At 41.8% G+C, this 72,089-nt stretch overlaps 3 protein-coding genes and 1 long non-coding RNA gene across 6 annotated transcripts in view; 1 reads left to right on the top strand and 3 right to left on the bottom strand.

Moving 5' to 3' along the window:
* hsd17b10 (hydroxysteroid (17-beta) dehydrogenase 10) overlaps positions 1–3,235 on the bottom strand; it is an 8,591-nt gene extending 5,356 nt beyond the window's left edge. Inside the window, exons 1-3 of the mRNA XM_017712779.2 lie at positions 3,118–3,235; positions 892–1,056; positions 368–532 (exon numbers count right to left, since the gene is read on the bottom strand). Coding sequence (XP_017568268.1) covers positions 368–532; positions 892–1,056; positions 3,118–3,141 — 354 coding nt within the window. The 5' untranslated portion in view covers positions 3,142–3,235. The remainder of the gene's footprint in view (positions 1–367; positions 533–891; positions 1,057–3,117) is intronic.
* Positions 3,236–3,717: 482 nt separating this feature from the next.
* LOC108436302 lies at positions 3,718–4,776 on the bottom strand. The gene is made up of 2 exons (XR_001858512.1): positions 4,714–4,776; positions 3,718–4,225 (listed from the first exon to the last, which is right to left on the bottom strand). It is a non-coding gene; the product is annotated as an uncharacterized LOC108436302 (long non-coding RNA).
* Positions 4,777–13,021: 8,245 nt separating this feature from the next.
* Positions 13,022–36,884, bottom strand: fam120c (family with sequence similarity 120C). Its single transcript, XM_017712778.2, has 16 exons — positions 36,363–36,884; positions 34,402–34,648; positions 34,209–34,291; positions 33,996–34,124; positions 33,805–33,907; positions 33,542–33,615; positions 33,146–33,432; positions 30,586–30,832; positions 25,636–25,807; positions 24,260–24,509; positions 23,597–23,711; positions 23,291–23,500; positions 22,966–23,182; positions 19,545–19,680; positions 19,369–19,432; positions 13,022–19,153 (listed from the first exon to the last, which is right to left on the bottom strand). The coding sequence occupies exons 1-16, from the start codon at positions 36,882–36,884 to the stop codon at positions 18,869–18,871; spliced, it is 3,141 nt and encodes a 1,046-aa protein (XP_017568267.1). The 3' UTR covers positions 13,022–18,868.
* A 3,416-nt stretch (positions 36,885–40,300) lies between these two features.
* On the top strand, positions 40,301–62,149 carry LOC108436344 (isocitrate dehydrogenase [NAD] subunit gamma, mitochondrial-like). 3 transcript variants are annotated; one of them, XM_017712776.2, is made up of 13 exons: positions 40,301–40,534; positions 40,936–40,983; positions 49,114–49,211; positions 49,289–49,404; positions 49,511–49,571; positions 51,451–51,583; positions 52,484–52,617; positions 52,823–52,925; positions 54,021–54,167; positions 55,375–55,469; positions 55,675–55,735; positions 57,412–57,540; positions 59,000–62,149. In XM_017712776.2, the coding sequence occupies exons 1-12, from the start codon at positions 40,463–40,465 to the stop codon at positions 57,514–57,516; spliced, it is 1,173 nt and encodes a 390-aa protein (XP_017568265.2). In that variant the 5' UTR covers positions 40,301–40,462; the 3' UTR covers positions 57,517–57,540; positions 59,000–62,149. The 3 variants fall into 3 exon arrangements, with proteins under 3 accessions (XP_017568265.2, XP_037397386.1, XP_017568264.2); XM_037541489.1 differs by having other exon boundaries at positions 40,301–40,540; positions 59,519–62,149; XM_017712775.2 differs by having other exon boundaries at positions 40,301–40,540.
* The last annotated feature ends 9,940 nt before the right edge of the window (positions 62,150–72,089 follow it).

The raw sequence follows: 72,089 nt of genomic DNA, 5'->3' as shown, positions 1-72,089 counted from the left end.
TTTGGCCTAAAACATATTTTTAAGTATAGGCATCATTTTCCAACGCAGAAAAGTTTTTAGATTTGCTTCTATTTTACAATTACCAGCATTACACATAACAGAAGACACATGTAGGTTCACTGGTGGTTTCGGATTGTAAATAAAATGGCCATCTTTGCATTGCAGACATTGCAACCTATCTCTATCACCAGCACTGACAAAATCTGAGTCAGTAAGTTTCTCTACAATGCATCATTTCACATCACACCACTCTGAACGAGTGTTTGCATCTCTCTCTTGAACTATGATGCAATTCTGAAAAATAGCTGGAATTTCTCTTTAACGTGGCGGCACAGCAGGAACCGTTGGCACCGAGAGCAGAACTCACAGTGACAACCCGACTGAAGTCCTCCAGGCTGTGAGGGACGTCCTTTTTGAAGTTGTATGTCTTTGCAGCTACAGCAATGCCAGCACAGTTTACTGCCAAGTCCAATCGGCCAAACTTCTCCTTTGCCAAATCCACTGCTGCCCGCACATCTGACTCTGATGTTACCTAGAATAGAGACGGACTCATTGGAACCGAGCAACTACTCCTGGACAAGTACTCACAAAGTTTCTCCGATTACTATTTACTACAACTTTACGGACAGGTTCAGCACTTCCATCCCGTGAAGCTTTATGAATACAGGCCTTGACTTATATTTCTGACATGCTGCTGTATCAAACTGCCCTGTATTGCAGTGGAACATTTGTGTAATCTGAACAGCAGCGGAAAAGAAGACAACTAATTTATTTAAAAACAGATGCAACAATTACTGAATTACTTGTAAAGTAAAAGCGAAAAGGTCATTAGCACGTGTGGTTTGTCTAAACAGAAAGGCTTAAGGAACTGTACTTCTGTATAGAACTTACATCAGCTGGAGCAAATGCACAGCGGTCCCCCAGGGCAGTGGCCACCTTGTGTCCATCGGAGCTGGGCAGGTCTAGAATCACAGCGCTGGCGCCTTGGCTGAGTAGCCTCTCTACTGTGGCTCTGCCCAAACCGGAACCACCTCCGGTGACCAAACCCACCATACCCTATGAAGAGGACATAGTTTAGGTGTTATAGGAGCACACACACACACACACGCACACGCACACGCACACACAATATATATCACTATAAAAGTATATAAAAATGTATATATAAACATTAAAACCACCACCTTATCTACACACTGATAAACACTCATTTTTCAGCTCCACAGTTGCCTTTCTTTCACCCTGTTGTTCAATAGTCAGGACCCCCACAGAGCAGGTCCTATTTGGGTGGTGGATCATTCTCAGCACTGCAGTAACACTGACGTGGTGGTGGTGTGTTAGTGGGTGTTGCGCTGGTATGAGTGGATCATACACAGCAGTGATGCTGGAGTTTTTAAACACCTCAGCTGTCACTCCTGGACTGAGAATAGTCCACCAACCAAAAATATCCAGCCAACAGTGTTCAGTGAGTAGTGATGAAAGACTAGAGGAAGACCAACACAAACCGTGCACAATAGGGTGGAGCAACAAGGTCGGGGTGTCTAACAGAGTGAACAGCGAGAGTTTAAAAACTCCAACTCCAACTGCACTGCTGTGTCTGGACACACTCAGACCAGCGCAACACACACTAACACACCACCACCACGTCAGTGTCACTGCAGTGCTGAGAATGACCCACCACCCAAATAGTACCTGCTCTCTGGGGGTCCTGACCACTGAAGAACAGGATAAAAGGGAGAATAACAAAGCATGCAGAGAAACAGACGGACTACAGTCTGATGAACAGACAGTGTAGAAACAAGGAGGTACACACATTCATGGGGAAATTCTTGCAGGACACTGAAAGGCAAAAATGCCCCCAAAGAAAAAGTTTCTCTCCACATTTACTACAATTTTACTGAACCTCTTTTGTTTTAATCACGGCTCCTTTGGAGCGAACTACTCTACTATTATTCATACATACCTAGGGAGCCCTGCTGTTGACATTCTATAAATAACGCATGACCACGACTTTGTATGGAAACGAGGACCTAATGCGTAGCCACGACTTCATAAGGTGTGGCAATGAGATAATTAAGCCTTGACCCCAGCTTAATACACAGAGCCCAGCTGGTGACATCCTGTATATTTAAAAACAATGCATGGCCACGACTTAGTAAGGCGTGGGAACGAGATAATTAAGTGGAGGCTACGACTTAGTAAAGCGTGGCAACGAGATCCTAATGTGTGGCCATGACTTAGTAAGCCGTAATCTTGTTCCCACGACTTAATTATCTCATTCCCACTGCTTAACACAGCGTGGCCACGCATTATGTTTTTACGGGATGGTGTCACCAGCAGGGCTCCGTACACAATAACGTTAACTATGTGGATTTTTCAGTGGTGTTGACCTCGCGACCCCTGGTCCCCAGCACCACCACTGTAAACGTAACCGAGTCCTCCCAGTAGCTCTACGGCCCTTTAGCACCAGAATACCCAGAATGGCTTTGCTGATTTAATCAGAATTTTGAAGAATCGGTGGAGTGGCCCTTTCAGTGTGGGAAATGACTCGAACGAGCGGTTTTTACTGTAAGACACTCAAACTAGTCGTCAATATATCAGAGCGCAGATCAGTCAAGAGACAGGCTGGACAAGGCAGCGTTAGCGCGCAAACTACCTCGGCACTCAGACACATTTCGGTTGTTTTTAAGGCAGTCAGGGAGGAAACCGGGACTCGGGAGGCAATCCGAGTCACTCGGTGTCGCCAATGAATGCGCCAAACTCGAGTCAAGTCACAAGTCACTCGAGTCACAGGCTTTTGTTGTCATTCCGTCTGTGTACAAGTACAGTCGAGTGAAATGACGCCCCCCCAGGAGCTAGAAACAATATCATGAACACGACCGATCAGACCGGCATTAGGGGCGGTAAACAGACAGGGCAGCGCGGCGCCGACACAGCACGTCTCTCGCCGCTTATCCGCGCAGCAGCACAGCTACAACTCCCGTCCATTAGACCCGCAGCAAAGCGCCGGAGCGCAAAGGAACCCGTGCGGCAGAGACGGACGCCTACCCTGAAACACACCGCACTGCGCGCGCTAGGAGCCGGTTATCAGCTGCTCGCATTCAAACCTTCTCTCACCTTGACGCTCCTGATGTTCGCCATGATCGCACGCTGCGCTGCGGGGCCCTCAAACTCACGTCACAGCAAGAACTGTATGAAACTCCACGGATACGAGATTCTGACCAATCACGAACACGGATACGAGATTCTGACCAATCACGAACACGGATCCAGCAACGCCCCTTATTCTATTGGCTAAAAACTTGTCTATTGACGCTTGTGCAAGCCAATCAAATCGCAGCTCGGCGTCCTTAAGGTCACGTCAGGAAACGTCTTGGCGCTTGGCCTTCAAGTTTCACCAAGTGTTCAGTGACTTTTCAGACGTGCATTCACTACTTTACCACTCCGCACGTGGCTATGACTGCTTATTAATTCCTGAGCCAAACGCTTCTACGATAATATTATTATATATAATAATAATAATAATAATAATATAATAAGTTATTATTCATCATCCAACCCAGAACAAAAACAAACAACGCAGTTAGTTGGTTAAATACATCACTTTTCAGCTTCTTCACCACCATACAGCTTAACCAGTAATTCTTCAATCACTCCTTCATGGGTACATGAATGGAAATGTTTAAAATAAATAAATAAGACAAAAGCAGAGCATCATTCCTTTAACTGTGTTCAGTTTATTAAGATTCCTTTTACAACTGGATAAAGGCAATACACAAACACATGAATAAAAATATAATAAAAGAAAAACAATAAAAATTGGCAACAGTGGGGTAGCAGGACTAGCACAGCTAAAATGAAGCCATTTTGACCACAAATATGAATTAAACAACGTAAAAAAAATATGCAGGAGGGGTAAAGAGACTCCAGTGTGGAAGGCAGTAAGATGTATAGTTATCTCCAGCAAGGGACAAATCATACCAAGTCCCCACAACAACACAACTTACTACCTCAGCACAACAAAGCCACACTGACATTTCATGATGAACAATTTGCTTACAGCTTCCAAATCCAGCGTTTCCACGAAGGGAGCATGATGCAAAGTGGCAGCCGTGAGAAAGACAGTAGACTGTATAGTTATCTCCCAGATCTGGTGTGATCCCAAACTATACAAACTACTACCTCAGCCCACAACTCCCGGCACTGTAGACCACAGCTCTCAACCCTGAAGGAGGAAAAACAGAAACATTATGCACAGTGCATACATGCTATTACACTATTTAGACAAGGATATTAAGAAAATGGTGCTGAAATGTGGTCTGACCAAAAATGTTTTTACACACAACATAGAAATCTCAGTTTTGCTTTCCCAACGTTACTGCGCAGACAAACGTGCTTCACACCATGACAGTTCACTGCTGTATCATCCGACAGCAAACACTGGCTGGGCTTTTTGCTGAATAGGATTGCATTTGTTAACAATTCAGCTCTAAATTGAAGATACCGCTGTATGTCAGGTGATATTTGTCTAACAGACATTTCTCCTCCAGCAAATAACACGCACTTGGCCATAAATCAGGGTAGGTCTACAATTTCATCCAAATCAGTTTCAGACTCTACCAAACAGACTAATAACTAGCATGGCTGTAATTTATAATAGTAAACATCACATCTGAGGACTGGCTATTTCAGAAGAAAAAAATATTCTCTTACCATTGCTCAGTTATTGTGAAGCAATCTTCAGACAGACTTAAGAGCCTCTTTTTCTGGAGACTGCACAAAGAAAGAGAAAACATAACCTGTCATTTTTGGACTATGCACAAATAAATTGGAGATTGAACACTACATTAAAACCGTATGTCAATGTCTAAACAACAATATGGCATAGTTATCCAAATACTGACAGTAGAGAGACCATCACACTGATGGCACACAATACTGCAAGACCCTGAGTACAAGTACAACGAACAAATGCAGCAGAATTCAACACAACAGTGCCAAAAACACCGTCTATATTCACCGTACATATACATAAAGCAAAGCCAAGAAGCCAAAAGTGATGTCAAAACGCCATTTATCTTTTCAATTAATGCAAAGAACAGCAATTATCTCACTGAGCCAAGACGTTATTGGCAGGACAGGTTTTTTTTAATCATTTTTAAAGAAAACGAAAGATGAAAAGTAATTTCTGACTGGCAATCACACAGACAGGTTTAGCTAAAGCCAATAGGAGCCATTAAAAGTCTTCTTACATACAGGCTACATACAGAATCTGGGGCTTTAGCGCCGACAGAGCGGACAACTGATGTACGTTCTTTGACGCAGGCCAACTTTCCACGGCAATTCACCTTGATATAGAAGCTTCAGAAGTGCACGAAGATTTTCACTTTCAAACACACATTAAGGGGTCATAAGTCAGAATGTTTGGAATCTGTACTCGAGTCTGTGACTCACATTCATCACTGCAACTTCTCCAGTCTGTAAGGCAGCTTTTCAAAAGCCTGTCCTTGTCTCAAGTCTAAGCTATCAAGTTTCACAATGATGTCTCAATTCAGTAGGTTTTTTCCTCTGCGGAAAGCCACTGATAGGCTGCACTTATCAAGGAATGAAAGGCCATATCATACCTCTTTGGTTATGTGATATGGTCTAGTTTTCTCCTTAAAAAAAATAAAAAAATATCACACTTTCTTTCCCAACCACTATCCCTCAAGGGACAGTCCCTGCATTTTGGACAAGACTTTCACTTCAAATTTTCTGGAAAGAGAAATCCAGAGTGCTCAACTCAATTTCAGGCCCCCCTGGATCCAGCTCAGCTGCAGACGGCAGCCAGCTGCATAGGTCCCCGTCCTGACTCTCATCCAACCCTCAACGGATCATTTCAACGCATATTTCTATAATACAGCGCAAGAGACGTTGAAGGCTGTGATTCAGAACCGAGACGGAGCTATTCGGACAGCACATGGTGGGTTCCTCATTAGTGGGTTCGCGTTTTTATTTTTAAATATCCGTTCGTCCAAACGCGCGGCGTGTCTGAGTGGAAAGGGCTCGTCTGTCGGGTTTAACTGACTCATCCTAGCCACATCCACCCAGTGGGCAGGGAACATGAGGACACTTCCATATAGTCACATTTCAAGCCTTAAAGTTACGCATACCAGGTTTAATCTTACTGAAAGCAGCATGACGACGGTCAGCTATAGGTTGAGGCTCAGCCAGCAAGTTCCAGCTCAAATTCAAACATATAAATAAATGTGAGGTAACGCTAGCAAGCTAGCAACCTCGGCATTAGCCTGAGATATAACGTTAGTTACTGCCTGGCCGCTTACAAATGTGCAGCTGTAAGTTACAAACTAAAAAGCTACAAAGCAAATATGAATCTCATAACTCGCAGTTAACGTTAACCAGCCGGGTAGCGTGAAATAAGCACCGTTAACGTTACGGTCCACAAATTATAGCTACCGACATGCCTTTTTCCAGCCTGCCCTCGCCTGAAACGGCGAAATGAGTGTCACTAAACATAGACACTTTAATTAAAGTAAGGCTGCCTTTAGAGCCTACGCAGCATAACACGGTTATACGGAGCATCATTTATTTATGGCTGGCTAGACGTCGTTAGCGCTAAATGACTTATGCTAATACTAAATACGAAAAATGGCGGTTCCCGTTTCGTTCACCCTCGGTTTGGTAGTGCGCGTTTCAAAAAAAGACCTCTCCTCTTGGCCTTTCAGCTCCTGTTTCGCTGGAATCACGGCATGACAAAGGATGAATCGCGCAGCTTGTCGAAGCTCTCGACTGGAACCCGAAGGAAGGATCCGTGAGTTTTGCTCACCTGAGAGAGAGAGAGAGCGAGCACGCCTTCGCCATCTTACAGCAGCAGCAGGACAAGCCAAGGCATCGCGAGACTCGGGCAAGTAGACGAGACTGACTGTCTTCGGCGCGGTCCCAATTCACGTGAAGCAAAGCCCTACTTCACTCCCAGTTCACACCAACTAAGCTCCTACCCCACTAGCAATGTCTATGAAAGTGACCACCTACGTCCTTACCAGCTTACAGCACCTGAACCTCTAATTCACTACCAGTACATACAAAACTAAACCCCTACCTCATTACCAGCTTACAGCACCTGAACCTCTAATTCACTACCAGTACATACAAAACTAAACCCCTACCTCATTACCAGCTTACAGCACCTGAACCTCTAATTCACTACCAGTACATACAAAACTAAACCCCTACCTCATTACCAGCTTACAGCACCTAAACCTCTAATTCACTACCAGTACATACAAAACTAAACCCCTACCTCATTACCAGCTTACAGCACCTGAACCTCTAATTCACTACCAGTACATACAAAACTAAACCCCTACCTCATTACCAGCTTTCAGCACCTGAACCTCTAATTCACTACCAGTACATACAAAACTAAACCCCTACCTCATTACCATCTTACAGCACCTGAACCTCTAATTCACTACCAGTACATACAAAACTAAACCCCTACCTCATTACCAGCTTACAGCACCTGAACCTCTAATTCACTACCAGTACATACAAAACTAAACCCCTACCTCATTACCAGCTTACAGCACCTAAACCTCTAATTCACTACCAGTACATACAAAACTAAACCCCTACCTCATTACCAGCTTACAGCACCTAAACCTCTAATTCACTACCAGTACATACAAAACTAAACCCCTACCTCATTACCAGCTTACAGCACCTGAACCTCTAATTCACTACCAGTACATACAAAACTAAACCCCTACCTCATTACCATCTTACAGCACCTGAACCTCTAATTCACTACCAGTACATACAAAACTAAACCCCTACCTCATTACCAGCTTACAGCACCTGAACCTCTAATTCACTACCAGTACATACAAAACTAAACCCCTACCTCATTACCAGCTTACAGCACCTGAACCTCTAATTCACTACCAGTACATACAAAACTAAACCCCTACCTCATTACCAGCTTACAGCACCTGAACCTCTAATTCACTACCAGTACATACAAAACTAAACCCCTACCTCATTACCAGCTTACAGCACCTAAACCTCTAATTCACTACCAGTACATACAAAACTAAACCCCTACCTCATTACCAGCTTATAGCACCTAAACCTCTAATTCACTACCAGTACATACAAAACTAAACCCCTACCGCATTACCAGCTTACAGCACCTGAACCTCTAATTCACTACCAGTACATACAAAACTAAACCCCTACCTCATTACCAGCTTACAGCACCTGAACCTCTAATTCACTACCAGTACATACAAAACTAAACCCCTACCTCATTACCAGCTTACAGCACCTAAACCTCTAATTCACTACCAGTACATACAAAACTAAACCCCTACCTCATTACCAGCTTATAGCACCTGAACCTCTAATTCACTACCAGTACATACAAAACTAAACCCCTACCTCATTACCAGCTTACAGCACCTAAACCTCTAATTCACTACCAGTACATACAAAACTAAACCCCTACCTCATTACCAGCTTACAGCACCTGAACCTCTAATTCACTACCAGTACATACAAAACTAAACCCCTACCTCATTACCAGCTTACAGCACCTGAACCTCTAATTCACAACCAGTACATACAAAACTAAACCCCTACCTCATTACCAACTTACAGCACCTGAACCTCTAATTCACTACCAGTACATACAAAACTAAACCCCTACCTCATTACCAGCTTACAGCACCTAAACCTCTAATTCACTACCAGTACATACAAAACTAAACCCCTACCTCATTACCAGCTTACAGCACCTAAACCTCTAATTCACTACCAGTACATACAAAACTAAACCCCTACCTCATTACCAGCTTACAGCACCTGAACCTCTAATTCACTACCAGTACATACAAAACTAAACCCCTACCTCATTACCAGCTTACAGCACCTGAACCTCTAATTCACTACCAGTACATACAAAACTAAACCCCTACCTCATTACCAGCTTACAGCACCTGAACCTCTAATTCACTACCAGTACATACAAAACTAAATCCCTACCTCATTACCAGTTTGTCAGCTATGTCAATTAAACCCTCACCTTCACTTCAGTTTGAGTGATAGTACTTTTCCATCCCAATTCACATAAAACTAAACCCAACTTCACTACCAGTTCAAATGAACTAATCCACTACTTCGATCTAAATGAATCCAAAACTAAACCCCCTTTCCATCCCCATTTCAATTCAAACCCTTACTTCACTCTCATTTACCCTGAAACTAAACCCCTACTTCAGCACCAGTTCATAGTAGTATGGCTGATCATCCATCCTGGTCACCCGGAAGGGGAATCGAACCCAGGCCCTCCTCGCTGCGAGGCGACAGCGCTACCCACCACGCCACTGTGCCGCCCTATGGCTGACCAAAGGATTGTTTTTATATTAAAACTGCGATGTGAAAGAGCAATTTACTAAAGCCACAATTTTAATTATACTCTGTTTTATTCAATGTTGTCTTACATTTTAAGTGAAGAAGTAGAAATCTAACTTACTAAAGCAGAGCCCGTCTGAAACACTATATTCAGTAGTCTGAAGAAAATGGTCTTCGTGGTGGAAAAAAAGGGTCAATTTACAGAATCTAATCACATTTAAATCATAATCACTATATTGCTGAGAGAAGTCACAATTAGATATTGTCCCCAAATTGATCTTTTAAACTTTTAAGCTAGTTATTTCCAATGTAGTCCTGCCCCACATACTAAAATGCTCTCCCTGCTGAAGCTGAAGAGCTGAACAGGTTATGCTGGAGCAGGAAAACACTAAATTGTGAGGTGCAGGTGGTCTTTCAGGAGCAGGGTTAGGAACCACCAACATACACGAAACCCCTAGAGAAAACTCTTATTACAGTCTTCTCTTTTGGCACAGATGATCTAACTCAAGAGAAAACCCTGCTTTGTGAAATGCTGCACAGAAGCTACATGTACCTCTTTGGCCGAAGTCAGTGATGATAAGGAGCACATACTTGATTACTGGGCTGAAACTAGTAGCTGCCTGTGGGAACGGATTCTGGATTGTTTGCATGGTGCCAGATGACCTCAAATGGATGACAACCATGAGAATAACAATGACTTTTTCATACATCCCTGTCTGACATTAAACTCAGTATGCAAATAAACACATTTGTTATAGTACAACAGAATCTAGTGGAGTGCACCATCTTAAAATCTTCTCTCTATACTATTTACACTGAAGATATACAGTTGTATGCAAAAGTTTAGACGCCCCTGGTCAAATTACGTTTTGTTGATTTTCTAAGTGAAAATAATTTTACGCATCCTCTACAGCAGGGGTGTCAAACTCAACCTCTAAAGGTATTACATGTTTTTATTTTGGATCATATTTGTGCTATAACTTGAACTTGTAGTAGATCTTGAAATATTATACGAAATGTAAATGTTCCCGGGAGCTCAGTCTTTTAAACATGCCTATTTGCTTGAACTAGGCTCCTGGCATCCCTTCTTTGCTACACGTTCATTAAGACTTGGGCTCAGTTTCTGAGCTGCTAATGTTTGGTGATATGACTGGTGTGGAATTGTGTAAAACTGAGGTGTAACTGCTGTCCCATAGAATGTTGTTGGGGTAGGACAGTCAGGGCACACTTGCTGTTGCAGTGCATGCTGGGAATTGTAGTGCAGCACATTGTGAAAATACTTTTACATGCCATATAAGATTGTGTCGTGGGCCTTGTCTTTGACACATGGGCTCTATATGAACTTTAGTGATATCCCATTCTTAATCCATAGGCTTCAGCTCTTCTGGGAAGGCTTTCCACAAGGTTTAGGAATGTGTTTATGGGAATTTTTGACCATTCTTCCAGAAGAATGTTGGATGAGAAGGCCTGGCTCACAGTCTCCACTCTAATTTATCCCAAAGCTGTTCTTTCAGGTTGAGGTCAGGACTCTGTGCCGGCCAGTCAAGTTCTTCCACACCAAACTTGCTCATCCGTGTCTTTATGGACCTGCTTTGTGCACTGGTGCGCAGTTATGTTGGAACAGGAAGGGGCCGTCCCCAAACTGTTCCCACAAATTGGGAGCATGAAATTGTCCAAAATCTCTTGGTGCTGAAGCATTGAGTTCCTTTCACTGGAACTAAGGGGCCGAGTCCAACTCCTGAAAAACAACCCCACACCATAATCCCCCCTCCACCAAACTTTACACTCGGCATCATGCAGTCAGACAAGTACTGTTCTCCTGGCAACCGCCAAACCTAGACTCATCCATTGGATTGCTGGACAGATAAGCGTGATTGATCACTCCAGAGAACATGTCTCCAATGCTCTAGAGTCCAGTGGCGGCGCTTTACACCACTGCATTCGACGCTTTGCATTGCACTTGGTGATGTGGGGCTTGGATGCAGCTGCTCAGCCATGGAAACCCATTCCATGAAGCTCTCTATGCTGTTCTTGAGCTAAACTGAAAGCCACGTGAAGTTTGGAGGTCTGTAGTGATTGACTCTGCAGAAAGTTGGTGACCTTTGCGCACTATGCGCCTCAGCATCCGCTGAACCCATTACTGTCGTTCCCAATCACTTCCACTTTGTTTTAATACCAGAGTTTACTGTGGAATATTTAGTAGCGAGGAAATTTCACGACTGGACTTGCTCCACAGGCGGCGTCCTATCACAGTACCAGGCTGGAATTCACTGAGCTCCTGAGAGCGACCCATTCTTTCACTAATGTTTGAAGAAACAGTCTGTAGGCCTAGATGCTTGGTTTTATACACCTGTGGCTATGGAAGTGATTGGAGCACCTGAATTCAATTTGGATGGGTGAGCGAAGACTTTTGGCAATATGGTGTACGTAAATATATATATATATATATATATATGAAATAGTTCATTAAAACTTGTTTTCTCTCATTTTTACTTAAACATTCAAAACTTCAAATGTACTATATCAAGATATTACTCCCAGGTAAGTTTGGAGCATTTCTATTGGTCTAGCTGGGTATTTTGCATTGACTGTACAGGCTAATATAGGTGACCATCCAATAGGTATTGAAGTTAGGATTTACTGTCTCATAAACATTGGACAGTTAACTGTTTCCCCTTATACATCTCTGCCATTATAACTGAATTTCACAGAAAGCATGTCCTTTAAATGTTTCTTTAGATCAGTTCTTTACTGCCTAGTAAGGAAACTCACGGTAAAGTAAGGGTGTTCTTCCCCAACGATGCCTTGATATTCAGGCTAACGTATCAACCTCACCACTAAAAGAGCCATATTTGCATCATGATTCAGGCCCGTATAGTGAAGTAGCCTAGTTATATCAATATCGTATACAGTTAACATCAAATCAAATACAGTTCAGTAATATTTCTTTTTACAGCACGTCATGTGAAAAAACTTCCCTCTGACTCACTTTCCTCTCTGCTGTTTCTCACCTCATCCCTCCCGTGTGAGCATCACTCACTCAAGTCTCAGTGCTCATCATAATGCACAGATCTGATTGGCTGAGTAATGTCATGTGATATTAGCAACTGGCCTGTGAGTCTCCAGCCGCTAAACCACTAAGCATAATGACTAGAAAAGCTACGACGATTAAAATGGGACCACCCCATCGAAATGAAATAATTCTCCATAGTTCAATTGGTAATAGGTCCAGCTCCGCATAGGATAGCGCCTGGGCCCAGACTATGACAGTGGTCTGCCTATTAGTGACCTCTGGTCTAGGCAATAATTATCAACAGTTTTGGGGGAAAAAGCACTAAAATCAAATAACTAGAGTCTTGCCAATTACAAGATTAACTGCTTTAGTCTTTTATTCTCGACTTCACCATCATGATTTCAGTTGATATTTAGGTATTTGCAGAATTGATCAATAGCAGAGCAAATGAATATCTCAGAACTGAGTACGAGTACAAAGCCACGGTTACACAAATCATCTCATTTTAAATGAAGACATGACGCTGATGAGTTTTCCCAAAAGCCTGAGATCAATGACATGCACGATACCTTTAAATAAAATGAGCAGAGACAGAGAAAAATTACTAAAAGAATAAATTTTATTTCAGCACTGTAAGTCATTTCCCAACCATACAAACATGACTGCCAACTTCGACTCTCTCTCTCTCTCTCTCTCTCTCTCTCTCTCTCTCTCTTCCTTTCTCTCTCTCTCTCAGCCTTTTGGCTTTCTTCTCAATGCATTGTGAAATCAGACCACAACAGCAAGACAAATAAAAAAGGTTTTCTTTCCAAAACAATCTGGTGCTTTCTTTATACTAAAAATGAGAAACTGTTAATAACGATCATAACCATAACAGCAATAATAATAATAATGAAGTTTTACCCTTCACTACACAAGTTCTTTTGGAGACCTTGATGCATGCATCAATGCGTTCGTCAGACGACAGAATGTGTTGCCTACAAATGGGGCTGAGTGGAAACATGATGGGGGCAAACATGCTGGGAAAAAAAATAAAAGCAGTAAGGATCGAATGTAGAGGGCACTTGTCCAGCAAAGAGAAAGGTGGACGTTGGTGGGCCATTGTACACAACACATTGCTGTTATCGTAACGGGGTCGAGACCCTACAACACCAGTCAAAGCCTGTGAAGTGAAGGGCTACAGAGCTAGGATACAGGGGGAACAGTTTTTTAAAGCAAGAGTTCAAATCTAAGCTCCAGACACGAATCTACAAGGAATGCACAGGCAAAAAACTCCTCACAATAGCTTAGGTGCATGTGGATGTGAGCCTGTTTACAGTTATGTGTTTACATTTAACCTAGCCATGACTACTGATGAAGCTACATTTTCAGGACATTACAAGTGCATGGGAGTCTGTAAAGGGTGGTTAGATTGAACTGTATCGAAACCTGCGTCCAAGGCTCAACTTCAGAAAAAAAGGATTAAAAGTAACTGAAATTTTTTTTTTTTTTTAAATCTTAATTTGTAGCAATGAAACCGGACGATACACAACTCAGCCACTTTTCACCAGAAAGATGTAAACACCACATTTCCTTCATATGGACCCACAATACGAATTCTAGATTCTCAAATCACTGAAATGTAGAAATATGGGATCCAGAAACTAAAGAACTGACAAATAGTAAGGTAATATGCACTTTGGTTTTTAGTAGCAGAGAGAACGTTTCTCTGTTTTTGTGCAAGGACGCAATGGTCAACGTTGACTCGATCGGCTTTTGAATCATCTCGACTGATTAATCGGAGTAACTGAAAACGCTCGACGATGCTGCGGTTTAGTCTGATGGCTACGATTACATCATAATGGTGAAGTGGTCTGAAACAAATACCATAAAAGGTAAGGAAAATTGCAATCATTACAGTTGAAAGATACCTAGTTCTGCTAAGCGTATTATACTAACTGTAGCGACGGTCAAAGGAGTAGCACTTGTAATAACAATTGAAAGAAAGAAAGAAAAAAAAAAAAGAAAAAGTAAGAAAAACACAATTTTCACAATTTCAAACCAAAGATGGTTAGGTTAGATTTTTTTTGTTGTTGTTCATCAATGAAAACATTTGTTTCCAACTTCTGCCTACGATTACATACAGACTGATTATAAGACTGATTATTATCATTAATATTACCTTTACTGTTAGTATAACGGGGTAAGGAGACAGCACTGGAGTACGAGCAAGTCCACAACAGAGCCATGGTAAGAGATAAGATGAAAGGCTAGACATAGTGAAAACGAGACAAAGAGATGGCAGGTGGGATTTTTTTTGGGGGGTGGGGAAGAAAAAAAGGATCCATTATAGTAGAATTACAGAAGAAACAAGCATCTGAACTGTGGGAGTGCATGTTAGTAGCCTATATCCAACAGCAAAATGGGGATTTTGAAAATCAACCACAGATTGTTGAATACATTAACTATCAGCATACAATTAAATTGGTGAGTTCTATTATTTCACTATCATCCATAAATGGTTAGGATAAAAGGGGTAAAGGCATACGATGATGGAAAAACATTGGTTCTAATTCGGAAATCAGAACATATCCCTTAAACAAAACTTAATACTGTAAAATATTGTACATTTGGATCTCTGCATCATGTGTTGAACTCTCCACAAATGGCTGATTAAATTGCAAGAAGGAAAGACGTTAGAACAGTCAAAAAGAGAATACATAAAAGCCAGAAAAAGAAGCTTCGCAGAGGGTAAACTTGGGAACCACGCATCTGAAATCACTAATTAAGCATTATCATAATCAACTACAACAAAAAAAAAAAAAAAAAAGGAAAAAAAAAAAAAAGAAAATCTGGATAATGCATCACATGTATGTGAAGCTGCATTACACTTTTTCTAACTGATGACTCTAAAAGAAAACGACTATATGTATGTGTACGTGTGTCCATTTCTGGGTCTGTGAATTAATGTTGTATCTTATCTTTGAGACTAAAATTAAGCTAAGTGTGACTCCGATAACTGATATTCTACAACACTTAGAGAACTTACTGAAACTTTTGTAACTATCTTAAATGGAAAACAAAAAAAAAATAAAAACACAATGAAAATTGATCACCGATCTATAGTACGTCTGAAGCGAATAAGTGTGTGTGTACAGATGTGGGTGGGTGGGTGGGTGTGTGTGCGTGTGTGTGTGTAGGCGTTAGCGCGTGCCTAAGAAACGGTGGAAGATCCGTCTATCGGCGGCACGGCTGAACAATTTCATCATCAAATCCAACAACCTAAGGTTGAACTTCGGAATAATTTCGGTCGTATGTGTTCTATGGTACTAGTTTAAGTACTCTAGCTGTAATGCTATGGTCTAGATTAGTCCTGATTGATCATAGTTCTGTTTCTTTCTCTAAGAAACACAAACTTGGATACCCAGTAAAGACAAACTCCTGCTGCCAACAGAGATACTTCTGGGGGGGGCGGGGGTATACGATTAAACAGGTTGGTATTTAGCTGTAGGGGTTTCCACAATTGTGGAAAATTCTAAAATATACAAACATAAATAGGGGTGTCTGTCATTATTTGATTTCATAGAGCTTTCCATATATATTTTGTGGCACAAGATACTTTTTTTTTTTTTTAAATCTATACCCTAACAAAATAAGGTGCATCTTATTGACATGCCTACTCAGACACTCATGTAATTTGGATAATCGATAATCCTAACTTTTTCAGATTAGAACAAGGTAATTATTGGAAAAGCCTTTTCTCTAGTGTATTATTTTGTCCTTCAATGCAAATTGAAGCTCATTCACAACATCCTCGATATCATAGGTACAAAAGCATGTTCACATAAGGGACTTTCCTGCCCTTTTCTGTCAAAGTGTCAAATCAAGGTTACAAGCCAGAAGGCTTGATCATTTGAATCTAATCTGGGTTCGTTAAAGCCCATCTGTCTCGATAAAAGTGCTTTCTGTAAGAAGTGCACAAGTTCCACGGGCCATCACGAAAACAAGACGATACAAACAGCGTAATGTCACGAAAACAAGACCACGTACAGCGTAATGTCACAGAAGGTCCAGAGAGGCCTTCTTACTTTTTTTTTTGTTCTCTGTTAGCTGACCGCATCACAAAAGGTTCTCGGAACTGATTTTGAACTTTCAATTTGTGTTTTACAGAAATCTAAATGATTTTAGCTATGGTGGGTGAATGCACGTGTACATGTGCATTAGGCACAAAAGGGAGGATGAGAGCAGAATCAGAGGGGTTTGAATTTGAACAGCTAAAACTCAAAACCTCAAGCATCTAAAGCTCAGATGGAAATGCATCTTCATTTCAAGTGATGAGCGGCATAGGAGTGGAGTTCAGGGGTGACAGGTTGTGTGCATTCCCAACCATTGATAAAATCACTCCCCTGCATCATCGCGCACTGAGATCACACAGATTACGTCTACAGTATATACAAAACATCTAAGATATCAAATGGATCTATGATTCCTTCTCTACGTATCGTTTTGTTTTTCTCCCTAACTTGTTTTTTTTTTTTCTTTATCCTGGGTCAAGGACGATCCAGTGTGTTTTCAGGTTTTTAAAACAAGGTGCTGCTTCCTATGCACTCTGTTCTCACATTCAAATCTGTTGGTAATGATTTCTATTACACAACACAAAGTGAAGAATCATTTTAACATCAAATGCTTGGGCTAGGTCAACAAATGGATGTAGCTAAAGAGTACTGTGCTTTAACCACATCAAACATAAATAATATAAGTGCTTTACGTTGGAATACAATCAATTTTCAAGAGCTTTTTTCAGTTTGGCTTTGGGCTTGCATATCTATCATTTGGGGGCTTAAGGTGCTTACAAAATATATATATATATCATAGGACAATAGTAGTAGCTATTATTGGGGCTCAAATGGAAGGAGTAATAAAAAATAATAAAGATTGTCACAAGACTACATGAGAGGAAAAAGGCTATTAAGTGTGGAGCCAGCAAAGCAACACCACTCCTGCCTGACGCCACCTCCATTCCTTCTGCACCTGCAGACACACTTAGCTAAACTTCACATCTCTGCACTGTCTTGCCACCTCTCTCTCTCTCTCTGAGCTTGGACTAAGCCACCGGGGGGTGGGGGGTGAGTCTGACCCTGTGCTTGAAGCAATGGCAGGTTACCTAGATGGCAAACAGAATCTGAAGGACTGAAATGAGCAAACCAACACACAAATTCAGCAATTCACTGCGACAACCTGCACTGTCCTGCAACAAAATCAGGTTTGAAACTAAACTGACCCTTATGGTAGGCTGTGAAAACGAATTGGTTCAAATTTGGGATTTCCTTATGACATCAAAACTCAAGAATAGGACATAGTTGTGCAATTTAAAGGCAGATTTTAGTCCTAATGAGACTGACGACGAATAAGCCAAATTTCATTCGCCGGTAGCTACATTATCACTGCGCACTGGGAGGCCTTTCACAACTTAAACTGGTCAAATCTGCACAGGGCTCATTTCTCTTCTACCTTAAATTTGGCAATACTGTCTATAAATAGAACGAAAAACTGGGCTAGTTCTTGGTACCACCTCTAAAGATAAAGAGGGCATTTAAAAAATAAAAAATAAAACCAAAACTCAATATATTCATACAGACATATTCGGGAGAACATCTGACTGACGATTCAATTTTCACGATTAATGTAACATGCCGCTGAAGATATCTGAAGAAAAACTACATTAAAAAGTAATTTTACATACCAAGATCATTACGATAATTCAGTATTCCAGCCCAATGACTTACAAATAGTGTAAGGGGAACAAAAACATAGAACACTAAAGTATCATGAAGAGTCATGGTTGGTTTGGTGGACGCTTGATGACAGTTACTTTATGATCTACAGGCTTGGTAACGTAAGCATTGCTTTTTCAGCAGACAGACAACTAAACGTTGTTTCAAACACACTTGGACATAGATTAGGGTGCTCTTAAATTGGCCAGCTAAGAGTTAAACGACTGGGTTAAATCAGAATATACTTTGGGCAGTAAGGGCCTACGGTAGCCATTTTAGGCTATCATACGGATACAACCAACACTGATGTTCTAAGATGTTTCAAAACAAAACAAAAATGTTAGAAAGGTGAAAAGACTGAGAGCTTGTCACAATGCTACAACCCTGATGGGGCAGTGGAAAGGCTGAGATCCAGAATCGAGAAGATTCAGTGCAAAGTGCAATCGAAGGTTGTGATTTTAACTTCGCTCAGTTGCAAATCAGAACCCTGCTGTTAAGGTGACATAGACCGCACTCCTTCTCACACTGTCCATCTATAGTTTTCAGCATCTGTAACATCATAAATTATTCTTATGACAACACAAAGTGGCTACTGTGCCCTAATTATCATATTTTGCAAGGAAAAGGCAGTCGAACTTGGATCATTCCCTCTCAACTCAATCAATCATTCTTATTACACTATGGGATGTAATTACTCCTCTTTTTGTAGTGCACCATCTGATGGGCAGTCGTCAAGGCAACAAGGGGCCTCTACCTCCACCCCATCTCCTGATTGGTTGTCTCTGCTGGCTAAGGCACACTGGATTGGCTGTGGTGGCAGGTCAATGGGTTGACCAGTGGCGCTTCCTGAAGAGCTGCCATTCAGCTGCTGGGACACTCCCCCAGCTCTCTCACCAGTTCCAGAGGGCCGCCCCACTGTCTTGGGTTCCTCTGCCAGCTTTGGGGGGCTGGTAGAGGGGGGCGATGAAGAGAGATTCTACATGGAAGGGGGGAAAAAATTATTCCTGCAAATCCATAGTTCTGCATCAAGGCCAGAAATAAAAGCATAAGCAATAATAAAAAGACCATCTGTTTCAAGGTGTTTTTTAAATATAAATAATGACTTTGCAGTCTCACAGTTTATTTGACTAAACATGAGTTAATCTGTCATAAATGTAGAGTAGATTACAGAACTGTATATATAGTTTTTACCGGTGTTCGAGTGGTGGTCATTTTCTTCGCTCCCCTTCCTTTTGGCATAATTTCTTTACCCCTTCTACAACAGAGAGACAAATAAAGCATTGGTTCCAAGAACAGTTTAAATTTAAATGCTTTTCTTGTAAACAACAAGGAAAGGCCAAAGCCTGAAAGGCTAACAGCAAACTTACCCTTTCCCTCCTCCCACTGACACCACCTGCATGTTAAACCCCCCTCTGCCACGGACAGGTTTGTTTCCAGCCCACTGACCTACGACCATGCCAGCAATCTCCAGCTTCCCACCTTGAGGAGGTATAGACTGGATACCTGCAAGTTGAAATAAATCTGTTATTATAATAAGTATGACCGACTGAGGTCAAACATGTGCCAATTCAATAGCATGATAATTATTTAACCATTTTTCAGGGTTTACGATACCGTAACAATGTTTTGAGGAAAAAAATATGCCTAGGACAAGATGTACATACATGCAGTGCTCTGAATGTCATTTTTAACAGCAATAACATGTAGATGGATGTATATTTTGAGTATTTCTGTATAGCAATTACATTTCATTCATGAATTAATTATTCATCCATTTTTTCATTCATTTGTTTCAGTCCAAATAGTCATCAAGCCTTTGGTTTCCCCTATATTGTTTTTTTTTTTACAGCCTGTTTTTATCAGGGTAGCCATCACACTGTATGAAAGGACAGCACTGCAGCATCTGCTAAGAGCTGTTAAGGAGCTCAGACCAGTAACACACTCAGACTCAACTTAAGGCCCAAAGCCACCAGGTGGCTCCCTAACAACTTCTGTCTTATTACTGTATCATTACGCTGTCCAAGAGGCTCGAGACAGGGCAAAAGACACAACTGGTCTCACAAAATATTTCACACATCTGGAGCCAAAAAATAGAAAAGAACAAGTGAAAAGGGTTTTTTTTTTTTTAATTTTTAAATTTAACATTATACCGTTATATATATACAGTATACTGTAATTTCACGACTGGACTTGCTGCACAGGTGGCATCTGATCACAGTACCATGCTGGAATTCTCTGAGCTCCTGAGAGCGACCCATTCTTTCACTAATGTCTGTAGAAGCAGTCTGCAGGCCTAGCTGCTTGGTTTTATGCACCTGTGGCCCTGGAAGTGATTGGAACACCTGAATTCAATGATTTGGATGGTTGAGTGAATACTTTTGGAAATATAATGTAAGCTACACATGAATAAAATACATTACATCAATACAGTTTTTGTGAAAAGTAAGTAATCTGAAAGACAGACTTTTGTTGACGTAATATATTTAAATCATGGAAACGATGTATGCATATGAAACAAGTAAATCCAAAAGTGGTGGCAAAGTTAATGCATTAATAATGTATTACTATGAAAATTATTACTGCTACTCATTTTTTTTTAAACAAAGCACATTTTCCTGGTTTTATGCTTTGTTTACCATGTATAGTTCCACCCTAAAATCCAGCTGCATCCTGCTGTTGCTAATACTTTTGAGACTGTATCACTCATGTTCAAATACAGCTTTTAAATGGCAAGAAGTTCCATTTATGGTTATCTTGAGTAAACCAAAGGTATTTCTAACTACAGACATGCCATGAATTTGTTTATCACTGAAGGATTTCACGATTCTGTTCTGGCTTGTAGTTGGACAAGTAAGAACAGATCTTAAGTCTGACTATTGAAGCAGGTTCAACTCAGAAAGGCTGTGGTTAACTCGTTGGTCAACAACTTTATCTGTTAATCCAGGTTTAGATACTCTAGGTTATGAGCAATCATATGAAAATGCAATGCTTCTGAAGAACCTCTGCTACCAGAGTTAGATCGAACTAAGCTTACAGTGAGCTGAGTAAGCAAGAAATCCTGCACCGTGAGACCCAAACAAGCATCCAAACATCAGCACTGCACATTACACCAAATTATATAATTTAGACAGCTTGTGGTTGACACTGTTAGTAGGTAGCACATAATTTTATAGTTTATCGCTTAGCTAGTACGTCAGCTACATGGGGAGCCCCTGAAAACAGCTTTGGGCCTCCAACAAGCTAAAGCTGGCCCTGAACATCAAATGAAGTATGAGATTACAATGTGACTGCAGAGTGGGACCTTGAAAAAACAACATCTATCTAAAAAGCTCGATCACTGGCCGTGTTTACATGCAAAGATTTTTGCCAGTCCGATTGAATACATTCCGATTACAGATTCAGACTGAGGCGTTCAAATGCGTGGAGAACCAGTTCGTGTAGAGGTTACCATGACGGCGAACATCACGTGAGGTCCAGTCAGAGTGAGATGAGCAGCAGTGAGCAGTGCTTGTGTTTTTAATTACTTTAAAATGAGGTCAGACTCAGAAAAATGTACCTCACATGTACTTAAGTGGTGAGAGGATGGCGTCATGATTCGAGACACATAAGCTGGACGCCTGTCCCACTGCCATCTTTTAAAGCTCAGAGCATAAACTTCGTCTCCTCTTCAAACCAGTTTCTGCTCCGCCATGTTGAATGTTATAAACTCTCACTACGATGCGACGAACACACAGAACGGACTTAAATTTCAGACTTGGAATGTAATCAGATACAGGCGATTACAGGGATATTATTCTTCTATTTAACCGATTATATAGAGGTTTACCCACCTTGTTCAATCGGATAGGAATTGTATTCTGAATGGCCTCAATCGGACCAGACTGCTCAGATTGAAGTGTATACATGGACGTATTCTATTCCGATTGAGCTAGTAGTCGTATTATTAACTTATTATTAGGCTGCATGTAGACATAACTATCATCTGTGCTGAATATCACAATACACCTTTTTATTGAATATCTTCTAAGAAAAAAAAATGTAATATTAAAGAAGAAAAAAAAAAACATTATGCAGAATATAATGCAAACTTTTACAAAGTAACTGAGAAAATATTTTACAAAATAATTTGCAAACAGCAAGGTTCTTAATCTGTGCTACAGATGACTCAAAAGTACTTGAGTGACATTTAAAAATATTCCTGTTAAAAATCTGAGCTACAGGTCTGCTAAATCAATGCTGAGAGGCGCAACAACTGCTGCATTCACATTACTAGGCTGAAGTGGCACAAATCAGATTCATTCCCTAATCTGACACAGATCTGATGCTCTCAGAGTTGTATGGGTACACAAATCTGATCTTTTCAAATCCAACCTAAGCATCTTGTGTGTGTGATGTGTCTTAGATTGGACACTCCAATTTATGGCTATGCGAACTTAATGAAAATGTTCATGTATCTTTTTTCTCCTATTAAAATGGTGGCAAAGCAACACGTCACTATTTTCACCTTTGTCTTGCTGTAATAATGAGCAGCCTAGAGCTGTTAAGAGCAAGTTATATTCACACTTATTCTGCTGGTCTGTTTGCTGTTCATGACGCAAACAGGATGTGGGTCATTTTAGTTTCACCCACTCTGGACAGTCTTTAAAGTAGCCCATCTATGAAAACAACATTCCAATACCCACCTTCCTAAATAATTCATAGTTATCACTGAGTAATAAGCTTTAAAATAAACAACTAAATAGTAAGCCTAGTTGTCAAAGGGGTTAAGAAATGGTGGTGGGATCTGACCTGGGAAGGCTCTTGGCCGGTGCTGGTGGTGCGGAGGGGGCATGGAGCCCAGGGGCCGAGGTGGGTACAAAGGGTGCATAGGGTAGAATGGTGGCACCATAGCAGGAGGCAGGAATGCTGGGGGAGGCAGAGGTGGGGGTGGGGGAGGGGGCCGTGAAAGATTAATGCCCTCTAAAATGGCCTGTCGCATCTTCTCCACACGAGACACCAGTTCTTCCTGCCAGGCAACAGATGGTTGGTGAGAAAGTTTTAGTTATGTCATTCAAAAGATGCATATGCTTAAACAAAACAGATCAGGATGATTAAGGTCAAGATGTATGGTCACCTGGCCTTCACACATGTCCAGCAGGGCACCCCTATCTCTGGTAGCCTTGGCCAATTTGCTTTGAAACAGTTTCCCATCAAAAAAGCCCCAAGGGCAGCAGTGGTCCCAGGGCAGTGGCTGCCCACACACATCATTCACAAAAAGGGCAGTGTCCACACCACTCATGAACAGAGAGGCCAGCTGAACCCCACGGTTGTCCACTTTCTCCACCTAATGACAGCAACGCAATGATATTAAAGGACAAACTTGGCACTGGAGTCATCACTGTTAATAAAAAAATGGAGGTGAGGCATAAAATCACTTCACCTTGAGTTCCTGGAGTTGATCAGGCTCATGGAGCTGGTTAGACACAGCTTGGGCCAAAAAGGCATCAAGCTCGTGGCGCTGAAGAATGCGGCCACCTGGCCACTGCATCATATACCTGTATGCAAATACAAATTGCTCAGTATTTCTCGATGATTACACTACAAAGAATTACCTGAAATGACGTGCTTCCACATCAGATTTTCAAACAATAAAACCATCATATTTAGAACCATTAGCCAACTGTGTTTTGCACACAGATAAATTAGACCTTTGCATTTAACTTTAATCTGTGCAGTAAAACACCCACCTACATGCACACTAGTGAACACACACACTAGGGGACAGTGAGCACACTTGCCCAGAGCTGTGGGCAGCCCTATCCAAGGCGCCCGGGGGGCAGTTGGGGGTAAGGTGCCTTGCTCAAGGGCACTTCAGTCACATACTGTCAGCTGAGGGCATCAAACCGGCAACCTTCCGGTCACAAGGCTGGTTCCCTCCAGCCCATGAATGACCGCCCCACATTCTACTGACAATCAGCAATGCTACTGAAAGCAAGCCGATCACCCTGTACGTAACAGAACATAAGTGAACCTCTGGTCACTGTTTTTATTTATACTGTTATACTATTGTGGAGGTACTGTCCTATCCTCCTAGTTTGGCTACCTGAGGACACAGCACATGAGCAGCAGATGGGATGGCACACAGGCAGGGTTGAGCAGGGCAGGGCAGTCTGAGCGCATGCAGGCCAGGAATGCTCGGGTGCGGCGGCTGCGGTCCTCTGAGGCGCGGCCCAGCCACAGACGCCTCAAGTTAGGACAGGTCCACTCCCGGAAACACAGCGCCGGAACCAGCTCTGGGGTCAGAGCTGACTTGGCCTTGCTGGCACACCACTCCTTAACAATCACTGGAGGCACTATGGAGTCAGAAATAAAAGATACTGATTGAATGATCTACATAACATATTGAAAGAAGGATGCACTAATGCACCAGAAAAAAACAGACAGGAATTCATACACATTAATACAGAATATTAGATAACCAATTAATAATCTTTAATATAAAAAGTTACAACATGCAGGAACTTCTCTACAACAGATATTAAGAAACGACATCTACTCAACATGCAAAACAGAAGCATCAGGTAAAGTCCCACTAGCACGCCAACACCATCTGCAGCCTCAGGTTTAGAAATTATGAAGAATTCAAAAAGGACTGTGCCCAACGGCAAAGAATAACTAAAATGGATAACCAACCACTTTCTTGTCAAGGACATTAGATCATGTAGAAAATACTGTAGTCTACATACAATAATTTTAGTAAGTTTACCATTTTTATTATTTTTTTTTTGTTTTATCAGTTTATATTTTTCACTGAGTCGGTCCTGAATTTCGGTTTCAGTTTCAGCCAAGGATTTTCATTTAGATGCATCGCTGTTTTAAAATGTCTGTAACTAGCAAATTTGAGCCTCTGGTGTGCTTATTATGATGAATATCTTTGGAGAGCCAAGAATAAAAACAACCACATGAAACAATCAACAAATAATCGCATCCTAACAGAAAGAGAAGCAGAACTTCATATTGTGGTAATACAACAACAACCATGTTTCAAGGAAGATTTTAAACAAAAATTGCTAAATTTCCTAAAGAATCAATAAAGTATCTATCTATCTACCTATCTATCTAAAACATACATAATTCTAAAGTAGCTAATATTTAATAGATATTTACCCCAATTCATTTAAACGTCCATACATTAGTCTCCTTTTATAAGTAGCAGTATAACACACAGTATCAGAAACAACAAGATCATCTATTTAACAATCTGAGAACGGCAGCTTGTATGGTGCTAAAAGGCGCGCCATAACTTTACATTACATGTTAGCCTTGTAGTTACGACAAGAAACTAAAGCAGCAAACTTCAAACACCAAACATGTCTTGGCTGATCCACTCGACATCTGGGCTAAAATGGAGTAACTCTGACTCTTCGCCAAGCTATTCCTTTAAGCCTTACCCAGCTCTATGCTCTCTCCCACACTCACCCTCTAGTGGAGCGCGCTTGCGCATGGCCAGCCTCTCCAACCTCCTCTGGGTTTCAGCCAGGCTGAACAGCACCCCGTAGGCATACTGCCGGGCTGAACGGAACAGCAGAGAGGCAGGAGGCAGGTCAGTGCTGTTCTCATCCTCTATACACACTGGCATCTTCATCTCCCCCTGCGGGACATGACAGAGACACCAGCAGGGAGAGAAGTTAGGGAAGAGGGGAAAAAATAGCAGAGACAGAAAACTTTATCAGCATCTTTTGAGAAGTTATTGTTCCTGGGGCTGTTCAACTTGGCATTATCTGCATCATTAACTGTGCTTACTTTTCTTCATTTTAGCATGCTTTCGAGTCTTGGGGCCCGTTTCCCTACCCGGATTAGGCCTGAGACTGAAAAGTATTTCCAAAGTGATTCGTTACTGGCACTGCAGTTTAGCCCAAGACCTAACCGGAACCATACCCTCCAGAAAAAAAGTGTCCCTGATGTTGTCAGATTAATGGGAACTTAAGTTAATATTTTTATAATTAATTCACTAGTTATAACTAAGAGTGTGACAAGTAATGCAATGAAGTCACAGCATCTCAATTTGCACTACAAATGCACATGTAAACCTTCTTTGCATTATAATTTCTCTATATGAGGTTGGTTAACCTTTAATTAACCAATTAAGGAGACTAGACTGCAAATGACTTCATGAAGGTCAACTTTAAAAAGGTCTCGATTCTCCTTCTTGTCCAATTCAGCACTGATGAGATCTTAAACCACAGCTCCTTTAAAACTCAGATCCCGAAAAGGCAAAACACAAAGGAAGCTGGAGCCATTTTATTTTCACAACACACAAATCAACTGGACCACAAAACAAGCCACAAATGAAGAAACGCGTTCTGTTCACGTCTCAGTCTGTTTAGAGATGTTCGAGTCTGTCTGATTTGTTCACATTTGCTCAGAAAGCTAAAACTCTGTCTTTGATATTCAACAGATTCCACTTCATTCATTTAATGATGGCCTTCAAAGTGTCCAACAAACTGCGATGAACGTCCACCACGTGTTACAATTAGTGCTATAATAAGGCTCTCGAAAGGTCAGATTTATAGATTTATTGATTGTTACTGTCGCTAAATAATACTACACCTAAACTTAACTCTAAGTTTAACCTCAAGTGTCCGAAAGGCAATTTTTCTGCTCCTTTAGTTTTCAAATAAAAAAGGCAAATGTGATGAAAACAACACATGCTCAAGTGATGACCAGCAAAATATCCTCACTTGAGCAAAAACGTCATATAGTCTTATCATAGCGAGGACATGGGGTCCTCACAAGTACAGAAATAGAAGAACACACTGGTCAAGTGATATACTGTCCAACATCAACAAAAGTCAGTAACAGTCTCCCAGATGCAGGTGCACAGGCGCAGCATAAATATGGCAGAGACAAGTCTTGTGCTATCCTGTTGAAACGTCCTACCGTAGCACACATTTATAAGCAGCTCTGTACAAAAACTCCAAGTAGAGTATTTTAACAGCTAAAATCACTTTAATCGAAAAATCTGAAATCAAGGATATTTAAGCCCAATACCATTTCTTCTTTTTACCCCTACCCCACCCTAACTCAGTTCCAAGGGGTAGTGGTTGAAATCAAATTTAAAAACAACATTACTTCATTAACAGCTACTAGCGCTGCTCTGTAGGCGACCCTGCCCATCTTCGGTGATAGCAGACTGCCCATCTGTGGGCAGTCATGGGCTGGAGGTTAGGGAACCGGCCTTTTGACTGGAAAGTCGCTGGTTCGATCCCCAGAGCCTACACTGAGGTGTCCTTGAGCAAGGCACCTAAACCCCAACTGCTCCCCAGGAGCTACGGATAGGGCTGCCCACCGCTCTGGGCATGTGTGCTCACTGCCCCCTAGTGTGTGTGTGTGTGTGTGTGTATACACATTAGTGTGTATATGGTGTTTCACTTCACGGATGGGTTAAATGTGGAGGTGAAATTTCCCCGTTGTGGGACTAATAAGGGTCACTTAATAGCAAAGGAGGATAAAGTTCAGCAACCTCGCTGCTGGGCTTTAGTTACATTTAGGGCATCATATGCCTTTAAAGAGTGAGTATATTAATTATTATTATTGCCCACTTAATCCTTGGTGATACGAAGCTGACGTTCGAACAAGAAGATATTCACGAGCCTCTTGTTCTAATTTTCCCGTTCCACCTTAAAAGTTGCAGTAGATACATTCTGGCGCTTCAGGCGTGAGACCAGCTGGACTATTTAAGGTGGAACGGGAAATTGTGCTAGCTAGCTACTGAGACATTAGCGTGCTATTAGCAATTGTTTATGCTTGTTATGAAGAAAACAACCATAATACACTGAAACAACACTAAACTAAGAGAATACAGTGACCATTTCTAACTGAGAAAATTCTCACTTTTGTGGGTTTCTTTGGTCTCTTTCTCAGCCATCTTGCTTTTTCTTTTTTCCTCATAATATTCTGGAGTGAGTCTCTGAAAAACCTCCGGTTGGAGGATCATGCAGCCCTAACACTTCGCCCTACCCCTTTATCTCAACAAAAAAGTGGGACACCCTAAGCCCAAAACAGAGGGCTATGGCCTAAGGGCTAAGTGGTCGGGCAAAGGGTGAAATGGGATTGGGTTAGATGTAGTTTTAACACAAAGCTCCATTCAGCTTCATGTTCAGATTTTTTCCATTCTACCTTAAATGGTGCAGCAGTTATAACGGCTAAAGCTCCAGAATGTAACTGCTGCACCATTTAAGGTGGAACAGAAAAATCTGAACAAGAAGCTGGTGAATAGCAAGCCAGCTTTGGCCTCGTATTAAAACTACAGGTATGATACTCTGATAGTGTAAATGTCTATCAGAAAACATTACCAGCCTTAAAAGAATAATTAAGATCTTTTGAGAGCCTAAATCAGCTAACCAGGAGGTAAGTAGTAATGTTAAGATGAGTCTGGGCCGAACTAACATTAAAACACACAATATACAGATGTAACATTATGACCACCACCTTGTTCCTTCGCTCATTGTCCATTTAATCAGCTCCTCTTACTGTATTGCTGCACTTTGTAGTTCTACAGTTACAGACTGCAGTCCATCTGTTTCTCTGATACTTTATTAGCCCCCTTTTACCCTGTTCTTCAGTGGTCAGGACCCCCATGGACCCTCACAGAGCAGGTACTATTTGGTGGTGGATCATTCGCAGCACTGCAGTAACACTGACATGGTGGTGGTGGGTTAGTGTGTTGCACTGGTCTGAGTGGATCAGACACAGCAGTGCTGCTTGAGTTATTAAACACTGTCCACTCACTGTCAGTCCACCTTATAGATGTAAAGTCAGAGACGACAGCTCATCTGCTGCTGCTCAGTTTGTGTTGGTCATCCTCTAGTCCTTCCACAGGATGTTGCCCACAGGACGCTGTTGACTGGATATTTTCGGTTGGTGGACTATTCTCGGTCCAGCAGCAACACTGAGGTGTTTAAAAACTCCAGCAGCACTGCTGTGTCTGATCCACTCCGACCAGCACAACACACACCAACACACCACCACGACTATGTCAGTGTTACTGCAGTGCTGAGAATGATCCACCACTCAAATAGTACCTGCACGGTGAGGGTCCATGGGGGTCCTGACCACTGAAGAACAGGGTAAAAGGGGGCTAATAAAGTACCAGAGAAACAGATGGACTACAGTCTGTAACTGTAGAACTACAAAGTGCAGCTATACAGTAAGTGGAGCTGATAAGATGGACAGTGAGTGCAGAAACAAGAAGGTGGTCATATTGTTATGCGTCACTGGTGTAGCATAACTTCTCATGGCCACATGGTGCCAACCTTTAGTGTAACTAATGTTTGAGCAAACAAAAAGTGCACAGTGCTGCTCATGTTATTTGTGGTTTTATTCATCTCTTTATGATGATGCAACAGACTGGAATTCAGAGCAGAGCAATCACTTTTCTGTGATTATTACACCTAAACACCCTGCACATAAAACTAATGTCCGAGTTCAACCTGCCAACTCAACATCATGTGGAATAAAAACGTCGTTTTGGGAGACAGTATATTAAAGAGGAGATGTACGTATGGATGTTTTCCAGCTGAGGACAGACACCTTGCTCCCTAAACTAATTCCTATGTAATTACATTACTCTCTACAGACTAGTGCCCTGCGTTGACTCAGTGAGCACTAATAATGCCATTTAGCTTGCTAACATTTCCTTTAGGCAGCAGTCAGACCAAGAACGAAATTTGCCTGTTAAAAAATCAATTTGCTTACATAGAAAAGAATGAAAGAGAACTGATTGAAAATTGGTTCATTCATTCATTTTCTAAGCCGCTTCTCCCTCAGGGTCGGTAATCAAAAATATTCAACTGCAAATTTTGAGATGAGATTATTTTCTATAAATTAAGGTCCATGTTTGTTATTTAGCCAAAACAAACAGAATATCCACTTTTCTGGCTTGAGACTTGATCTCTAAATGCACTGTGCCAGACTGCCAGTTAGCTGTGGTCGTGAATCCACATGAATGTAGGGTTGCTTCTGACTTATCTAAGCACTAATAATAATAATAATAATAATAATAATAATAATAGCTATGATTAAACTCGCAGCTGTCGTAATTTGAAAACTGCACTTTTGAATTGAGATTGACATAAAACAATTATTTATATTGTCTACAGTGATTTTACAGAAGAATACAGGAAACAGTGTCCCCAATGACAAGCACACTCAGTTTCTCCATTGTTGGAAACCACTCAGCTAACAGAACTGCAAGGTGAATTTCCAGTCTAACCACCCCTTTATATTTCCATTCAATTTGTTAAGGCAAAAGAGAAAAGGGACTAAAAAAAGTGTCCAGAGAGTCAAATGACCGGTGGGGGAGTCTGACAATGCAGCTCATAAAGGGGAAATGTAACATGAGTGAATGCTGTAAGCCAGTGTTTTTACCTTAGTAAGGATGTGGTAGATCTGTGGATACATGAGTCCTCTCCTATGTCTGTGTTCTGCCACTCTCAGCACCTCTGCGCTAACCTGTGGCAGGGGCGGGGTTGTGATGTCCATGTGGCTCCGTGTTGCCATGGACAGCAGCGACGGAATAGATGGCCCACTCCCGTTACCCTGGTGACTGTCGCCAGAGGCGCCTCCTCCACGGCCACTGGGGTCTTCCCATCTAGAGGACTTGTCAGCCAAGTGACTGAAACGAAACAAACACAGACCGTCATTAATAGCTTACAGTGGGGCAACACACCTGTAACAATAACGCACTGAATGAATACAAACATTTGTTGTTGTTACTGAACATACATGTCCAGTGCATATACCCACTTCAAATTTACACACAATGGTCCATATTTATCATACTTCTTATAGCAATAATACTGATAGAAATTAAGTCAAGTTCTAGATATTAAAGCTGCAAAAACAAAACATCCTCAGGCAAACGGAACCACAAATAGGTGTCCCTATTTTACAACGCACTCTCAGACTAACGATAAAGAAGATGCATCACAAATTTGTAAGAGTATTTCGATGAAAATCATAATTATGGCAATAATTCAGCTCATCATCATTGGGGGAAAAGGTTGTACATATGAGCCTAAGAACACCACACCCACAGCGAGGTATGGAGGTGTTAGCATCATGATACAGAGCTGCTTCTCTGCAAACAGTACTGGGCCAAACAGACGAAATGAAGCAGCATCATCGGAAGCCGTCGGAGCAGCGTAGCTGTAGTTCAAGCGAGGTACAATGTCAATTTCTCTAGTCGGTAATATAAGTGACAAGAATTCATCCACATGTCACAAAGGTTTTAATGGCCTCACAGACCACCACAGTCTATAATGGCACCCCTTTCGTAGTCAGTACATTATTATGTCCTCCATCACCTTCGTCACATTTGTTGTTGTCAGAAACTTTTCATTCTGGACGGCCCTCTACGCCAACGTAAAGGACGCAGGGAAGCATGTGGGCAGTCATGGTTACATCAATTGAAACAAACATTGCTTTGTATGGAAAGGGAGTATAAATGAGCCTTTACATGAGTGGAGTGATATACCAAGACATTAAAAAAACCTGAATTTAATCTCATTAACCAGCAAACTGAATACGGGGAGAAGATTCCACAGTTTTCAACAAGACAACCACCCAAAATATTAAGCCAAAATAACTCTAGACAGCTGCTTGAATGACCCAGTCAATGTTCTGAATTTCAAAGAAAAATTTGAAATTCAGTCTTTGGCGGGACCCCCTCAATTGGGAAACTGAAGATGGTTTGCCAAGAGGAATGGAACAAAAAGCAAGAAGCAAATCATTTTTTGCCATAGGGTCTGGGAATTTTTTGTTTATCCTAATAAATACCTACTTTTTGTTCAAGTACAAAGACAAAAGACCTCACGCGTAAATTTGGTGTGATGCATGCAAGCACGTAAAACATAAACAAAAACAGAAGCGTCAGAATACTAGTTTGATTTCATTGTAGGCATATAAAATGGGCAAATAACCACGTCACTAAGCTCAAATTACAGCCATGCTAAGTACAGTCTAAACAAAACCTTGTACATTTACCAAAGAAGGTAAAAATGTCTTAACTTTTAACAAAACAGTGTAACTTCAGGTGAACTCCTATAAGTGAACTGGCTTGAAATATTCATATAATGCACAGCATTTTTCTTTTAACATGAATTTGTTACAAGAAAATGAACTGCATGAAAAAGAAGTTCAGTGTATCTGTACCTCGCGATGATAAAACTTGTGACCAAAAATAAAGTTTACGCTGTGGACTGGTCTGGTTGCTACTTGCTCCTTGTGTACTCCCAGTGGTCTTTAGAACTCTCTCTGGGAACAAAAGCAACGATTTCCAGGCACTGATGGAGCAACTGAGACCATTATCACCACGTTCAAACAGTCCTGAATCTCCTGAGGGTTCTTTCCATTTTCATCTTTAAAAATAATATGGCACTTTGCTGAAAGGAGAGATTTTTTCTCCTAACACTTTCTGGCTGGACCAACCATCATGCTAAGATGAACTACATGGGTGGTTGGGCTGGTGAGTGGGCACAAAAAAGTGCAAAAGAAAGGCATAGATGAATAAGAAAAACAACAAGTCACTGTTTCCAGAGTTTCTCTCAATGCAGAAACTGCTTTTGCCCTAGTCCCAAACAGATTTGTCAAGAGCTTGATTAACCAGCTTGCTTACTGGTAACACCCACATGCACAAACACTGGTGATTAGGAAAGTGCCAAATTAATGAAAAAGACGTGATGAAATTCAACTTAAACATTATATTTACATGGCCTAACTATTTTCAAAGGCAGGAATCTCAGAATGATTAAGGTATTAGTAAGGTAATAGGGAAACTAGAGGAGCTTGACACTGTTTCTGCCACCGCCTGGTGGTGTTAGCTTTTTAAAATATTTTTAGAACAGCTCTGCTAAGAATAGAGTGGAGAAGAATGAAGCCATGTGAAATGAAAAGAATGGAGCAGCGATTTGGTCAGAGGCAAACTCACTTAGTGCTGGTGTCATTTTGCTCCTCCCCATCCGAGGAAGAAGATGGTGAGGGGGAAGGGCCTGAGGGAGCTGCAGTGTGGTTATTGGGCAGTCGGTTGCCACCTTGAGAGGAATCATAAGGAGCAGACCATTCAGCAAAGCCCATTTTCCCAACGAGAGAATCATTGCAGTCCTGCAGTGCCGGAGGGGGGTTCTGGAATAGAAGGGCAGGACCAGAGGCTGGGCCAGGTCCATAGGGCCCACCTGGATAAGGCACCTTAACACCTGACACCTGGGGTGGACCGAACTAACAGATAAGAGAGTAAAAGAAACACAAGTGTTTTAGTTGGAACAAAGACCACTTTGGATACACGCTATGAAAACCACAAAAGTTGTAAACAACATACTACATGCACCTGGGCCTTTCCAGACTGTACTGCCGCCATGTGGCATGGAGGTCCGCCAAACTGACCAGGCCCAAAACCTGGAACTGCAAGCAAAACCAAGTAGAGATTATGCCATTATGAAAGCGAAAAAAAGAAGCTAAATTAAGCATACAGAAAAATACCATAGTTGAGATTATGGCAATACTCAACATTATTGTTAACAACGACTAAGTACACATTGGAACACTGTGGATGTCCAATTCTGAAAATGTGTACACGTGGATTATACTTACAGAGGTAAGGAGAAGGTCCCATTGAAAGAGGTCTTGGTTTACTGGCCGCCGAAAAATATTCCACTGCTTTCTTAAACCTTTCGATCTTATCCTCAGTCCGAGACTGAGCAAGAAAGAAACACAACGCAATTTAAACCAAGCGTGATGGTAAGAGCAAGCCATTTCTGATGACGACAAAGAATACGCTTTACCTGAGACTGTTTAAATACATCCCTGGCCACAGCATCCAGGTTCCCAAGGTCTTTGATAGATGCAACATACTCTGATACAGCCTTAATCACAACCTCACAAGGAGGGAGTACTAACTGATGAGCCCTTACCTGAAATGATCAAAACAGCAATGAGAATGACACAAGAAGTAACGAAACGAGTTACTAGACAGAAGAACAAAGCAGAGAATGTACCTTGAGGGAGGCAAGAGGGTGCTCTGGACCCAAGAGACTCCAATGAAAGGCAGCCAGGTCTTCATCTGGCAGAATGTGGTTCCCTGGAAAAAGTTCTCTGATTAGCCATAATATGTCATTCAGAATGATGTAGAAGTGTACTGAGCAAATGTCCAGACTGTGGCCTTTCTGGCTTTTGGCAAATGACTCTTACCGAGCAGGGCAGCAAAGATGGGCAGGTGCTGGGTTTTGAGACCCAACTGATGAGCAGCCTCAGACAGCAGGTACTGATGAGTGGTCAGATTCTTGCCGTTCCAGGAGAGCTTGAGAGCATGGGAGCTGAAATAGGCTGGGACATTGCATAGAGCGAACTCCGAGTCCTGTGCAATCAGGCCCTGAAAACCGTAGTCTCTGTACAGGGATAGCACCTCCTGGTGGTGGTCCTCAAGGGTCTGTACCACCTACAGCAAAGAGAGGGAGGCAGATTCAGCCCAGAATTTCTGTAAAACATCAAGCTCCCTGAGCCCTGCAGTCCTGATCCAGTTCGACTGTGGCGTTAAAATGTGACATCACTGTAAACACACACAGGGACACTGCTAATTACTTAAACTTGTACTCAATTTCTTGCAAGTGACAATGTAAACATGCTGCTACTGCTGCTATTAAACACACTTGAATATTACTTGATTACTTTAAGATTTAGATTTACACAATGTCCTTTTCTATCTGGTATGTTCTCAACTTTTCTTTACTTGCACTTTTATTTCAGCTAACATTTAGATGCATATAACCTCCTAATCTAACTATTATAAACTTAATTACTGGACAAAATATTAGGCGCGTACACAACATCCTTTTCTAATGCACCATGACTACATACAGATGAAATCTCGCTCATTTACTTGGCCAGTACCACGACGTGGACAGCATCTTTTGCATGTTTTTGTGTGATTAACACAGATGAAAGGTTGCTCGCTGCTTCCACTGATCAAGATAGGAACTCAACATCCTTTTCTAATTCATATGAAAACATCCTCATAGATAACTGCAATTACACAACATCCATTTCCAGTTAAATGCAGAGGAACATGGTCATTAATTTGACAGTTAAACATGAGCAACACTCAACAACTTTATATAAAGTACTAACTGGATATGTATACAGATAATCGGGCGATTATTAACTACATACATATTCAACACCCTTTTATAAACGTACTATGTGGAAACGCATACAGATAATTGGTTGACTACAGCATTAATTGCAAGAGATTACAAGAAATTCTTGTTACATTTTGCTTTTATGTTTACTTGAATTATGAATATGACTAAAGTATATTGTGATAGACTCACTGCTGAGGCAGACTGGTTGAAATTTGCTTAGATGCCTAAAACTTCTGCACAGTACTGTATACACTTACAGGCCACTTTATTAGGTACACCTGTCCAGTTGCTTGTTAACACAAATAGCTGATCAGCCAATCACACGGCCGCAAGTCAATGCATTTAGGCTTGTAGAGGTGGTCAAGACAACTTGCTGGAGTGCAGACCGAGCATCAGAACGGGGAAGAAAGGGGATTTCAGTGACTTTGCACGTGGCGTGGTTGTTGGTGCCAGACGGGCTGGTCTGAGTATTTCAGAAACTGCTGATCTGCTGGGATCTTCACGTACAACCATCTCTAGGGTTACAGAGAACGGTCCGCAAAAGAGGAAACATCCAGCGAGCGGTCAGTTGTGTGGACGAAAATGCCTTGTTGATGTGAGAGGTCAGAGGAGAACGGGCAGACTGGTTCCAGATGATAGAAAGACAACAGGAACTCAAATAACCAACCAACATCTCTGAGGAACGTTTCCAACACCTTGTTGAAAGTCTGCCACGAAGAATTAAAGCAGTTCTGAAGGGAAAAGGGGCTCCAACCTTTTACTAGCAGGTGTACCTGCTAAAGTACCTTAGGTGTACCTAATAAAGTGACCAGTGAGTGTATACTCAACATCCTTTCGTCCAATACTGAGTTGTACACAGAACTTGGTGGTGACGTTATCATCAGATACATATTCAACTCTAATGCATTACGTCTTCTTAATGAACTTTTCGATTAAACACTGCGGTAGATGTTCTTCTACCAGGTGATCTAAACAGCCACACAACTGAACGGTGCTTTTCACGCCACTCACCCGCACGCGGAAGCGGAACATGGCGAGGCGGACGCAGTGGCTCAGGCAAGCGGGCGGCAGGAACCATGCTCGCGGGGGCGGCGTGGCCTTACTGCCGACGTGGTTGACGATGAGCTGCGCGGTCTGCCGCTGCCCCTGCGCCCGCCGCGCCCACTCGGGCCAGCGCTCCTTGCCCAGCGTGCCGTTGAACACGACGACGAGCTCCAGGCCGCCCTGGTACAGGCAGGCCTGAGACAAGGCCGCCAGGTAGCCCAGCATGGCGTTCCACTCGCCGCCGCACACCCAATCGGTCTGGTAGCCGCCGTAGAGCCGCTGCAGGCCCGAGTCCGCGTCCACCAGGATCCGCGCGGGCGGTGGGGGCGGAGGCAGCGAGCTGGGGTGATGGGGATGGTGGTGGTGAGGATGAGGGTGGTGGTGTGGAGGCTGTCGGCCTGCTGTTCTAGCGAGCTTGAGGAGGTCCACGGGGACCGCCGCCCCGGGGCAGCGCTTCTCCAAATACTCCTGAAAGCCCTGCACTCCCATAGCGCGCCTTTACTGCCCCGTATTAGTCTCGGAAAACGTGCGTTTTGTAGTAGCTGTGCAAGATGAGCAGCGTTACTCCTTACAGAGTTATTAATCTGTGCGTGCCCGGTCAGTCTTTCTTAACGTGACTAGGTGTGGACTACAGCTGGGTAACGTCAGCCGATAAACTGATTTTCCCCAAAAAACACGTTGCGGGTCTGTGAAAGTGTAGCTGTGGGTGAGGCTATGTCTTATATCTGGTCATGGACGTGCGGTGTGCAGCCATTCCTCTCTCAGTGTTTTGGTATGATGCCAACACTACTGTCCAAACTACGGACTATCTGCCTTCAGTGCAATGTGGCTCGGTGGGAAAACATGATCGACGGTACTTATACAACGTTACGGTGGGAGATAGCGGCGGTAAAGAGGTCGACAGCGACGAAAACGTCCAAAAAATATAATCCTACATGCTAGCGAACTGGCACCACGCTAAACCGCGACTCCTGGAGCTGCTGGCCGATGTAGCATAGTGTTTGGACGCTGCGCCCACTGTTTTGATGTGCCTGCGGTACAGAGATCCTGTAAAGTGTGGCTAAAATGTTTGATGCTGGCCAACAGATTCAACGCGAAGCTGCGGCTCTGCGGCTAACAAACCGAGCTAAGCTACCGCAGCCCGTTAGCCGGAGCCCGTGTGTGTGTGTGTGCGTGTGTGTGTGAGACTGACTGACTGACTGACGACTCTAACTAGTCCAGACGAACCCGAGACAGCAGGGACGACTCCGGAATAAAGTGGACGATGAAACGAAAATAAAAAAAGAAAGTAAAAGAACTAAAATAAAACAAAAAACAAAAAAACCCCAAAACGTAAACTCCCTCACTCTCTGTCTCACTCACGGCTTCATACTGAGGAGAGGAACATACTTTCAAGCGACGTCGGCCATCTTGCGACTTCCCCGCGGACCAGCAGACAGAGGGAGGGAGGCGAGAGGAGGAGAGTAGGAGGAGAGCCGGAGTGGGATTGTGGGAAATGTCGTTTGAAGTTGACAAATGGCTCATTGGCAGATACAAAGCGACCGGGTCGAAGACTACAACTACCAACGCCTTTGACTAGTGACCCCGATGCCAAGGCAGAAACCAAAAGGATCGCTTCATTCAAAAAAAAAAAAACCTGACTGGGGGGATAGGGTTTAGACATAAAATGCCAAGTAGCGTGCTTGCCCGAGCAGTATGTGTACTTTTTCTCTGTTTGTTCAGAATAAAATGCAAATGCAGCACGTTTTCAGACATTCATACAACGTTGATCTACTCGTTCCCGAAATTGCTTGGGCTCTCACTTGTTCAGGGCAACAAGTGCACCATTGACGGACAGGAGCTGCGAGCCACGGGAAAATAACAGGGAAAATGCAGTTACTGTTCAGCGGGGGAGTCGGAGAGAAAAATGGGCCCGCTGTCGCCGGAGTTTATGAAGTCATTACAGTCAGCATTTAACATTTCACCACGACCTGGTTTCAAGTGACAACACTTAAGCAGCCCATGGAAAAAGAGGGTTAATTCATGCGCTATTCAGCAACAACGTGCATTCACCTCGGGCCTCCTGGCTGATGGCTGAGAGCTCGTCTCAGGAGTAATGAAGGGTCCGCGGCCTGCTGTACTCAGATAACGACCCCATATTAGTTATTTGTCTTTCTATGGAAACTATGTCCATAATGAGAAATGAAGATACACTATTTACACCTTATTACAGGCTAAAACTTTAAAGGGATCACTCTAAGGACCTTTTCTTATAGTTGAGTCGTTGAGATCTATATAAAAACAATGTCTCAGTCGATGAGATGTAGGTTTTAGAGGCATTTAGACGCCTGTGACCTCTAGTTCACCAAAACTGAACATTTCAGATTCGTAGTTTCTCTACAGAGATGCATTTTATGTCAAGCTGCTCTGAATGACTCTGTTTACAGTGTAAGACAGTTTCCGCCATTAAAATAGTCAGTTAGGTATCCATAATATGAAAGTTTTCCAATAATTATTTCTTATGATCATACACTTTATACACATAAAAACAATAAAAAGTAACAAGAATTTCTTGGGTCCATATTTTATCTGGACACCTTCACAGCCGCCACAGAGACTCCTTATATATATATATAATGTGTGTGTAAAATCATTATTAATTAATATTCTATACATTTTTACATTAACAAAATTAAAACATTAACACTTTTCTCAGCAAATAAACACAAACTACACAAATAAATAGAATTTGAAAATGTGTCTTGGGTGCCTAAGACTTTCGCACAGTACATAGTATGCCATAATAATGAGATTCAAACAAATGTGACTTACGTTTATAACTTGAAATCGTATAATTATGACTTAATATCTTATAATTATGACTTGCTATCTGGTAATTGGGGATTAGCATTTCATAAACATGACTTTGGAACTCATAACAATGACCTGTCAAAATAATGGCTCAGTATCTTAAAATTGTGACTTACTTTTTCATAAATACGACTATTTCATGATTATGACTTACTTACTTATAATCATGAGAAAAGAAAATCTCATAATGATTAGACATTAAGTCGTGTTATTATGCCTTTGTGCCTCGTAATAATGAGTTATCATTAATACTCCTTATTTAAGCAACAGAACACGAGACGGGGGTTTTATCGCGAAACATCATCAGGGCTGTGATTTGGTCGCAGTAGATCATCACAGCCGTGATGTTATAGCGATAACACACGACCTCGAGTGTTCTGCTGCTTTCATACAACAGTTAAATAAATACAGTAAGAAATGAATAAACGGGGCCGTGAACGCGACATTTTAATATGTTTTAATGTTCGCTGTTCCTTCCGCCAGATTATAGTTCCTTAACGAGCCGCTCGTTGCTACGTCAAAGTAACGAGCTCCGCCCACTCGCCGCACAGCGGGCAGTTCGTTCTCCAGCTCCACACAGACCAGCTGACAGTTTGGGCATTTAGTGTCGTCTCATCTTCAGAGTCTGACCAAACCGGCTGTCCATTCTCTGTTTGCGCACAGAAAAGCAAAAAACGTTCAAATACCTCGAGCGTCTCCTAGCAAAGTCGTTGCTTAGCAACGGTGTCTCAGCGGAGTGATACCGTGTTGTTATGGCGAAATAACAGCGCGGTTAGAACGCCTCCGACCCAATCAGCCGGAACTAACTGTTGTATAATATGAGATACCCTGTCACACCGATGAGATGTTATGCCATAATAAGTATGAATTATGGAAAACTTTCTGATTATTTTGACTTACTAAATGTCTGTTTAATTTAAACCATGGCTTCCATGGGTTACATCTTGGTAAGTGATGTAAACCAGGCCGAAATTTTGAAAACTCGCTGGAATTCCCCTTCCCGTTTATAATAAAAACGCCATCAACCCCCAGAACTCGACAGCAGGTGGCACTAATGTGAAGGACATGGCCAAAGCCAGAAATTTCCACAGGGTTTTTCGTCCCCTCAACGGAGCGTGAAAGCAGCGCCTGTAATGTGCTGAAGGTTCTCGGGATAGTCAGGCCTGCCGACGGAAAGAGTCTGTGAAGAGCTGTTTATTCATACATTCGGATGCAAAATGTCAGCTGCTAGGTCGGTCCTGTCACTCTCCAAGATACTGCAGCCGTGGACCGGACTAAAGGGCAGCACGGTCAGTGTAAGGCTTTTCTAACGCTTTGGTAGAAGAGCACCGCAACTTTTGACGTCTTATATACTTGCTACGGCACGTGTAGCTACGTGCTTGGCAGCGCGGCGTGAATATCTGACCATAGTGGTCGTTGTCCTGCGTGTCCCCCGTAATGCAGCTGTCTGCAAGGTCACTGAGCCGGCTAGCTGCTTACTCTGCACGTCCAAAAAAGCTCAACAGCTTCCTTTAGGGTCTCTTATTTTGGCTGCAAATCCGGGAAGTACATTATATGAGGTACATGTGGTAGTTGCATGCATTACTGTACGACTGGCTGTGACGTCATCGCCCGGGTCCCAGCCAAGTCCACTCATAACTCCTGAATGACGTATCCTTCTCGTTTCTTTTGTCTCTGTGATCCTGGCCAGGTGATGAGACCCGTCATGTGCACTAGGAGAGAGAAGTCCTCGTACACTGTAAGTGTCCTGCTCAAGGGAAGAGATGTGCTAAATCTAACTGACCTTCTTGTTTTTCCCCTTTTCAGTGAGTTTGTTTATGATGTTGGGCCTGTTTTCTGGATGCAAATTGAATCAGGCACAACTCTAAATTGCGCAGGGAAGCCCTTATTGGATCTGCAGGGCTAATTTTGTCTAAGCCTACCCTCAGCCTCTGTCCTGAAAGCCGGCCCAGCATCTTCCTATGTAATTTCATTACACAGTGGTCGCTGTCAGTACCTCATTACGCCTCTCATCACCACCCTTATAATGCCGTTCCTCACGCATATCGTCTGTTGCCCTAACACACAAGCAAATAAAGCTTCTTAACGGTCACTAAAGTGGAATTCCACTAATATATTTGATTTTTTTCTGTCTGGTTGAGATGCCAAAAGCCATTCAGAGTGGTTTAATTGCAGGAGCCCTGATGTGACATTCTGTATACATAAAAACAGTGCATAGCCACCACTTAGTAAGGGATGGGATCAAGATAATTAAGTCATGGCCCCGACTTGATAAGGCATAGGAATGAGATCCTAATGCGTGGCCACGATTTAGTAAGCCAAGATCACATCCCCACACGTTACTAAGTCATTACCATGACTTAATTATCTCATTCCCACACCTTACTAAGTCATGGCCTCGCTCACACTAGGATCTCGTTTCCATGCATTGTTTTTATTTAAAAGGGGAATTCTCCAGCAGGAGAAGTGAATAACTTGAATTTATTTAAAGTGGAGGTGATAGGAACCCGGGGTGGTGATGCGCAGAGAGCCAATATAGGTATTTTATTTAAGTCCACCTGGGAGCCCACACCTCTTACATTAGGCTAATAGTGGTAAAATAGTGGTAAATCTGAAAAAATCTGTTTCCTTTGGGGGCTATTTTTGCTATAGTACACCATGCATGTATAATGTTGACATGATATGATAAAAAAAGCACATTTTAGGCCAAAACCTTCACAAAATTATCATCAGACAGTGTCCTAGACATAAGATACCTTGCTTGCCTTTTGAAGCACTAAAGTCTTCAGACGTTTGGTTCCTACCACCACCACTGTGAACAATTCCCACTTGGTATGTTTCTCTAGAACAGAGCCTTCCACATTAAACTAGTCTGAATGACCTTGTTTACATCTTATTGATTTAATCGTGGAATTGATGTAAAATCAGTGGACGTCCCCTGTTATCTGCGTACCTGTCTGTCCACTATGCATGGACAAGTGAGGGATTAAAGGAAAACTCCTTTTTTTAAACCTAATCTCTGTAAATGAGAACAAATAGATAAGATATGGCAGTCAGTCCTATGCTGCAGATGCTGCAGATACAGATTGGGTTGAAATGCACAGGAGCAGTGATATCAGCTCAAGATTGACCTGGCAAAAACACCACTGGCTCATTTGATGCCATTTTCACTGACTAACCACGCTTGTTCTCTCCCTCCAATTCACACCTACTCACCACAATCATGCAGTCATCCATCCATGGCCAGGCTATTGTGAGTACTGTGTTTTCATGCAGTGCATAACACCACTATATCATAAAGGTGCACCAAGTATCGGCCATGATATAATGCTTTTTGTTTGAGTCCACTGTTATTGTTGATGAAATAAGTGTGTGTTTGTGTGGGTTTTATAACTGCTTGCTGTGTCATAAGTGCATTTGTGGAAATAAACTATGCAACTCCTACACAATGCACCGTTAAGGAATACAGCGGTGGACGGTCCTCATCGCTGCTGTCGGAGCAAAACCTCGTATCTCCATTTTTGTCATTTTTCAGTTTTTCACATAATTTCTAAATACCTGTTACCCTTTACATTGTATGTAAATTTCTTGATGAGTGGACTAAAGGAAACAGCCCAAAATGGCTTGGAAAAAAAATCTGGTTCCATTGACGTACATTAAAAGTAAAGGAGGTTTTTTGCTTCTCCTGTAAAGTTGCCATTTTGGAGATACGCGGTTTTGTTCCCACAACAGCGACATGCTGTAGGTGAGCTGTTTAGGCCCAACGTTCACCTGACAACAACACAATGTTTATTACAGACATTAAGACTGAATGCATTTTACAGGATTAGCAACATCTTAATAACAATCATTAAAGCAACAAGTCGGCCAAAAATCAAATGTTCACAGTTGTCCTCTTACCACAAATGCAGTCAATCAGTCGAGCTGTTCTTGTCTGAAGTGTATTTCTTTAGTTTAAGGGCTACGAGGCTAATGTAGCCACCAAGTAATAGAGGCTTATGCTTACTATTTAGCATTAAGTCATTACACACTTAAGTAGACTTGCTTGTGTGGTTTTTGATGCTGTATGAAGTTGTGAAGGGCGGTGTTGGCTGGTACAGTATTAACTTGCGGGTCTGCAGAGGGAACATCCAGAAACATGTAAACTACAAATAAATGCCTTCTTTGCCAACATTTATCCATTTAGTCAAAAACCCTGGATGTTTCATTGGATTCTACCGTCAATGTTCGATATACACTCACCAGCCACTTTATTAGGTACACCTGTTCAGTTGCTTGTTAACACAAATAGCTAATCAGCCAATCACACGGCCGCAACTCAATGCATTTAGGCATGTAGAGGTGGTCAAGACAACTTGCTGAAGTGCAGACCGAGCATCAGAATGAGGAAGAAAGGGGATTTAAGTGACTCTGAACGTGGCGTGGTTGTTGGTGCCAGACGGGCTGGTCTGAGTATTTCAGAAACTGCTGATCTGCTGGGATTTTCACTCACAACCATCTCTAGGGTTTACAGAGAACGGTCCGAAAAAGAGGAAATATCCAGTGAGCGGTCAGTTGTGTGGCCGAAAATGCCTTGTTGATGTGAGAGGTCAGAGGAGAATGGGCAGACTGGTTCCAGATGATAGAAAGACAACAGGAACTCAAATAACCAACCGAAATCTCTGAGGAACGTTTCCAACACCTTGTTGAAAGACTGCCACGAAGAATTAAGGCAGTTCTGAAGGCAAAAGGGGCTCCAACCTTTTACTAGCAAGGTTTACCTAATAAAGAGGCCAGTGTGTGTGTGTGTGTGTGTGTCTATATATATATATCCATCCATCCATCCATCCATCATCTTCCGCTTCTCCGGGGTTCGGGTCGCGGGGGCAGCATCCTGAGCAATGAAGCCCAGACCTCCCTTTCCCCAGCCACTTCCACTAGCTCCCTGGGAGGGATTCCGAGGCGCTCCCAGGCCAGCTGGGCGATATAGTCACGCCAGCGTGTCCTGGGTCTTCCCCGGGGTCTCCTCCCCGGTGGACTTGCCTGTGACACCTCCCAAGGGAGGCGTCCAGGAGGCATCCTAACAAGATGCCCGAACCACCTCAACTGGCTCCTCTCGACGTGAAGAAGCAGCGGCTCTACTCCGAGTCCCTCTCGGATGACCGAACTTCTCACCCTATCTCTAAGGGAGAGTCCAGCCACCCTGCGGAGGAAACTCATTTCAGCCGCTTGTATTCGCGATCTCGTTCTTTCGGTCATTACCCAAAGCTCATGACCATAGGTGAGGGTGGGAACATAGATCGACCAGTAAATCGAGAGCCTTGCCTTATGGCTCAGCTCTTTCTTTACCACAACAGACCGGTAAAGAGCCCGCATCACTGCTGACCCAGCACCAATCCGCCTGTCAATCTCCCGCTCCCTTGTACCATCACTCGTGAACAAGACCCCGAGATACTTAAACTCCTCCACTTGAGGCAAGAGCTCATCCCCGACCCAGAGAGGGCTCTCCACCCTTTCCCGTGTGAGAACCATGGCCTCGGATTTGGAGGTACTGATCCTCATCCCGGCCGCTTCACACTCGGCTGCAAACCGATCCAGTGAAAGCTGAAGTTCACGGCCTGATGTCCCCAATAGGACCACATCATCTGCGAACAGCAGCGATGTGACCCTGAGGTCACCAAACCGGACACCCTCCATCCCCTGACTGCACCTAGAAATTCTATCCATAAAAATTATGAATAGAATCGGTGACAAAGGGCAGCCCTGACGGAGTCCAACTCTCACTGGGAAAAAGTCTGACTTACTGCCGGCCATGCGAACCAAGCTCCTGCTTTGTTTGTACAGGGCCTGAATGGCTCGTAGCAAAGAGCCATGTACCCCGTACTCCCGAAGCACCTCCCACAGAATACCCCGGGGAACACAGTCGAATGCCTTCTCCAAATCCACAAAGCACATGTGGACTGGTTGGGCAAACTCCCATGAACCCTCCAGAATCCTGGAGAGGGTAAAGAGTTGGTCCAGTGTTCCACGACCAGGGCGGAACCCGCACTGCTCCTCCTGGATCCGAGGTTCGACTATAAGCCGGACTCTCTTCTCCAGTACCCTTGCATAGACCTTACCAGGGAGGCTGAGGAGTGTGATTCCCCTATAGTTGGAACACACCCTCCGGTCCCCCTTTTTAAAAAGAGGCACCACCACCCCAGTCTGCCAATCAAGTGGCACCACCCCCGATGTCCACGCAATGTTGAAAAGGCGTGTCAGCCAAGACAGCCCCACAACATCCAGAGCCTTGAGGAACTCGGGACGGATCTCATCCACCCCTGCAGCCCTGCCGCCAAGGAGCTTTTTAACTACCTTAGCGACTTCGGCCTCAGTAATGGACAAGCCTATTCCCGTGTCCCCAGACTCTGCCTCCTCACTGGAGAACGTGTCGGTGGGATTGAGAAGGTCCTCAAAGTATTCCTTCCACCGCCCAATGACGTCTTCAGTCGAAGTCAGCAGCACACCATCTCCACTATATACAGTGCTAGTGGCACACTGCTTTCCCCTTCTGAGTCGCCTGACGGTTTGCCAGAATCTTTTCGGAGCCGACTTAAAGTCACTTTCCAAGGCCTCACCGAACTCTTCCCACACCCGGGTTTTTGCCTTGGCAACGACTGAAGCCGCAGATCGCTTGGCCTGTCGATACCTGCCAGCTGCCTCTGGTGTCCTACAGGCCAACCATGTCCGGTAGGATTCCTTCTTCAGCTTGACGGCATCTCTCACCTGGGGTGTCCACCACCGGGTTCGAGGATTACCGCCCCGACAGGCACCAACTACCTTGCGACCACAGCTACAGTCAGCCGCTTCAACAATGGAGGAGCGGAACATGGCCCATTCTGAGTCAATGTCCCCCACCTCCCCCGATATCTGGTCAAAGTTCTGACGGAGGTGTGAGTTGAAGATCAATCTGACAGGTTCTTCTGCCAGACGTTCCCAGCAAACCCTCACTATACGTTTGGGTTTGCCTGGTCTGACTGGCATCTTCCCCCACCACCTGATCCAACTCACCACCAGGTGGTGATCAGTTGACAGCTCAGCTCCTCTCTTTACCCGAGTGTCCAGTACACATGGCCGCAAGTCCGCTGACACGACTACAAAGTCAATCATTGAACTGCGGCCTAGGGTGTCCTGGTGCCATGTGCACTTATGGACATCCTTGTGTTCAAACATGGTGTTCGTTATGGACAAACTGTGGTTTGCACAGAAGTCCAAAAACTGAACACCACTCGGGTTCAGATCAGAGAGGCCATTCCTCCCAATCACACCCCTCCAGGTCTTACTGTCATTGCCCACATGAGCGTTGAAGTCCCCCAGTAGGACAATCGAGTCTCCAGGAGGAGCACTTTCAAGCACCCCTTCCAAGGACTCTATGAAGGCTGGGTATTCTGAACTGCTGTTCGGTGCATAAGCACAGACAACAGTCAGGACCCGTTCCCCAACCCGAAGGCGTAGGGAAGCTACCCTCTCGTCCACCGGGGAAAACCCCAACATACAGGCGCCGAGTCGAGGGGCTATGAGAAAGCCCACACCTGCCCGCCGCCTCTCACCATGGGCAACTCCAGAAAAGAAAAAAGTCCAGCCCCTCTCAAGGAGATTGGACCCAGAGCCCAAGCTGTGTGTTGAGGTGAGCCCGACTATATCTAGTCGGTATCTCTCGACCTCGCGCACCAACTCGGGCTCCTTCCCCGCCAGTGAGGTAACGTTCCAAGTTCCAAAAGCCAGTTTCAGCAACCGAGGATCAGAACGCCAAGGCCCACGCCTTCGGACACTGCCCGATCCACAATGCACCGCACCCCTACTACTGCCCCTCCCATCGGTGGTGGGTCGATGGGAGGGGGGACTCATGTAGCTCCTTCGGGCTGGGCCCGGCCGGGCACCATGAGTGAATGCCCGGCCACCAGACGCTCGCTGGCGAGCCCCTCCCCCAGGCCTGGCTCCAGGGTGGGGCCCCGGTAACCCTGATCCGGGCAGGGTACACGAGTCCTGCTTTGTTGTCCTCATAGGGGTGGTTATGGATCACACTTTGTCTGGCCTGTCACCTAGGACCAGTTTGCCATGGGAGACCCTACCAGGAGCTTTTGCTCCAGACAACATAGCTCCTAGGGTCCTTCAAGCACACAAACCTCTCCACCACGATAAGGTGGTGATCCATGGAGAGGATATATATATATATATATATATATATATACATGTGTATAAAATCATCATTAATTAATATTCTATACATTTTGTCTATTCAAATATTAACACTTTTCTCAGCAAATAAACGCAAACTACACAAATAAATAGATTTTGAAAATGTGTCTGGGGGGCTTAAGACTTTCGCACAGTACCGTACATTATAGATATGTTTTAAAGAAAAAGATTTAAAATGTATTACTTTAGTGCCAATCAGCAGAATTTAGATGTGTGATTTGAAAGCCAGTGATAAGTAACCTAACATGAAGTTGTGTCTTGATGTGTTTGGGGTCAGTTGGCACGTGTCTTTCTGGAAATATCATATTATGACACTTAGAGACATATGTATCACAATATTTTGACCTACAGACACAAAGACATGGAGCATGATTTTTATTCAACTTTTCACATACAGCACCGCCCCAAATCCGACCAACAGGACTAATTCCGCTTTATTTTGAATGAAACATGCAGTCACTTTGTCAGCGTTCTTTAAGTATTGATAATCCACCATACACAGAAAAGTATACTGTTTGTCATGATAAACAATTGATTATGATTACAATAAAATATCATATTGTTCACCTCTAGTAGGGCTATTGTCACGTACATAGATTATTTTTATATTAAATGCTGCACACACACTTAATAGCCTACTAAATACCACGCCTGTGCAGTACTTCATCAGCAAGCTAACAATAAAATATTGAATTAATAAATTATATTTGTGGTTTGGTTTAAATCAAAAGCTCTCATCATTTCTATCCATTGCCTCATTTTTTGAAACTGGAGCCTTTTTGCATTGTGCCAACCACAACCTGCCGGTCAACTCCATGTTATGCAGTGACTCCAGGAAATATCTTCTGACATTAAGACCATCTGTTTTTAGCTTTATTGTTTGAGCTTGTTAGTTTCGTTTAACCCTTGTGTTGTGTTCAGGTCCTTGGGACCCATTTTCACTGTTAACCAAAAGAGAAAATGATGCAATTTATTATTATTTCAACCTCAGATTACTCGGCCTTTGCTCATTTTCTGTGAAGAACATATAAAATAACCCATTTTCAGTGTCTCACTCTGTTCACCCCCCACACATTTATATTACACGTGTAGTGTTAATGTGAACCTGCAGGAGTAAAAGTGTGGAGGTGCTGTGTCCTTCACTCTGTTCTCCTCCTACATGGCCTGCTGTTAGTGTGTGTGTGTGTGTGTGTGTGTGTGTGTGTGTGTGTGTGTGTGTGTGTGTGTGTGTGTGTCTTTGTGTGTACGTGTGTGTGTGAGGTAGGACAACATGGACAGGCTGCTGACTGGCTACAGCTGCTAAAGGAGAACCCTACACTGGACACTATTGATATTTTAAACATCTGGTATTTTTACATTAACTGTTACGGCTGTATTGATTTAAAAAACAATAATGCGGGGGGTCCACCAGACCCCTGAGTAACAAGCACTTCAACACCACACAAGGGTTCATGTATTTGATACCTGAGATATACCGCAGAGAGTGAAAACTGTGCCAACCAGCCCCACGCTCCCCTACTGTTAACTAAAACTGGACAAACTGGTCAAATTAAGACTGAATGAATGTTAGTAATGTTTCTAGTTATGCTGTATACATTTGTCTACCTGATCTGGTTTTATGGTGTGAATAACTCTCTTATCTCTACACCAGCCTCCTCCTGCTAAGTACGGAGGCCGGCACACAGTGACCCTGATTCCTGGAGATGGGATCGGACCCGAACTTCTGAATCATGCCCAAGAGCTCTTCAGGTCTGGGAAAAAGGCAGAGAAAAAAGACTCTTAGTTTTGGGCGATTTGATTTGTTTGACAGATTGGGGTCTTCACAGGTTTTGCTGCGTCCCTGTGGATTTTGAGGTGGTGAACGTGGATTCATCGTTAACATCTGAGGATGAGATTAATAATGCTGTCACAGCTATCAGACGTAATGGAGTTGCACTGAAGGGTAGGTGTCGCGGCTTTTAAGGTTGTGGGTGTGTCTAAGTCTGAAAATGTGCACTTAACTGACATACTTCTTATTGTTCTCCACTGTCTTCTTATTTTTGTTGCAGGAAACATTGAGACCAATCACAACCTTCCTCCCTCCCATAAATCCAGGAACAACTTGCTACGGTATTACTGTGTTATGGGGTGTAAAAATGAAAGAGGCTGTTCAGCCGCAATGATTTCGAAATTAGAATTGGTTGTAATTGTAATCAGTAAAGTATGTACTCGTTTTTTGCCAAGAATAAAATTCCTGGGCTATTTTGAAACTAAAAATAAAAAGCTTGACATATTTTTGAACTGTCTGTATTCCGGATAGTTAATCTAGTCCACTTTGTGTATTCAGTGTATTTTTAAAAATAATTCATACAAAAAAACTTGAGTCTAAGAGAATATTAATCGAATTAATCGAGTCATTGTGGGAACAGACATTTACACCCTTACTGTGTCATTATCATAATATTGTCATTTACTTTAATCTCTTATTTTCCAGTGCACATCTTGGTTTTTCATCTGGGTTTACATGACCAAATCATATGACAAATAACTCAGTAACTGCATGAAATAAATGTAAATTTTTATTTATTTATTTGTTATTTTTTTGGTTAAAGTTGCCCTCAAATTAACAGAAAATGTGCTTTATGATCAACACATATTGCTATATGCTTACAATTTACTGCTGAAAGGCAAAAATCTTAGATGCTCTTTGTATTATTTTATAAAAAATCGTTTTTACAGATTGTATCACTGAAGAGGCGCCATCTGTTTATAGTTCATAGCCCAGATTTGCGGAAAAATGGGTCGACTTTCGGTAGAAAAAAGTTCAGCTTCTTTCATTATAAGGGTTTAAAATGACACCACCATCTATTTGACTGGAAAGAAGAGTTACAGCCTCATATAACGCCCAACATATGAATGTAGCTTATGAAATATGAAAATTATGAAGGATATGACGAAGTGCGTTTTGGAACCACCGGTGGTCTCAAGGAGTTTAAGAGGACCGGTTCAAAGCATATACATTTTAACAGTATTACCAAACAGTAGCTTGGTTATTAGGCCTGGTTCACATATATTACCTCTGGCTTGTGCAATGTGGAACATCTTGCTTTTCATTTGGCAACAATTTGGCAAGAATATCTGTGATTTCATTGACCCATGCTAAGAAAACCAAAAATTTACATGCCACTATTTTTGAAAATTAAGCTCCAAGTCTGTTTTTGCCAGGAAAACCAGCACACGCATTTTTCAGTCTTCAGGCTTGAACGCTGAATGTAGTGTGCCAGACTGCCTGTTCACAAGCTCTGCAGTATTAAACTGAATTTCCCCACTTAAAGCAAGACAACGTTGAATAATGTAGGAGACAAATTGCAGCTATTGCAATTTGAAAATTGCACTCTTTCAAATTACGATTTAAAAAGAAATTATGAATTGTAAATCCCTACTGTGAAAAAACAAACAAAAAAAAACAGAAACTCGAACAAAGATGTTAAAAAATGACAGTTTAAAACAAAATACAAGATAAACCTTTCATACCGCATACGTTTCTCAGTAAGTCTACCAGGCATGAAACGATTGCCCAGTCACTAGTCAAAAAGCCACTAGGGGTTAAAGGATACTGTGCTCTTATAATAATAGTTCTGAATGGGAAAAAAGTAACTGGATTATTCATCCATTTGGTAAACGTATTACAAAAATAGGGTTTTAATAAAAACTGCTTTAAATTTTTAGCTTCAAATAAAGTAAACAGAATGTAAAACAGTTTGTTGTTGTGTTAACTTCCTAATTTAAGTTCAGGTAATTTAAAATGTTAAGGCAGGCCAGTTGCTAACTTAAGTTAAAACAGCCCAACTTGCTTGTTGCACCCCTTTGCAGTGCAAACGCTGTATGTATAGATGGTGTGTGTAAGCTGTAGCAGGCATGGTGGTGTATGTCAAACAGGCCTTACCTTGGCTCTGAATGCCATGCAGTGTCATGACTGTCCCTTGTTGGAACCTCTCTCTTTTCCCAGCACGTCTCTGGACCTGTATGCTAATGTAATGCACTGTCAGACTTTGCCTGGAGTCCAGACCCGCCACAAAGACATAGACATCATCATCATCAGAGAGAATACTGAAGGAGAGTACAGCAGCTTGGAGCATGAGGTGTGTGTTCTCTTTCTTTCTGTCACACACACACATCACATAAACACACTCTCTTACTCATAGATCCATAGAAATTGGGTTGCATCATTGCCACTTTAAAAGTTTAGCTATGTGTTTTAAGGAGAGCCTCCATATAGATGTGAGACGTCTGCTAAATATTGCGCACCTGCACTTTTTGGTAAGCAACAGGTTTTTTAACAAACAAGTCAAAGTGTCTAGAAAACAGTACAAGTGTTTTACATTTTTTTACCAGCATGTTTTTACAGCAACTAAAACTAAACCTGTAGTTTATTTTCTGACAGTGGTGGACAGTAAGTAAGTAAATATAATTCATTACTCAAGTAATTTTTTCATGTATCTGTACTGACGTTTTTCCATTTTGGGCAACTTTTTACTTTCACTCCACTACATTTCAAAGCCAAACATTTTACTTTTTCCTCCACTACATTTTGAGAAATCTATCGTTCCTTTTGGTTTCTGTGTGTATAAAAATGCAACATGTCAAACGTAACATGGACATTTTTGGTTGGTGGACTGTTCTCAGTCCAGCAGTGACAGTGACGTGTTTAAAAACTCCAGCAGCACTGCTGTGTCTGATCCACTCTGACCAGCACAGCACACACCAACACACCACCACCAGTGGCCCACCAGTCAGTGTTACTGCAGTGCTGAGAATGATCCACCACCCAAATAGTACCTGCTCTGTGAGGGTCCATGGGGCTCTTGACCACTGAAGAAGAGGGTAAAAAGGGGCTAATAAAGTATCAGAGAAACAGATGGACTACAGTCTGTAACTGTAGAACTACAAAGTGCAGCTATACAGTAAGTAGAGCTGAGAAAATGGACAATGAGTGTTATGTCTGATCGGTGTGTGTGCACTTACTGTGTTGACCTCTACAGAATGTCCCAGGAGTGGTGGAGAGTCTGAAGATCATCACTCGGGTGAACTCATTGCGGATTGCTGAGTATGCCTTCAGACAAGCCAGAGAGAAAGGTCGCCGCAGGGTCACAGCCGTACATAAGGCCAACATCATGTGAGTGTCTGTCCGTAGTAGTAACTCTTTCCTTTTTGCCTTGGTCAATTTTATTTACTCTTATCACAATATGTGAGCAAAATGCTGGCTTAAGACACCTGTATGCCATATTGATGAAGTACAGTTCTGTTTATTTATCACTTGATGAGTCTACAGGTAGCAGTTCAGAGCTCGAGTCATTTAATCTTTGCTGTGCCTCACACAGGAAGCTGGGTGATGGTCTCTTCCTCCAGTGCTGTAAGGAGGTGGCAGCGGGATATCCTGATATCACTTTTGACAACATGATCGTGGACAACACCACCATGCAGGTATCTGTTTACCGGCATATAAAACTGATTATGATTTTTGTCTGTCATTTTGTTTTTATGCTACCTGCATGTGCATATTAGCTGATATAGTGTCACACACAACTCATGTTTCCAGTGACCAGTCAACACATAACCTGTAACACTTTAAAGCCTCTACCATGACTATGACCAGGAGCAAAGCACCATAAAGCTGATATATGCTTTTGCGCAAATGCTTATAAGCGTATTTACGTTGCGACACAGAGAAGGGGTTCATGGGTAAGTGTAGCTAGGTGCACAAAATCTCAACATTACGCATTTTTCAGATCTGCAGAGCTGCAAATGCTGATTGGCTGTACAGCAGCACTGGGGGCAGGGTGAGACCACAACACTCATCCTAAACCTGAACCAAAACTGACATAAAATCAAATTGAGCGGTTTGAAGGTTCGCTGCCAGATGGATTCGTTCTTGGAGAAAAGAGAGCGAGAGAAAGAGATGAAAAATGTAACATTTCCCTCAGTTTTCTGTACATGCTTGTTTAGACAGCGTCCACTGTTGCACATGTTCAACAGTAAGTACAAGTATGTTGGCAGACACCTATACTGTTGTCTGCAAAAGCATCCTGTGACATGGAGCGAGGAGGCGGACGCATGTGCTGAGTCAAGCGAGATTTATTTCGGGCAAATCCAGGGTCAGGGTCAGAACAGTCCAGGGTCATACAACCAACACGGAGAGATCGCGGGACAGACATGACGAACAGAAACACAGAACCTCAAGCAAGAATGAAACAGCACGTCAAACACAATCAAACAGTACATCCAACAAACTACAAATAGATCCAAACATCTAAACACCATCTAAACAGTACAAACAGAGCAGTAAACAACAAAGACCAACACAGACCAAGGCTTAAATACACAAGGGCTAACAAGGGATCACAAGACACAGGTGGGAACACAGGCGGGAACAATCAGGGGCGAAGTCACGAAACAAGGGCTGAGTTGAACTTGGAGTGATAGAACAGGGAAAACACTAACCTCTGAAGAGCTGTGTCTCAGGAGGAACTCAGGTTGGTACCTCTGGTATATTCCACGGTTTTGTTTCTGTGTGTCCAGCTGGTCTCAAAGCCCCAGCAGTTTGACGTGATGGTGATGCCGAACCTATATGGTAACGTGGTGAGCAACGTGTGTGCCGGACTCGTTGGTGGTCCTGGCCTGGTGCCAGGGGCCAACTACGGCAAGGACTACGCTGTCTTTGAGACGGTAAAGCACGAATAGTTTGTACAAGTGCCTGTAGACTGACTTCAAGGATAAACTGTGTTAGAAATTCTGGGTGATAGCTGATAATTCATATATTGTGGCCAATTACTAATTACTAATAATTTGCTTTTGTTTTACATTTTAAAACATTAAGACATAAACGTTCCAGTTATTGTCACAGTCGCATTATTTTGTTAGATTATCTTGTCAAAAGCCAGGTTGTGTTTTTAGGAGTTTTAGGAGTACAAGCAGAGCGTTACAAGGAAAAATTAGCACCCAAAAAGTATATTTATTCAAAATTTGCATTTTGCACATATTTTACCATTATCAGTGTGACATATAAAAAACTTATAGGCACATGTAAGTTCACTGGTCATTTTGGATCGCAGATGTGGTTCCTCGTACTATACTGCTGAACAATTTTGACTTGGTAGATTTCTTTAGCAAGGTGTATTTCACACCAAACCACTTGAACAGCTGCATGTTTTCACCCAATCCCCAACATGCATTTACCCAAGATAACACAGCACAATAGAGATTCCGTGTTAAATATTATTTTCAATACGGGTCACAGTAAATAATCATACTTACAAATACTTTTTGTCCTGTTTGTCAACAATCGGGTGAATACAGCTGCCGTACAACGCTTTTTTGGACTTTTTCGCATCCCGTAGTTCCAGTGTTGCTTGTCGTTGTTGTCTGTTCAGTGCCCGAGAACCTGATTTGTCAACATGAATTTGAAGGGGAACTGAATTGGATACAAAACAGACCTTCGCCATGTTGAATGGCTGTAGCTACAGGCTAGTAACTACAAAAGCACATTCACTCACGCACATTGATCTCAGTTGAGGATGTGACAAAATGTTGCAGGTATCAAGCAACACGTTTATAACCATTTTGTGTAATAACACGAAATGTTTATAAATGGGATGTAGCTTTTAGAACCATTAAATGCTTCGGACATCTGGTTCCTAGTACTATAATGGTGAACAGTTCCGACTCTGAATTTCTCTAGAAAGGCGCATTTCACTTTGAATCGCTCTGAATGATTTTGTTTTCATCGAAACCGTTGAATTATTAAGTAATTTAGCAAAATTGGTGGTGTTCTACTTTAAATGACATTGATTGTACATTTATAGTGTAAGAGAAATGAAGAAATGCCCGTAGCGAAGGACGCAGTCATCCTAGTGTTTGTGCTTTGTGTTGTCAGGCCACGAGGAACACTGGGAAAAGCATTGCTAACAAGAACATTGCAAACCCCACTGCTACCCTGCTGGCAAGCTGCCTGATGCTGGATCATTTAGGGTATGTAAAAATGTTCATGCGTACCAGTCTGCTCATTTAAGACATTCTACCCCTGTCATTCAGTCTTTTAACCCGCCAGCCATGCCAGCTGAGAGACTCTGAGGTCTCATTAGGTCAGAATACAGGAGATTTTTTTCTCCAGGTTGCTGGATTAATCCATGCTCTTTTGTGAGCTGTTATATCTGTCCTGCCTTTTCTTTCCTAGGCTTCATGACTATGCCAGCATGATTCGAAAAGCCATCCTCAGAACGCTTTCAGAGACTCGGGTATGATCAAATCTCATTACTCTGCTTAATCTCATTTAAGTGCATGGAGTCCATTCTCACAGCCTTGGAAGATTTTGTCTTATCAATTACCATCATGCATCAATGCTCTTGTACAATTCTTGTAAATGATGGAAAACACTTTAGAAAGAGATTAGCAGAACCATTCTGAGTTTGTCCCCATGGGGTGGCGCCTTTTGATGTAAATGAGAACACTTACATAAAGGTTCTGTCAGGGAACACTTCACCCTGTCACTGAACAGTTTTATAAATCATAACAAACACTTCTAGCCGCAGTAATTTTAGAAGATCAAACATAAAATCTCTTAATCAGGATGTTTGGAAAGTAATTATGTTCTTATGCTCTGAATAGGTCAACAACTCGATCTCAGGCTTCCCTAGTCTTATTATTTCAGCATAAGACGTGTGAAGTTCAGTTAAGCCGATTATTTCTGCCCTCATTTCTTTGTGCATATTTGGTGGATTATGTCAGTCCAGGATTCCAGCAGGAGAGCGCTCTTTATAGCAACACAAATGCAGATTTCGTCCTTTGTCGGCGGTCTGTCAATGTTTCCTGACGCATTTTAAACAAAAACGCCAATTTTCAGGGACACTCTTCGTGTTCATCAACACTCCTTAGGGGCTTAAACTCTGTTGGACAACTTTGACCCCTTAAAAATGTAGACTTGTTTTATAAGGCCTATTAGTCAGTCACTACACAGAATACAAACTGGAGTTACTCCTAGGTCATAGCAGTGTAATAAACTGGCCAGAACCTGGCCATTTAAGGGGATACAAGCATGGGTCCATACTTTACTGTGTGGGTAAGTAAACAGATGAAATGCAGCGTATTTCCAGTACTTTTTATTAGCCAAACTTGCAATATAAACAACATGGACCAAACTGGCTTTTTAAGTTTATAAAGACAATCTGTTGCCTATTTATTTATTTAATTTATGTAAGAGGCAACTGGCTGTTTGGCACAATGAGTCATGCCTAATTATGCTTCGGCATTTTGGTATAGATGTAGCAACAGCATTCAGAAACAGCATGAGTCATAATAAAAATGTTAAATTGGCTAATTGCTAATTAATAATGATAATGCCGATTCTGACTGTTAAAGTTTCAAAACAACAAATTCACTCCCCACTCCGTACAGACCATATGTGAAAACCAAGCAAAACCATCAGGTTTTAAATTCATTGTTTTTGTGATGTGAGAGTTTACTCATTTACATATACCTGCCTATTCTGGCAGCAGCAGGTTAGCCCCACCCACTTGCATTAAAGATGTATTTCAGCCTGCACTGCTTTTGGAATGAGGCACAATATAGGGCAGCCAAGCAGAACAGAGCTCATTTACATATATCAGTGTTAAAGGCGCAGCGATCAAACCATCCTCTTTAATTCCAAGGCAAAAGAGGTTGAAAAAATGGTCATGTAAAATGAATTATGAACATTTTTAGTACATCAAACCACACAAATGTTATAAATAGAATAAAGGTTAACATAGAATAGGCCTCTTTAACCTCACAAATGACGAAAAATGGCCAAAGTGTAAAGAACTGTTTTCTTTCTACAAAACACTTTCTGCAACGATAACTTTCATCATATAACATCTACTTAGAAGCACAAAGTGGTGTGGATTAAAAATCTCAGCCATTCTTCCTGTCTTGACAGTTGCACACAGCTGACCTCGGGGGTCAGGGCACAACTTCGGAGGTGGTGCAGTCCATCATGAAGGAGGTTCAGAAAGGTGGACCCCTCACTTCTGAAAAGATCTGAACACACACTCCACCTCAAGCCCAGGTATGCAGTATCCACCTACAGCAACGCAGTACTGGCATTGTTTGTAGGTCCATTCAGTTTATTTCAGTAGACTATTGAATTAAATGTAAGGCTTATAGCAAAGAAGACAGTCCAGATTTTGATCCAACCTAACTTGCAACACATAGGGATAGACCAAAAATCTGGACCGTTTAGGGGGCCCTGAGGACCAGTTTGAGAACCCCTGGCATGTGAACAACTGGATTCTCAATAGGGATGCATCGCTGGAAATCAGGGGCTGATGCCGATATTCGTTGTTGGCAAAAGTTTTATACCACTGGAAACAAGTTAGCACATCTTTTACAGTAAACAAACTTAAACGTGGCATTTTTCTGCAAATGTACGCAAAAAAGTGCAGCCAGAGAGGCTGAGAGTATCAGAAGTAAAGATGAGGAGGTGTTCACCACTCTGAAAGGCAGTTCAAGAATGGTGTTTCTCAACATAAAGTGGCAAAGAACTTTTGCTTTTCGTCATCTACGGCACATAATAACATTAAAAGATTCAGAGACTCGAGGCCAAAAACCAGTATTTGTTGGCCATGATCTTCAGGCAGAACTGCATTAAAAACAGGCATAATTCTGTAGTGTAAATCACTGCATGGGCTGGGCTCAGAAACACTTCTGAAAACCATTGTTTGTTGTTGCGTCCACAAACAGTTAAAACTGTAACATGCAATGAAGAAACCATAAATAAATGAGATCCAGAAATGCTTGTAATCCAGCTTGTAATCAGTGCACAGTTCAAAAGCCAGAATCAATGATGGCATAGGGGTGCATTAGTGCACATGGTATGAGTGACTTTCACATCTGTGAAGGCATCATTAATGCTGAATGATAGCAGGTTTTGGAACAACATATGCCATCCAGACACATATTTTGCTTAATTTAATAAGACAATGTCAAACCACATTCTGCACGCATTGCTTTGTAGTAAAATCGTCCAGGTGCTAAACTGGCTTGCCTGCAGTCCAAACCTGTCACCAATTGAAAAAATATGGTTCATTATGAAAAATACATCAAAGGAGACCTGAACTGTTGAGCAGTTGGAATCCTATATCAGGCAATGATTTCGCTTTCATTTCGCTTTCATCACCCATCAATACTGACACATAAACATTTATTAAATGTAGAAAATGGGATGACATCTACCTGGATTAGCATTGCAGAGAGATATAACCTCTTTATTTCTACAGGGTTACAAATGCAGGGAAATCTGTAAAATAAAGACATTAATGTGAAATATCAACCCAATTCAAATGTCTGTACGGTCTGCATTTGTTTTTACGTAGCTATTTGTAGATACTGGTATGATTCCATTGTGCATCCCTAATTATTGTTGATTTATTATGTACTGTACAACCTGAACACAGTAATAGCTTTAGTATAGTCATTTTAATATTTCAATGGCATTCATTTGTTTGTTTGTTTGTTTTGCTTTATAGGTAGAAGTCTTCAATCAATAGATTTTTTTAATTGATTTGTTTTTATGTGCATGTGTAAATGAGTGTGTAAACACAGCCTTACAACTGTAAACTGTAAATGTATAAGATCATATTTTTATTTTAATTGATTTCATATGGTACATATACACTGGGATTACACTTCAAAATGTAATACTGTAATAGTGACCACAGATTAGCACTTGGTTTTAAATTGGTTTTAAAATACCTTGCACGTGTGCAGAGATCAAGCTCAGATACAACGTTGCTGCTGGTAAAGATGAGCAAAAGATCAGCTAAAAATATGGGAGAAATCAGATGTTTTAGAAAGCCGTCTGTGGTCAGGAGTCTAAACGCATTGAGTTGTCCAGTGATGTTGCATTTGCAGCAGTTCAGGAAGACTTAGGTTGGCAGGGAGACCTATCTGTCAGGTGGGAATTCCCGTGACTACGAAAACTGGGTATAAATGCAAATAATTTTTTATAAAAACAGAACAACAAACATTTTTGCTCATGTTTACAGAAGTCCAGTAATTCTGCACCACTGTAGCAGTTGATAAATATCACTCAGCCGTTTTAAGACCACTTGCAATGGACAAGTTACAAACCCAGTTGGAAGAGTTTCAATCACAGAAGGTGTACACAGCTCTCAGTTCAGACTCTCTCAGGCATGGAATACGACAACCGACCTCCTCCAGCATTCTTGCACCTTTACCAGGATAAAGAACAGATCCATGGACATTTTTATCTGTACTCTATATTCAAATGTTACTGTAGATTAAATGTAAAGCTGTTACATACTAGGCTAAAGACACCAAACACATTGTTAAGTGTTGTCCAATTTTGTTGTGAAGTTACTGATCATTGTTTATTTTGATTGCAACCTGCTGATCATCCGAGCCATAATAACTGAAGAAATGTTAGGAAATGTGATTATTTTATTTATTATAAGCATGCAGGGATATCATTGGTACTGTTGTATATTCAGCTGATACCGTCTGTCCGTGCTTCCTAAAAACTACTTGAGTCTACAAACCGATCAGGGGTTTACCAGTTTGTGAGTGTAATGCTAGACAGGTGTTCAGCCGCAGTGTGTTGGCTAAATACTGCATTAGTGATGTATCCATGGGGTGGTTTTGTGATAGTTTTATTGAATAAATAGTGCTTTAAGGCACTAATGAACACTGCGGTTCTTATACATACACTGTATGGACGAAAGTATGTGGACACCCAATCATCTCGCCTATATGAGGCTGTTGGATATCCCACTCCAAAACCATAGGCATTAATATGGATTGCCCCCTTTGTGGCTATAACATAATGTGGCAAAATAGTTGCAACACTTTAATATGTACATAACCCTTCAAAAACACTTCTCACATCAGCCTGGTTTCACTGTCACTGATTAACCAAATCTTTGCCTCCAGTTCAGCTTCTCTTGACGTTCAAGGCCGTGAATGGCCTAACACCCCCTTATATAGCTGACCTAATTCTCCCCTATACTCCTGCTCGTACTCTGAGGTGCTCTGATGTGGGCCTCTTGGTGGTCCCTGCCTTCACTTTTGGGGGCAGATCTTTTTTTTATGGCTCTTAAACTATTGAACTGTCTTCCATTATCTGTTTGCCACTGCTCCACCCTGTCGTCCCTCAAAGTCCAGAACTTTCTTTTTCTTTCCTCAATACTTTTAATCATTCTTCTTCTCTGACTTATTTTTTCTGACTGCAAAAATGTAAAGTCCTTATTTTAAAGAGGCCTTGGGTTTGTGAGAAGCGCATTAGAAATGAAAATGGAATTATTATTATTATTAACAGATTCCGCTTTTCTGAAAAGCCTTTCCACAAATTTTTTGAATTTGTGCTCAGTTAACACAGCATTTGTGAGGTCAGTCACTGATGTTGGACAAGACATTCTGGCCTGCAATCAACATTCCTGTTCATCCCAAAGGTGTTCACTAGGGTCGAGGCCAGTGAGTCTGTGTGGTCTGTCACTTCATGGCTGAGCTGTTCTTGCTCCTAGATGCTTCTATTTTCTCAATAGCACTTACAGTTGTCCAGGGCAGATCTAGCAGAGCAGAAATTTCACAAACTGACTTGTGACAAAATGTATAAAATGTAAATTATCATTAGGAATATAACAGCCAAACAATCCCAAAAAGAAAAGAATAGCATCTAACGAACTGATTATGATAAGATACGATAAGATAATCCTTTATTAGTCCCACAGCGGGGAAATTCACTGTGCTGTGCTGATGCTGGATATAGTACCTCGGTACATATTTGTTTTTTAAAATACAAATAATTTTGTACTTCTACTCATGTTGTTTTTTTGTAAACTAGTTAAACTTGAGCCTTTGTTTCCCTGAAGTAGCAATATTTCTACTTGATTATGGTTGGGTTTAAACCACTCTAACCACCTCTGCCAATTATAGAAGTTGTAGTATTGTTTTTCAGCTACAACCCATTTGAGCCAGGAGAATGTGTCATGACTAACGTAGTGAATGAATGCAATAAAGCAGGTTCTTCTTTTGTTGACTGTACTCGGATATCAAACAGACTGTGTCTAAACTTCACCGAAGGGTGTGGTGCTTTTTTGGTTTTATGAAGTCTTACAGAAAGCAAACTAAGATAATGTTGTGTGTATCAACTCCACCTCCAGTTCAAATGTTGTGTTCAAGTCATGAAGTTCCTAGAAATTCTCTGGCAGGACAGTTTAATGTAGTAACACAACAGAGAGTAGCAAATTCCAGCAGATTCACTGTAACGCACCAGGTTTCATTCAATTCAGAGCTAGTCAGAGTGCTCTTCAGGCAGATTCTGTTGCAGTGCTTTATGTAGGCCAACATACTATATTGTCTGTATTGACAATATAATATAATTGACAAAACCACCCTATGAGTTTTTCATTGTTTATCATGATTGTTTCACTGTTCTACTGTGAGTCTACACGATGGAATTGTAAGCAATAAATAGAGCCAATTTTTCTTTTTTTTCCAAGGAATGAAGTTGTTTTAGCTCAAGCATGGTTGAAAGTAGGCCAGTTTTTCACCAGTTTACTTTATTACCAATAGATGGTGCTGAAGTCCCATCATTCAGCTAAAGCAGGCCTCTGTAAGATTACACGTTGACTGAAAACAATAAAACAAATCCAAACAAATTCTTGTCGTTATGAATCTATAAATCACACACATTCTGCCCACAGATATGCTCAGACCAGCCGTGCATGCCAAACTCCATAAGTTCCATTAAAAAGCTGTTAAATTTTAATAGCAAATTAACTGGGCTTTAAAGACTGAAGGTCAAACATGAGCTCACATGAAAGCTATGCTATGATGTATTTTGAATGTAGATCAGACCAACTGCTCTGGTTGTAGTTCTGCAGCATAACGTTATTAAAACTGCATTTAATCATTTTACATAACATCGGAGGACTGTAGGTGATGGCTATGCAGAGCTGAACAAGGGAGGAAAATAATGGAAAAGAAATGCTTCATATAAACTGGAACCTCACAAAATGCCTTTGAGTTGACAGCAAAGTCATAATTTCTCATAAGAGTTTTGAAATTTTCTAGTAAGGCCCGTTTAGAATATACTATGCGTGTGTGTGTGTACATATATATATTTATAATATAGTATATTGTTGTCAGAACAAACCCTCGCATCTCCATTTTTGTTTTTCAGTTCTTGTCATAATGTGAAAATGCCTGTTGCCCTTTATGTTGTGTGTGTAAATTTCTTGATGAATGGACCAAAGCAAATGGCCCAAAATTACTTGGGGAAAAATTGTGTTTCCACTGACTTTTTTGCTTCTCCCATAGAGTTAAATCTTAACAGTTCATTTTTAATAACACAAGTTTGTTTTAGGCACTTAAGCAACAATTAAAAAGTCTTTATTTATCAAGTATTAGTGAAAACTACGCAAATACTGGGCTTCTTCAAGGAGATGTTTGGAATTGGTTAAGCAAAAACACGGATCATTACTTATCATATTACTGTTATATGTATTTATTCTAATATTAGTGACTGTCAGAGCAAATACACTCTGACTGCCCAGTTATGTAGATATCATTTTCCAGGTGTCTACAGAACTGTATATAGATATACATCAACATACAGTCGTATGTAAAAGTTTGACAGCCCCCATCCAATTTTAGTGCACAATTTTTATTAGCTGAGTTGAACTTACTGGAATAAATGTAATAAGATATGAAATGAGTCATAACTATTCATGTAAGTCAATGTAATGAGATTTTGGACTATTTCTTTTTTTTATTATTAGCAAGGAATATATAGTACAAGAGACAGACAGGTAAGTTACGACAAGACAAGCCACATAGATTTAAAAAACTGATAACAGACAAACTGTACATAAGGCAAACAAATAAAGTGTGACAAGCCAAACAAAAATAATAATGACAGACAGGCAGTATGCAGTATATATTTTGGACTATTTCTATTGGTTCGTTCATCATGCAAAGTCGACACAATATAAAATCTTGCACTGCCAAATCTTGTTAACAAAAGATGCAACGGGTTATATAATAATAATAATAAGGAGACACAAGGTTATAATATATAGTATGCATATATGAATACACATACATGAACTGACAAAAACATGTAAGAGGGACAATATTAGCGATGAGGGTCAATAGACAGGTTCTCTGGCACAATTCAATCCTAAGAAAGGAATAGAGGTATAGTTGGAGTTTGATGCTGTTACAGGGTTGAGAGACAAGATGTGAGAAATGCAGCCATTGAGAGAGGGTGGGGGGTTGGTGGGGGGGTTGGTGGGGGCTCATCAAAAGAACAAAATGTCATGGTGCGTTCATCACACTAATTTAAGCTCTTTGGCCTAATGAGAACGCAATTGAGTGGAAAAGAACACACTTGGTCTTTAGCAGAGAGGGAAAGGTGAAAAAGGAATGATGGAATGGAGGAGGAGGGGGTGAACAGGAAGGGACGATGCTGTCAGGATGAAGGACTGAGTACTTGAAGAGAAAACACCTGTGGAGTGTGTTACTATTGTAAGCATTCTTCATTTTCACCTCTCTTTCACACACACACACATACACACACACATGTTCTCTCTCATGCTGTTGGCCCTCTCTGCGGTCGCTGGGATGTCTTTATCCAGCCAGGAGTGCACAGGATTTGGAGCGAGAGAGGGGGCTGTTATGACTGTTCTGGCAATGTTTTGGGCCAGAGTGCCAAAAAGCCACTTTGAAGTGATCAGAAAAATGAGAAAAACAGCAGACCGACTGAAGAGATATGAGGAGAGAGAGAGAGAGAGAGAGAGAGAGAGAGAGAGAGAGAGAGAGATTGAGTTATGCGGTAAGAGAATAAGAGCTGATCATAGATAAAGACTAAATAGAAAGTATATAGAGCAGGGAAAGACTACAGCTTGTGTGATCTCCGTAGAAATGCATTAACAATGGGTGGGAGGTTCTGTTCTGGAGCAGCCACACATGAGCCTAAGGTCTGTGCTTGATGCTGAGTGTCGGCTAAAGGTGTATGAAGCCCCTGAGTACTGAGTCCTGACCCTGTAAGCTGCGTTTTCTGGATGATGGGCCACTTTTGATCCAGAACTATTAGATCGTCCAACATCACCTCACTAATGATCTTATGTCTGCAATGCAATCAAATCCTCATAGCAATGTTCTAACATCTACTGTAAAGCATTCTCAGAAGAGTAGAGGCTGTTACTGCAGCAAAGAGGGGGCAAACTCTCTATTAATAACTGATTTGAATGAACATGACATTGTATATTTGTGCATGTAGTACAAACACACAGAGCCTTCTGGGTCGTGGGGGGGTGCTGGAGCCTACCCCTAAATGTAACTAAAGCCCCGCAAATAGGTTGCTATCACTGCAGACTGGCCGGGTTGCCTACTGAGCAGCGCTAGTAGCTATTAATGAAGTAAGGCTGTTTTTCAGTTGAGGTCCCGTTTCATAGGGAAATATTTTAACCACTACCGCTTGTAACGTAGTTTCAAGGGGCAAGGTGACACTCGAAAACAAGAAGTAGGAGTAAAAATAAGAAATGGCATTGGGCCTAAGAGTTGCTTAACTTAAAAGGAGTGTATTAAAATTTAAACCTTTACCACTGATGGGCTCTTCGGGTCTCTTCTGAGGGTGTCATCTCTACAGAAGCCACTTTCAGTGACCAGAGCTAGGCATCCGGGTGCAAGTTCTAGTATTGGTCATAGCTCAGTTGCATTGCATTATAGTGCTGTCAGAAATATCATAAATATCACAAAATGAGGGCACATTAATGCCACCACAATGTTGTAATTATGAGACAGAAACATTAATAAAGTTCATGGCTACTTCTATTTGTATTGTTAACTGCTTGTATTTCAGTTATTTGGCAGCCATGCGTGAACATAAAGTTTTTTTACTCATTAGGCCTGTGTCCAGTGACGGTTAAGTTTATTAATTTATTGTGTGAATACCAGCAAGACAGCAGAATACCCCACATTTAAACATAGCTCAACTTTGAAATGTCGAGTGACATTATATTTGGCGCTGATACATCAGTACCAGTTCTAATAAGAGAAATAAGCAGCTGCTTAGGGCCCTGCAGCCACCAGGGGCCCCCCAACAACCTCTGGGTTATTGCTGGGTTATTATCAGCTGTTTGATCATGGCTCAAAAAAAATGTGTGTGTGCATATATATATATATATATATATATATATATATATATATATAATTTATTTATTATTTTTCTGGTGTTGACAGGCTTTCTTACAGCTTCACCAAACCTAACAAAATAGCTGATTAACAGCTTCCTCTGTTAATCCAGGTTTAGATACTCAGGCTAGTCCTAGTATGCATGCGCATGAAAGTGTGGCACTTATGACAAACAGACAAAGGAAACATGAAGAGTCACCTAAGAAGGAAATAGATATCATACTCCATAAATAAACTGGAAAATCTAGGCTACCGTAGGCTTAGTAAATATGCAGTATGTAGGGCAGGGAGAGAGCACATAAAGCAGACAGAGAAGGAGGTTCAAAAGCAGGAGCAAAATGGAGTTAAGTAATGTTGCTGTCCAAAATGATCCTGCAAAAAACACTGCAAATTAGCATCAGAGATGGGCCGTCCACAAGGCACTTTATGTTAATGTAGTTACAGGGTCTCTGTACTTTTTCCAGTCCTGTGGACAACCTGTGTGATGGCAGTTCTGTTGCATTCCATAGGCTAAATGTCATCACAGTCCATTAAGGCCACTGCAGGCCCTGCTTCCTCTTCCAGCTCTGCTCTCACCTTGAGCATCTGCAGGAGCCCAACAACATTCCTGTTCTGTGACTGCAATCCGGTCCAAAGGGCCGAAACAAAAGCTGAGGCTTTAGTTTTGTTTATTCTGGACTTTTTCTGAAGAACGGAGTGATACTCCATCTCTATGCAAATCTCATTCAAAAACAATGGCCAGTAATATGGATTGGGGTTCTCATTCACTGCTATAACAGTCCCCACTCTTCTGAGAAGGCTTTCCACTAGGTCAGGTGCTGATGTTCAGATGTTGGTTCGGAATCAGTAATCCAGTTCATTCCAAAGGTGTTCAGTGGGGTTGAGGTCAGGGCTTTGTGCAGACCAAGCTCTTAACAAATTATTTATTCATGGATTTCACTTTGTGCACAGGGTCACTTTCATACTGAAACATGAAAGGGCCTTCTCTCAGACTGCCAACAAGTTTAAAGCATACATTTCTGTAGAATGTGAATTTATGCTGTAGTGTTACATTTTCCCTTCACTGGAACTAAGGGGCCCAAACCATGAACTCCAGGCCCAGACCTTTATTCCTCCTCCACCAAACTTTACAACTGGCACTATGTATGAGGGCAGGCACTGTTCTCCTGCATCCACCAAACCCAATTTCATCTGTCAGACTGCCAAATGGTGAAGCATGATTCATCATTCCAGAGAACTGCTCCAGAGATCAGTGGTATGTAACTGAAGCTAATTAGAGAGGCACACACCTACAGTGTATGTGAACAGCTTCTTTTCTATAAAACATAATAATGGTTCGACATAGCAGCAAAAAAAGTTCTGTTAGTTCTGCTAAAATTTTTTCTGTTACTATATAGAGCCCTTATTTGCAAAGAGTGTAGTTTCATAGTAGTTACTGGATGATAAGCCTTAACGTAGAGTTCAAAACATTTCATGAAGGATACTGATGTCTGTTGCCTTCATCTCCCTCTTTCTGCCCTATCTCTCATCTCCAGTTTATTTACACACAGCTGCTTGCCTTCATGCAAAATGTATCACGTCTCGTCCTAAATGTTGCCAAAAGCAGGACAGTCCAAAACTCTGAGGACCAAACGAGCCCCAGAGGCATCTGACATGCTCTAGTTTTTTGTTTTTTTGGGATTTTTTTTAGTTGGAGTTGCTTTTTTTCACTGCTTCATCCTATATCCCCATCTAACTCAAGCTCCCTCTAATTTCTCTTAAAGGTGTAGTTTGGCAAAAAAAAAATGTTTGCAAGTTTTACTGCTAATGTAGCTAATCAGCTATGTTTGATGTCTGAAGGTTTCTGCCTTAGTTTTGCACTGGAGCTGCAATGCATCACTGCATCTAACAAGTGATGTAAGCTTCTCTTACTTTTAGTTCCATTAGCCTCCTGGCTTGACTGCAAAACTAAGCAAGCAAATTTTGAAGCAGTATAGATTTAGGGTTTAAATTAAAGTTAAAGGGATAAATAAAAACCTCACTCCTTTTTGCCACAGTCGGTCCTCTCTTCCTCCCTCTATTTTTCTTCACTCTGTCCATCTTGCTGCCTCGGGATCTCTTGAGTCAGGGTGATTAAAGTGGACTCGCGCTGTCTGCCTTAAGACCTGCTGCCATGACCCATCAACATCAGCATCAGCTCAGGAACCGCAGGCCTCCTATTAACCAGCCGGAGGACAGCCTGGGCAGAGAAAGTACATGAGTGCCGCTTGTAATTTGCCAGATAGCACTTTCAGTAGTAATTGTCCTGGTCGAAACCATCTCACAGTAATGTAGCAAACCTGCTATGAAACACTGCTGTGTTCAGTGCTGTTATTGTTGTTGATGTTGAATCCCTGTTGTGTTCTAGATGCTAATAGTATATTCTCTGTACCACTCTTAAAAATGTAAGGTTACGGCAGGTTATCATATGACATACACTCACCAGCCACTTCATTAGGTACACCTGTTCAGTTGCTTGTTAACACAAATAGCTAATCAGCCAATCACATGGCCGCAACTCAATGCATTTAAGCATGTAGAGGTGGTCAAGACAACTTGCTGAAGTGCAGACCGAGCATCAGAATGAGGAAGAAAGGGGATTTAAGTGGCTTTGAATGTGGCGTGGTTGTTGGTGCCAGACGGGCTGGTCTGAGTATTTCAGAAACTGCTGATCTACTGGGATTTTCACACACAACCATCTCTAGGCTTTACAGAGAACGGTTCGAAAAAGAGGAAATATCCAGTGAGCGGTCAGTTGTGTGGCCGAAAATGCCTTGTTGATGTGAGAGGTCAGAGGAGAATGGGCAGATTGGTTCCAGATGATAGAAAGACAACAGTAACTCAAAAAACCAACCAAAATCTCTGAGGAACGTTTCCAACACCTTGTTGAAAGTCTGCCACGAAGAATTAAGGCAGTTCCGAAGGGAAAAGGGGCTCCAACCTTTTACTAGCAAGGTGTACCTAATACAGTGGCCAGTGTGTGTATTAACCTACTGCATTGTTGTGTGTCGTGTTTGTCATATGACCTTGCTACTTTGGTACTATCACCAAAATAAATAAAAACATCTGGATAAGAGCGTCAGCCAAATGCCATGAATGTAAATGTAAATGTATGTCACGGCATGCTCTAAAACAATTGACTTAGAGTATACTTAATTCATTTTATCAAAGAGAGAAGACCAGATGAGAAAGAAAGCCAAGCATTTATTGTTCCCATTGCAATGAGAGAAGCCACACAAAGTCCTGCAAAATAACAAGCATGTTTACATGGGTTTTTAAGGCAAAAAAAAAAAAAAACTAACACTTTCCAGCTGTAAACAGCCATTCCTACGTTTCATTGTGGGACAATAGTGTCTATCAATACCAGCAACAGACCGATTCTGAGTATTCATGTTGAATTTTTTGAGTGTGCATTCTACTATATATTCAAAATCAGTTAGAATTACAGGTTATTATAGTGTAGTGTAGTACACAGTTTGATACTCTGTGTGAAATAGCCTACCATACTGCTCATGTTCTGATTGTGCCCAAAAGTAGTAAGTAGTATGCAGTGTAGATGAATGTCTCCAGTACAGCAGAGACACCTGGCAGAGTACACAGAAGGCTATTTTGAACAGAGCATGAGTGACTGTCAACATGTACATCTGAGCTGTCACATTCCAGTCTGAGCTCATTCCAGTCTGTGATCATTTGGGGAAATTACATAGAATCCTTATTCTGTATGAACCAGCCATTCAAATCCCTTAGAAATGACATTACAGAACCTCCTCTGGTAAAATAATCCAGATTGAGCATTGAAGACAGCATACTTTGACTTTTTATGAGTCCTGGCTCTCTCCCAGACCCCCTCCCTCCCTAAACAGCTGCTGCCTTTCCAGTCCCTCACTCACTCTCTCCCACTTCGCTTCCACATTGTTCTATCTTTCTTGCTCCTGCTCGGAACGTCTGCTACCATCTGACCTTTTTTTCCAGACCAGATTCGAGCCCCTTCATCAATCCCACCAGGTGCACTGTGTCTGAAAACCTTTCCACCATCACACCTTCAGGCGTCAGCAGAGCGACATGCTATGATCATGTGATCACATCCTTTTCCCAGTCAAAGTGACGCAGGTGGGACTCATATGCACAGCATGAACAACCAAAGTCAGTCGGGTTCTGCCCACCCACGGCTGTTTCTGAACATTTAGGGGTCCTAAGCAACATCCTACTTCAGGCTTTTACCCACGCCATACTTCATTTATTTTAATAAGGAAAAAGTTTAAAAAAGCAGGGTGTCTGCAGGCATCCTCAAGGTACTTGTAATACTTTTCTATGCTTTTTAAATGTAATTGTAAGATATAATCTTCTTCTTCTTTCGGCTGCTCCCTTTAGGGGTCGCCACAGCAGATCATCTGCCTCCATCTTGCCCTATCCACTGCCTCCTCTACTTTTACACCAACCATCTCCATGTCCACCTTCACTACATCCATAAACCTTCTCTGAGGTCTACCTCTTCTCCTTCTGCCCGGCAGCTCCATCTCCAACATTCTTTGCCCAATATATCCACTATTCCTCCTCAACACATGTCCAAACCATCTCAACCTGGCCTCTCTGGCTTTATCTCCAAACTGCTCCACCTTCACTGTCCCTCTGATCTGCTCATTTCTAATCTTGTCCATCCTTGTCACTCCCAACGAAAATCTCAGCATCTTCATCTCCGCCACCTCCAGCTCAGCCTCCTGTCTTTTAGACAGAGCCACAGTCTCAAACCACACATCATAGCAGGACGCACTACTGTCTTGTAAACCTTCCCTTTCACTCTTGCTGCTATCATAGCCAAATAATACTACACCTAAACCTAAACCTAACCTCAGTATCCAAAAGTTAAAAAAAAAAGTAATTTGTGGTGAAAACGTAGACCAGTAAAATCTCCTCACTTGAGCTAAAATGTCATGTTGTCCTATCATTGTAAGGCCATGTGGTCCTCACAAGTATAGCACACACACACACACACACACACACACACACACACAGACAGGGCTGGCGCCTAATCTCCAAAAGTTGTAGGGCAGAATGAGTGATTGATTTTGTGCTAGTGTGCTATTGGAACTGTGGCTGAGTCACCCTTTCAGAACAATATGAAACATCTTTTATGGCTATAATATATTTACATGTCCCAATAAACCTACTGATAGAGAGTGTCAGTGTTTGCTTTGACTCTGCGGGTTCACTGGGTTCTGCTCAAGCTCTTACATTATAAAAGAGGAGGAGACAGATTAATGAGATTGCTCATGACGTTCAACTTGCCTTTTGTTTATGAGGAAAGTACTGCTTTCAATAATGAGAACCAAAAAAGTAGAGGGGCATCGCCTCAGTACCAAATGATTTATGGTCATCATAAACATTAAGCAAATATTTTACATAAAACTTATTTAAAAAACAAAGATATACTTTACTTATTTTTATACGTTAGATGGAACCCAATTTGGATAAAAAACAAAACTGATTTAATAGAAACTGCTTCAGCTGGCATGGTGGACATGACATGGCTCTGTTTATTTTTACAATCTCCTGTCATCCTTTGTTATTCAGTGCAACTGCAATGAAATAGTGATGCGTATTAACTTAGTTTGTGTTTTTAATGATTTTGACCAAATATCAATGTTTCATTTTGCTTATTTTGAGAGATACTCACAACACCAGTGAGGTGGGGGTATAAAAGGTAGACTAAATAAACAATTGCTTCACAATAAATCACTGCCATTGTTTATTTAGTCTACCTTTTGTACCCGTTACCATGACAGCAGACCTAGCAAGGATGCTAGCTAGCTAGTTTGCTTGTCTGATCTAGAGTTTCTCTTAAAATAAGCGAAATGAAACTTTAATATTTGGTCAAAATCATTAAAAACACAAACTTAACAAAAAAGTTAAAACAAAAGTTAATACGCATCACTATTTCATTGCAGTTACACAGAATAACGAAGGATGGCAGGAGATTGTAAAAATAAACAGAGTCATTTCATGTCCATCATGCCAGCTGAAGCAGTTTCCTGGCTGATGATGCATTTCCTGGTCCTATTGCACACACGTACGGCCTTCTAATAAGATTTAGCGGAAAAATCTAATAGATCTTCTACAGTTCAATTAAATTAGTTTTGGATTTATCCATTTTGAGTTGCTTCTAATGAATATAAAGTCTAATTTTTATGTTTTTTAAATGTTTTATGTAAAATATTTGCTTAATGTTTATGATGGCTATAAATCATTTTTGAGTGTAGTGACTGCATAAAGTGACAAAACCAGCCAGACGCTCCCGGTAGAGAAAAAAAAAAAGAAATGAGGCTTTAATTATAAAGGGTTCAGCAAAAATCGTAGTCAGTGAAAAGACGTAGGTCAAATCCAAAA

The sequence above is a fragment of the Pygocentrus nattereri genome, chromosome 9, assembly GCF_015220715.1.
Source record: "Pygocentrus nattereri isolate fPygNat1 chromosome 9, fPygNat1.pri, whole genome shotgun sequence".
In the NCBI taxonomy this organism is placed as follows: Eukaryota; Metazoa; Chordata; class Actinopteri; order Characiformes; family Serrasalmidae; genus Pygocentrus; species Pygocentrus nattereri.
The sequence above is the reverse complement of the archived record's forward strand: the minus strand, read 5'-3'. Positions and strand labels throughout refer to the sequence as shown.

Bases quoted from the DNA above. Each gene is read 5' to 3' on its own strand.
- fam120c (XM_017712778.2), bottom strand. From the start codon at position 36,884: ATGGGAGTGCAGGGCTTTCAGGAGTATTTGGAGAAGCGCTGCCCCGGG. The intron at 34,125-34,208 runs GTACATTCTCTG...TGATCATTTCAG, and splicing joins ACCCTCTTGCCTCCCTCAAG to GTAAGGGCTCATCAGTTAGT. The intron at 30,833-33,145 runs GTGAGTTTGCCT...GTTTCGTTTCAG, and splicing joins CAAAATGACACCAGCACTAA to TCACTTGGCTGACAAGTCCT.
- LOC108436344 (XM_037541489.1), top strand. From the start codon at position 40,463: ATGTCAGCTGCTAGGTCGGTCCTGTCACTCTCCAAGATACTGCAGCCG. The intron at 49,572-51,450 runs GTATTACTGTGT...CTCTTTTCCCAG, and splicing joins TCCAGGAACAACTTGCTACG to CACGTCTCTGGACCTGTATG. The intron at 55,736-57,411 runs GTATGATCAAAT...CTGTCTTGACAG, and splicing joins GAACGCTTTCAGAGACTCGG to TTGCACACAGCTGACCTCGG.